At 44.9% G+C, this 72,089-nt stretch overlaps 1 protein-coding gene across 1 annotated transcript; it reads left to right on the plus strand.

Moving 5' to 3' along the window:
• Positions 1-2,175: 2,175 nt before the first annotated feature.
• On the plus strand, positions 2,176-48,459 carry LOC126531806 (cytochrome P450 4V2-like). The gene is made up of 11 exons (XM_050179534.3): positions 2,176-2,495; positions 10,908-11,017; positions 11,408-11,496; positions 16,698-16,897; positions 18,540-18,609; positions 19,283-19,409; positions 27,084-27,266; positions 37,225-37,398; positions 39,903-39,969; positions 40,668-40,847; positions 46,314-48,459. The coding sequence occupies exons 1-11, from the start codon at positions 2,243-2,245 to the stop codon at positions 46,481-46,483; spliced, it is 1,623 nt and encodes a 540-aa protein (XP_050035491.1). The 5' UTR covers positions 2,176-2,242; the 3' UTR covers positions 46,484-48,459.
• The last annotated feature ends 23,630 nt before the right edge of the window (positions 48,460-72,089 follow it).

The following is a 72,089-nucleotide window of genomic DNA, read 5'->3' on the forward strand; positions in this document are numbered from 1 at the left end:
TCTGCGACATCCCTTGTTCGGCCATTTGTGACCGTGTCAGCGTGCCATGGCTTAAATCATAATATTACTAAACAGTATATTTATATCGAGAGACTGGTGCTGGTGCTGCGCCTAAGTTAACGGCACGCATGAACTAAGAGAGGAAATGACCGAATTTGTTTAAGGTTTTTTTAGGCAGATGGAAAACAGCATTATAACTACATGGAAATACTCGCAAACGAACCGCTCAAGTGATTTCCCTTAACTAGTGTCCTTTAATGTAAATAAATATCAAATAAATAAATAAAACTCATATTTCTGCTTTCTCTTTTCGCGTGATTGTCAAGGTTACGCTGAAGGATTTTCCTGGTGCGAGCTCCGTACATAACATTTGTGCTATTTTTGTACTGCACGTGCAAGAAAAATATAAGGAAACCACAGCATATAACAGCAAGACACGCGTAAGTTCAGTGACTCGACAGTCCTCAAAGCGTTACTTGGTATGTTTCATGGCTTTATGCAACCCTCTTCAAGACAGTGCGTAATGGCTGCTGCATTACGCACTCTCTACAGTCTCAAATTCTAAATGTCGTTTTTTGATTCTCTCTTGTAAAGGGTAATTGTCCGGACGGTGCTCAAGAAAACAAGCGCCATTGTTTTCTCCCTGTGTACGTAAAGTCGTTTTTTACATCCTCGCTGAGACGCACGTGACCTGAGCAATTGCAGAGAGTGTCTTTCTGTAAATAGCGAATGAGGGTCTGAAGTGCCTCGCCTATTCTTATGCAAACAACGTGATGCAGCCGCATGTTTGAGCCGCCACTGGCCGCAGATTATTCAAATCTGCTATTTTTACGTCAGCGGATATTTATGTTATGACGTAGTTGTGGAGCTCATGCTGGCTTAAGATCATAAAAAATTATATCAAGTTGCCTTATAGGAATGTTCTAAGCAACTATGGTAGTTTGAGCCGTAGTAATATTAGACACCCCGTGATTAAGTCAAACATTTTTTTTACGTTAAGCCAAAAAGTGACCTTATTCATTGTGCTGGTTTACGAAACGTTTTTTGCAGTTTTGTGATTAAGTGTGTTAAATTTAATTCTCACTTAAGTTAGCACATCAAATATTCAGTATTAAGTTAAGACAACAATATCTGTTTCGTTTTCTTTATACCAAGCACAACTGGAGCCTAGAACTGTTGGCGCATCAATTCTGTCAGGCTCGGCCCATTTTGTGGCTCATAAACTTTGTTCGTAGTACTTTCTCTAAACTCCCCAATCCTCCTTCCCACGTGTAAGGTAGAAAACTGGAAAAAGTGTCTCTCGTTCTCTCATAATCAAGAAGAAAGCCGGCTAAAAGGGGTCCTGTAAGTAACACCCACATCAGTTCCAAACTCATATATGCGCCTTCCGTTGATCATTATGTTAAATTGTGAGAAGCCTCGTACCAACGGTGACAACATGATTTTTTCCAGCTATGTCGTGTATATTGTCGCAGAGGGAGTAGTGAGGCATCAATTTTGTTTTCCTGTAGAATGCACTGACGTCACTCTCGCGCCGCTCATGAAAGCGGCAGTCAAGAGCGCATGAGTGCACTATATCCTACTTAGTACGTCATCCGACTTCCGCCAGCAGCGCGTTAGGGACCAGAGCCTTCTGCTTCGCACACACGTGCCGCGAGGAAAGCGACACCGTCTCGGTAGCTGCAATAATGTTTCTCAGCGTGAAAACCAAAACGCTCACTTCCAGCTGGCAAATTACCGCTTTTATGCGCATGTGCTGACCTCTCTTGAGCATTGTGCAATCCCTTGCCCTGTCAACAACTGAAAGCAGACTAAGACAGGTAGCCTCAGGTTACGCCGCTGCGGAATTACGGTGGTGTACTTTGAGTATTTCTATGCAGCGCTGAATAGGTTGCGCTCGTTTCCAACCCTTTGGCATAGCGAAGAAGCCCCTTCTGGCTCCTGGGTGTTTCAAGGGCAGCTCAAGAGAAAATGTGTTGTAGTAAAGCATTCGTGTGAAACCACGGCGATTTTGTCCAAGGAAGAAAGGCCAAATACCTCTTAGTTACGGCTACCCTCTTCACCAAGCAATACGACTGGCGCGAGTCTGAGTAAAGTGGTCCCTTTGTATTCAAATGCACCGGGTGGGATTCCCTAGGGGGGCCTAGCGCCTAAGGCGTCAAGGCTGTCCTCGCGGGCACCAAGTGCAGTCGGCAGCTTTCACCGCTCGCGCGCTGCTCGCTGTGCTCACGGTGCCAGAATCATGACATCGCCAGCCGCTGTCAGCTGGAGTTTCTTCGCACCTTCGCGCTTCGACGCCGCGCTCCTGTCGTCGCTGCCATGGTTCAGCGTGCTGCTATCGTGTGCCCTGCTCGCTATGCACTGCCGCCGGTGGATCTACACATGGAGTACTCTGCGCCCCATTCCTGGGCCCGGCACCGACTGGCTGCCGCCACTGTTCTTGCTCTCCGTGTACTGGCAGTACAGGAGGCACCTCTCCAACAGTGCCACCTCGGGTGAGACATTATGTTTCCAACTCATTATTGAAATACCTTGCAATGGTCGTTTAGCTCAATTCGTTTCAAGTGTACCGAACGTACTGTTCTCTAAACTTCACTTGTTCATCACACGCTTTAAGAGTGGTTGCGATTGTTTGTGACGTGTCACCACTGCATGGGATAACGAGTCCCTGCAGTTGTAATTCCATCGCTGGTGAGGAACGATCGTGCGATGGAATTGAAGTGCGATCTGAACAATATTCTTACTTATTTATTTATTTATTTATTTATTTATTTATACATACTGCGAACCACTACTGTGGACCAAAAGGAGGGGCCATCAATCGTAAAGATAGGAACAAAAGAAAAGCGAATAACAATAATAAATGAAGAATGTCAATAACACACACATAGGATATGGCATGATTAACAGCCGCAAAAGTGATACTCCAGTTCAAACGCAAAATCAATGGAATCAGGTACACTAGCAGGTGATTTGTTCCACTCCGCGACAGTTTTAGGAAAGAAGCCTTCTTAAATGCGTTAGTTCTGTCGAAAACCGGCGCCAGTGCTCTATCATGAGTATGTCGAGTCTTCCTTATACAGGGAGGCTTTCCTGGTATAGTTAGTTCAATAGTTCCGGAAAGACAGTTATGTAGAAACGCAAGGCGACTAGCTTTTCTGCGAGAGAGAGAGAGAGAGAGAGAGATAATAAACTTTACTCAAGAACCCCAGTCTGGGTTTCTGCGAGACTTCTTATTAAAGTTTTCCCATCCGTCCGTCCGTCCGTCCGTCCGTCCGTCCGTCCATCCGTCCGTCCGTCCGTCCGTCCGTCCGTCCGTCCATCCATCCATCCATCCATCCATCCATCCATCCATCCATCCATCCATCCATCCATCCATCCATCCATCCATCCATCCATCCATCCATAGCAGGAATACAGTGCTGACGCATTAACAAAGTGGGCGAGCCATGTCTTCCGTACATATTGAAAATAAATCTCACTGCCTTTCTCTAAACACGCCCAAGTTGTGCAATGTCGTCTTTATTGTGCGGGTCTTATACAATAGCGGCGTATTTATGCCTCGCACTAACACAAGTGCTAGATGCGAGACGTTTAACATTATATGGCGCATTGTTAAGTTGTCCCCGGAGAAAAAATATCTTTTTTAGAGATGGTGAACATATTACGGATATGTGTGTAGACAGGAAAAATTCTGTCTAACGGGACGCCAAGGTACTTGTACTTGTCTACGTCTAAAATATCGCGGTTATTTAGTGAATAATTGTATGTGTTAGGTTGCTTTCTTTTTGTTAGGTGCAACGGAACAGTTTTTTCAGTGTTCAGCTCCATGTTCCAGCATGCGCACCAATCATCAATACACTGCAAGTTATCTTACAATACATAGTAGTCATATTGACAAGTAATTTGTTTAAAAACAACACAATGACCCACGAGCCGCCGTATAGATACGCCACCATGAATGACATCGGCCAAATCGTTCACATAAATTAGAAACAGTAGCGGTCCCAGTACACTTCCTTGAGGCCCGCCAGAAGTTACCGGCAGTGCGCCTGAATCACAATTATTTATTATTACTAACTGCTTCCTCTTCCTAAGATAAGCCCCAATCCACTGGATGGTATGCGATGACAGATTAATGCGCGCAAGTTTGTGCAACAACTTCCCGTGAGACACCCTATCGAAGGCCTTCGAAAAATCGAAGAGCAACATGCCATGCTGTACAGATAGGCGAAGTACTGATGCAAATTCATGCACATTTGACAAAAGTTGCGTAACCGTAAACATCCGTTCCCGAAAGCCGTGCTGATGAGGTGACAGGATGTTCCGTACAAGTTATGAATGTGTATGTTCTAACAGTTTACGACATGTGCTGGTGATGGAAGTGAGCAGTTAGTTTGGTAAATACGAGAGGTCGCCTTTTTATGAATTGAAGTGAAGTGTGCCTTGCTCCAGTCCTTCGGTATTTCCCCAGTAGAAAGTGAAACATTAAAAAGATCTGTCAAAAATTGAGCTATTTGCTGTGAATAGGGCAAAAATGCATTTGGGATGCAGTCGAGGCCATAGGACTTCTTTGCATCGACTTTTAGCAGCATGGATATGACGCCTTAACGAGTAACCAGAGGGTCATCAGGCACAAGTACCGGCACACTTCTAGGCATTGAATATCGGCTATTGAAAAAAGAAGACACCTTGGAAGTAAGGATTAAAACGATTAGCTATGTCCGCAGCATTCGTAATCATTACACTGTCAACTTTTATTTTAGTAACAACTTTGTTTTCTTTCAAATGACGCCAAAATTTTTGACTATCCCTTTTAATGAAGTCAGCAAGAGTATTAGAAAAAAAGAAAACAAAGATTGGGCGACCCTAATGTGTGTTATATGTCTCTTAGTGGCACTCGCACCTCGGCGTTGGTGTTCTTTAGGTTAACCTTAGGCTAACGCACTGTTTTTCTTTAATTAGCCAGGTAACTTTCACCACGCAAAGACTGCACATGATCGTATAGTTTATCCATGAACGATCCATCTCCGTCAGGTGATCGATATACGACGCATAAAAAGAACGCGATCCGCCCGACGAACAAGTTAAGCAGCAGGCGTTCGTGTTCAGTGATTTTATCGCAAACGGAGACCTGAACAGATTGTTTCGTGACGACAGCTATGCCGCCTCCGCGGGAACCCCTATCCCGCCGATTTAGGCCGTATCCCGGCGGTAGGATTTCAATATCACCGATAGCCCCATGCGGCCAGGTCTAAGAGATCACACAATCATGTGGGTCGTAAGTGACCAGAAGTGATTCAAGAGAATCCGATTTATTAATAATGTTCCTGGCGTTTCAGGAAAGTAGACGTAAGTCCTCTGCGTTAGTTATTAGCTATGTGCCTCTGGGGCGCCGTTCTTAGAGCGCAGCTTCTAGGCGCCCGTTCCTGCGCCAAACGTCGGCATCGGCCTCATTGTCGGCGTAACTGAGCGAACGAGTACAGCGAAAGATGAAAGCGAACGCGGAGCGCAGCGGGGGGATCAAAAGTGCAGAGGAGGGTGCAGCGCAACCAGGAGGCGGAAAGCGGAGGAGGGTATGGTGAAAAAAGTGAGCAGGAACGCGGAGTGCCGGCACGACCAGGCAAGCGACCAGCCAGGCCAGCGCGGAAACAAAGCGCTGGCGTGGGCTTCAGACACACTGCGCATGCGCTGCGGCGCCTGCGGCGCCGCCGCCGAGAATGCGCTCCGAGCCACGCGTTCCCGTGTTTACGCTTTCTGAACAATGAGCAACGCGACTGGAAAGGCTTCGTCTGCTGAACGAGCTGCCCGAGCAGAGACTGAGCGCCGCCGCCCCACGAATCCTTGTCTTTCAGAATCAAATTCTTTGCCACAATGTATCGCGAATTCAAAACACCTAAACAGCTGCGCTCGAAATTCGCATTAGGGAGTATTGCAATCGTCGGTGGAATTTGTTCGCTTTATCTTTCTACGGCTTTGCGCTTCCCCAAGGCAATTTCCGCTTGCGAAGTGTATCAGCGCAATAATAATTTTGTATATATATATGCGTTCCGTTCACTTTATGGCCGTTACACTGTACACCTTTTTCTCTAATCCTGGAAGTGCGGTAAAGTAGGCCTTTTTGGTGCTGGTTTTTCCAAGCCGACTAATGTTGCTAATTGACATGCAGTTTACGACTAACTTGTCGGGAAACAGCTCTTAGATAATTGTGTCGCGCAAATTATTGCGCGTAAACTGCATATCAGTTAGCCCACATTCGTCTCTAATTCATTAGGTACACTCTGAATGCCACATATAACAAGATTTAAACGCCTGTTTTGATTTTACAACCTGACCATTTTGGCACATGCCAACCTCTGAGGCTCTTCCACTGTAGCAATAGCTGTCTGCAGGTCTGCAATGATGGTGACTGCTTCGTCCGACACCTGTATCTTTCCTTCCAGATTTGGAAGGCGTTTTTCATAGCTCGACATATCTTTTCTTTTTCAGAATCTTCTAGGCGACTCTTGAGGCCAGCAATATCAGCCTTTATGGTCTGTTGACTTTCTATGAGCTTCTTGAACATTTCGTCCACAGACGGTCCGGGGTTTTCCTTAAAGTCACCACAAAAAGCTAGCTTGCAAGAGCAATAATACTGATACACAATGTACAAACAAGTTTAAAGGGAAGCTGAAACGGTTTTCAATTTCCATGAATTGCGGGGATTGGGAAGAGCAGACCTAATAATTTACGGTTCCGTAATTTTTTTCTTCGTTTTATTAATATAAGGGGCGGAAATCGCTTTCTAAGTCACCCCCGCGGACACGCCCCCATCGTTTCCCGGAGCGCCGGGTGAGGTGGTTGCCAGAGGAGAGAACCGGCGAGAGTGACGTCACTGGCGGGGACCGAGCTGCCGGACCGGGGTGCTGGCGTGTGCTGGCATGCCTCTTTCTGTCCTGCGCTTTACTGAACGACGCTATGAGAGATCTGCCGCCGCCGCCGCTCACGTTTGTTTTCTTTTGCGATTTTCGTAAACTGTTTTTTCCTGCTGCGTGAGTGCCTACAGCCAAGGGCGCCCAACATGCCCTCGTTTTGTGCAGCATTCGGCTGCGCGAGCACAGGCGGGCGAGACGATGTGGTGTTTCACAGGTTCCCGAAGGACAAGAGGCTTGCAGCGCAGTGGGTCCGTGCGGTGAGGAGAGATAAATTCGTGCCGATGAAATCAACTGTGCTGTGCTCTTCATCTTCCATCAATACGCAGCACATGCAGGTGCACCTAGTTTAATGAAAGCCTGATTAGGCCCACATTGATGCACTCGAGAAATGCGAACATTCGCAGCCATTAACGTCTGGTAACACAGTTTTAGCGTAGCCGGATAGCCTTACGACAAATGCGGAAACGCGTTGTTGCTAGCGTTGCTATACTCCGTTTCATACAATAGGTGCAACGCTGTGGAGGCTTGAGATACTTCTTGCAGTGGCTGCGTTCGCACTTAGAAAAAGTTCGGTGTTGCTTGACCCGATTTTTTTAGAAATTTTTCCATATATAAGCTCAGTTCTGAATGAAAAAAAAGAAAGAATTTACCCATAGAAACAATCCGTGTACTTATACGGCTGCTAACACGTTCTTTTAAATCAATTTTCTTTTCAGTATTTTTTAATTGCAGTCCGTCGCGGCAGCTTCACGTGCATGCTCGCGCGAGCAAACGCCGCTGACACGCTGCGAAGCATAGACGGAAACGCGCGCAGTAATAAATTTTGGTGACCGGACTTCGTGCGTAGCTTCCACAGCGTTGCACCTGAGGTATGAAATGGAGTATAGGCTTGCCTAGTGACATTCGACGTACGGTTGCAGTTATCGTGTTTACCACACGGCGGTGCTAAAACTGCCTAATATCTTTACGTCAACACTAGCATGGAGCACGCATACCGATTCTTGATCGAGCCACAATCGCATAGTCGTCGAACCATAGTATGAATATTGCACATATAATACCTCTGGCCATCTCTGGATTTGTATGATAAGCAAGTTCCATGAGTGTACCCCGCAGCACTGCATGTGCGCGCTTTGAAACGCGGCACTTAAGTTCGCGATCGTGTATCAACACTCAAAAAACCACGGGACTACTTTAGACAAGCAGCGGTAGGGTGCTTGACATCGCGTAATTGCACCCGTGTTTACAATCTAATGAGAAGTTAGTGCTTCGGCATTCTTCCTGCAGCAAGTTCCCAGTGACACTTTAGCGCATTTTTTTCTCCCGGCATTGAAACCTGCAGCTACATGAAAAAAAAATAAGTACCAGCTAAGATTTCCAAGGCTCGAGAAGGTGCACACATCGCTCTCGCTGTTGGCACACTCAACATCGTCGTTGCCGCCGCTGCCGCCGTTGCCGCCATCGTTTTCCGTATCGGCTGTCGGTTCGAACATGTACGGCGAAAATACAAGTTGTCTGAGACAGCAAGAACGTTCCATAATGCTTACAACTCAGCTATGAAGCCAGAACAGAACAGCGTGCTACGCTCCGAAACGGCGGCGCCGACCGGAGACTGCCGCGAAAGACGTCACAGCGGCCCCGACCAATCACGGGCAACAGCGGCGTTCGCGCGATGCCCTGAGGCGCTGGTGCGCGTTTTCTTGGAAAAACAGCCGCTTGCGTTTGTTTCCGCCCTTCTTGAACCAGATATTCGTGTTCAGGGGACTCAAAACTGTAGAATGCCGCAGAGAACTCATTTTTTTCGAAAAGTGTTTCAGCTTCCCTTTAAGGGCACGACAAAATTGCTATAAATCTATCGTCAGTACGTACTGAGTAGCAGTAACTAACCTGTACAACGAACATAATCCGCATGGTTAGCGACCTTTCCCGACGAGTTTCGCCGTGCCCTATGACAGGTCCCGTGGAAAGCTGCACCTTTATAGCTGTCATTCCCGATGACGTCATGAAGCCCAGTTTGATCCAATGAACCGAAGCGTTCGTGACAGTGATGCAGCGTCCAAGATGCTTGTCGCCGGAAACAGTTGCCGTGGACGACGAACTGTGAGGCGTTGATTCCGCCCCGCTCAACAGCGCTAGCAGGGACTCTACAACGAATATAAACCGCTTGGTTAGCGACCTTTCCCGATGAGTTTCGCCATGCCCGCAAGGAAATTGCCTCATAATTCTCAAGCAACCAGTGCTCTTTGTAAAGAGTTAAAAAGGGTCACAAGAAAAAAGAAATTCACCGGTGATTACGATACTCCCTAATGCGAAATTCTAGCGCAGCTCTATATTTCTTTTCATTTCGCGATATCTTGGCTGGTGTGGACAATCTGTCTCGTGCTGCACGTTCCAAATGGAGCGAAGTGTGGCACGTCTGCCTCGTTTATCGGGAGATCGCGAGAGGCAGCGCGTGGATGGCGCGTAGGTGCGATTCACAGCAGCTGCTGCAGACAGACCTCCGCTCATGCAGCGTTTTGTTTCCATAGAGACGACGCGTGTTACACTGGGGCCATGTCGTAGCCATCGCTGCCGCACAGCCCGTCTTGCGCGGTGCTACGCGTTTCTTCTCACGCTTCCGTTCCACCAACGACGAGAGCGGCCCTTCGTCGCGGAGAAGTCGTCGCCCTCTTGCAGGAGCTGTGATCTCCGTCACACGCGCTGGTACCGCGGACGAGCGTAGCCCTCCCCGCCTCCTGCCACTCTAGCCACTCCTCGGAAGCGCTGATGAGATCGCCCAAGCGGCTGCGGATGCCTAGGTTGCCGGCAGCTCTGCGCATGCGCAGGCCGTTTCCCCTCCTCTCTTCGTCCAGTTTCCCCTCCTCTCTTCGTCCACTTTCCGTCTCATGGTTTCGCTGCACTCTCCTCCTGCGCTATCGCCTTCCTTTCATCTCCCGCTGCGCTCCGCGTTCGCTTTCGTTCTTCGCGGCGCTCGTTCGCTTGGTTGCGCAGACGCCGTCGGACAACGCCAACACTCGCCGCAGGAACAGGCGCCTAAGAGCTGCGCTCTAAAAACTTTCAAACATATTTCAACCTGGTACATTATGAGAACTTTTGCTTTCCACATGAAATGTTGGTACCAGTGACATGTGCCATCCCAGATTTCATATAACGAACCACGTCATAACGTTCTCTCATAAACAAGGGCGCCAGCGATGTGTGTATCTTACCCTGGTAGTTACGTCAGCTGACGCAGTCTGCTTGATGCCTTCCACTTCTGAGATTACTATGCTTCTTGGGAGTTATTGTCTTGAGAACACAATCGGTCGAGCGAGTACCTGCCATGATGCAATTGAGGGTAATCAACGAGCGCTCTCCCTCGCTTCTTCGGCATGTTCGTTGCTGAGCTTACCAGCAGCGCGACTTCAGTTGTCCCGATCGTCTCTTAGCTATTTCTACAAAAGCTATAGCTTTTATCTATATCGGCGGGGGCGCTCACAACAGACATCATGAATGTGTTAAAGAAGTGAATGTGGAAAGACGGCAATAGGTGATTGGACACACTTCGGGGATCTCCCACACAGTTTTGGCGACTGCTTAAAAGAACGGATCACACTATTGTACGAATCACAGACCAGTGGGATAAGGTCACTGCATTTGTAGCCGTGCGATTTCAGTATCCTTTTGTTGGTTGATTGGTTGTTGGGTCCTAAATGAAATGGCGAAACACATTACGTGGGATGGGCCCAGAATCAGGTGACAAAGGGATATTAATAAAACACTAATAAATAAACGTGACGAACAAACACGATGTTATGATATTGGGAATTTTAGGAAATAAATTATAGAGACGATACTAATACCTTTACTTATTAGTGAAGAAAATGGTTTTTTTTTGTCTTTGTAGCTAACTTCTTTTTCATTTGACTTACTTCAGATTGATGCGGCATTTGCTTGATCTAAGTCTTTCGCACAATTTTTATGCTAGACATTCTAAGGGTTCCTCTGCTACAGTGGTTTTCAGGGTTGTTAGAAAAGTATCCAAGATGTACGAAGGAAGGACTTTCAAGGTGTACATAGGAACGAGCCCCACAGTTGTTCTGCATACGCCTGAAGCAGCAGAGGTAAGCCGGAAAAAATATTACCGCGCTTCGCTTTCTTTAATAAGGAAGTAGGGATCTTAGTCCAAATATGCAGCAAAAATTATAATACGTGACTTTTCCACATCATTTGAAGATACAATGTAGTATATTTCAGGCGTTTATGTGGCTGTGTCACCTCTTGATTCTTCTTGTTTGAATTCTTCAAATTTGCTATTTCATTGCGTGCCTTTGGTACATCGGCAGAATACGGTTTCAAACACTGAACACCTAATTACAGAATTGTATAAGATGAGACAGCTTCGTAGGATCAGTTTGCGAATTTTGTTATGCTGTTACATTTATAATTCACTTTAGAGATTGCAGAAACTATGCTGCTCTTAAAATTCCTTTCTTCCTTCTGATGACTTGCAGGTTTTACTTTCTTCAAAAGAAAACACAGGAAAGCCAAACTCGTACGCATTCCTGAAGTCATGGTTGGGCCCAAAGAATCTGCTGACAAGGTAATCAGAACAAGTTTCACCCTTCATTCTCCCTTCCAACACTACTAAAATAAAAGCCCACAAGAATATCACAAGGAACTGACACAAATAATTGATATGAGCACTCTGTTGTCTCGTGACCTGTTCGACAGTTACCATCGTACGACAGTTATCCGACAGCGTCTCAAATAAGGCAATTTAGATTCTGATCAGAATAGCGAGTACATTGTTTTTTATGCTTTAAAGAAATTATGGGGTTTAACGTGCCAAAACTACTTTCTGATTATGAGGGACGCCGTAGTGGAGGAATCCAGAAATTTCGACCACCTGGGGTTCTTTAACGTGCACCTAAAGTAAGGACACGCGTGTTTTCTCATTTCACCCCCATCGAAATGCGGCCGCCGTGGCCGGGATTCAATCCCGCGACCTCGGCTCAGCAGCCCAACACCATAGCCACTGAGCAGCCACGGCGGGTTTTTTTATGCTTTCCGTGGTTCGGAGCAGCCGCTATGAAAGCGTAACCACTACTCTTTTCGGTGTCGTGCGCTTAGCACTACAACGCGCGGCCTATTCCTTCACGTCGTTTAAATGCAGGGTCACATAAGTTCTGCAAAGGCCCTATTTGGCTAGAAATTTATTGAAAGGCTGGATTTGGAGAATGTTACGTTTCGCCTACGACGCGCGGTATAGCCGGCGCGGATGCAACGGACGCCGGGGCTTCATTCAAAGCGGCGGACATTTTGGCCCGTTCAGCGCTGCCGTAACGCCTCCTGCCATGCGCGTCCAGGCATGTTTCAATGCCACGTGTCTTCGTGTGTGCGTGTGTGTGTGTGTGCATGTTGGTGCCCACGCTTGTCAAAGCGCGGCAGCCGGGGAGAGGAGCTCCCCCAACTGTGAAGCGAGGAGTTCTGACCGGCGCCGGCCCGGCGGATGCGTCACCTACTCGTCTCAACGTGTCTCTCAGCGTGTCCGTGCCCCGCATCACGTGCGCCTCTGACGAGGCGTTCCTTCTTGCCCTCGACTCCGAGAGTATAAAAGCAGCTGCCCCCGGACGCCAAGAGAGAGGCTCCGATTTCTTCCGTTGAGTAACGTGCTCTCCCGTCTCTCCACTTCGGTCGACCTGACCGCCCGCTCTTTTGCGATGCTAGAATAAACAAGTTGTTCTGTTACCAGTCGACTCATGCTTTGCCGGGACCTTCGGATGCTTCCAGTTGTGCCCCAGGCCGCCAGGCCAACGCTACCCTTGGGGCTTGCGACCCATTTGCAACAAGAACCACCTTTGGTTTATGAAACGGTTATGAAACATACAACATATTCATTTCGTACACCTCTATTGTGCTTCGCGCTGTATCGTGCTCTGCTGCACTGAGAACGTTCAAGCCACTTTGTTGTTCAAAGATCTTGCAGGTTAGATTTTTATAACTATGCTAAATGCGTATCTTGTTGTTCTAAATATTTATAATTAAGCAACAACGTGCAATTTTCTCAAACAATTCGGAAAAACAACCTTGCGGTATAAGATGTTATTTCAAGCTTTTATAAACCTCGTACCTCTTTAAAAAAAAGATATCAGTGTATCCATCCTTTACAGTTGGTTAGCGACTTTAATGCTATTAGCAATGGATCTGAGGGTAGTGCGTTATTTTTGATGATATGTTATATAATGATTCTTATGAAAGGCGTCACGTACCCAGTGACGCGTACCCAGTGACCCAACTTGACATCAAAGATGTTTATTGAAGAGCGACACATACGCACTGACGTACTGGCCAAAGTTGGCGTCAAAGAAAATCCTTAAGAGAGCAGCGCGTACCGAGTGTCAGATAACTAGCGAGCCAAGTTGGCATGAAAGGGGTTTATTGAAGAGCACCCGGTGTTACATAATCAGTGACGCAGGTTGGTTTTGATCCCGGTTCCCTCAGCACAGCAGCCCGACGCTCTACTCATTTGATTATGGACTACCGAGTGATACAAGTTGGCAGGAAATAGGTTAGGCGTGGACATACATACATACATACATACATACATACATACATACATACATACATACATACATACATACATACATACATACATACATACATACATACATACATACATACATACATACATACATACACACACACACACACACACACACATACATACATACATACATACATACATACATACATACATACATACATACATACATACATACATACATACATACATACCAGGCTTAAAACGCTATTAAAATGCAATGCATGCTGCAATACTATAAAACTGCCTACCAGAGTGGCCAAGAATACGTCATCTCTACTCGACGTATTCATTACAAATATAAATCCAGATTCAGTTTAGCTGGCGTATTCGTGTCGGATTTGAGCGACCATATGCCAATATTTCTATGTTACAAGGGTCATCTACAGAGTAAGAAATCACAGTCGACACACCTTATTCAACCAATAACTGAACAAAATCGTTTTATGTTTCGTACCAATATCCTGCAAGCAACCTGGAATACTGTGTTTGAATCTAAAGATGCAAATGACGCTTATGAATCTTTTTTTAGCCTCCTAAAATCAATATACGACGCTTGTTTTCTGTTGAAGTTCGTAAAACAGAAAAATAAAATACATAAGCCATGGATTACCCCTGAGCTATCTGTTCGAATACGCAAGAAGAATGCTTTATATGCTGAATTCATAAAGACCAAAGATCTAGAACTTTTCCGCCGTCCTAAGAAAATTCGGAATCGTCTAGATAAAGACATAAAAAAGGCGAGGGCGAGCATTGTTTCAATGCCTTTAGTTCTTCGAATTCATTTTCGGATGTTACGTGGAAAAACCTGCAATCTCTGCTAAATTACAATGTTCCTGCTGAACAGATGCATAGTTTGAAAATAAATGGTACGGAGGTAAAGCACAAAGCACTTTCAGATGCCTTTAACAAACATTTTGTTAACATTGGAGCACACTGCGCACCGATCAATGATATTGAATACATTTCTCAAAATTCCAGTTCTATATTTCTTTATCCAGTACACGAGGGGGAAATAACTACTACGATTCTCAGCCTAAAAAAGCAGTAGTGCCAGGGATATTGACGGCCTTCAAATTAAACCTATAAAATACGTTGCTGATCTTATATCTCAGTGCATTACTTATGTCTTTAACCTCTGTTTAAACAGAGGTATCTTTCTTCGTAGGATGCAGATAGCGCGCGTCATTGCACTTTTTAGGAAAGGTGATAACAACGATTTGGGAAATAACCGGCCATTATCAATACTTCCTGTGTTTTCAAAGGTTTTCGAAAAAGTTATATTAAGGCAGCTAACTGAATTTGAGCAAAAGCATAATCTGCTAATTGACAGTCAGTACGGCTTCCGTAAGGGGATGGGCACTCAACTCGATTTGCTAGCACATAAAGAACACCTACTACAGCATTTGGAGGAAAGCAAACTTGTTCTGGGCATCTTCATTGACCTATAAGGCATTTGATTGCATTAATCACAATCTTCTAATGCAAAAACTTGAACGCTATGGCTTTCGTGGCAATGTCGCTTATCTTACACGTTGTTATCTAGAATACCGCCAACAAATAGTTGTCATAAATGGCTATCACTCAGATCCACTACCTATCTCCTCAGGCGTCCCACAGGGTAGCATTCTAGGGCCTTTCTTATTTAATATGTATGTGAATGACATTGTTAAAATTAATGAAAATGTTAAATTTATCATGTACGCTGACGACACCAGCATATTGATAGGTGGTAACGATATTGATGACCTTGCCGACGACGCTAATTTCACGTTCGCAAAATTAGATGATTGGACACGTAGGAATAGCCTCCTGATAAATGAGAATAAAACGAAAGTTGTAATATTTCGAGCTAAAAACAAACATATATCAATCAGCAAACTTATCTCAATAAATGCAACACCAGTATTAAAACATTAGGTGCCACTTTTCATGAATATCTGTCATGGGATGCTCATGTGGATAGCGTAGCAAATAAATTTGCGCAAGTAATAGGTTTAACATACAGAATTCGCCATATACTTCCACCGCAAACTATGATGTTAATCTATAATTCATTGTTTTCTAGCAGAATAAACTACTGCCATCTAATATGGTCTGACAGAACACAGAGAAACTTAAACAGGCTTCATAGGTTGCAGAAAAAGTTCCTTAAAATTGTTGAGGGCTTGCCCTGTTACTCGCACACACAGCATTTTTTGACAAGTACAACGTAATCCCAGTTGCCAAATTGTTCGACTACATCGCAGGCAAAGCAGTTAGAAACGAAAAAATAAATAATAGCTCCTTTTTTACAACGTTTAGCTAACCCACAGGAAAACACTTCTGCCCGTCAGACACGTAATACTATGCCCTGGAAAGTGAGAGCTTATAAAATAACGTATGGTATAAAGACACTACAGAACAAATTACCCAGGTCACTTAATAGATTAAATAACGAACACGTTAACCTTGAAAATATAACATTCAAAGAACTTCGACAGCATTTTAACAAATTCTAGGCAGTTACTTTCTTAACTTTTCGTTTCTGCAAACCAAGTTTTTCTTTGCCCCGTTATCACTAACAATGTACATGTTGAGGGAATGGTTCCGTTTTCGCTCTTTCAATTTACAATGTGTGCTTTATCAGTATTGTTTCTCTTTACCATAATTGTGTATGTATTACTGTTATTTCTTGCGGATAAGGGAAACTGCATTTATGTTATTTCTTTTGTGACTACTCCGTCGTTGACTGTGATGTTTTATTGGATGAGTGAACTTGCCATTTTTATTTCTATCTTGCCTTATTTTTCGTGTACGTTACATTGGACGCTCGGAATGTGTAATTTCAGATGTGACCATGTATTATATGCCTTTTTTGTCGTTATGTAACTGCCCCGTGTATGGGGGGCCTACGGCTCTGTCAAGCTGTCATTCATGACAGCTTTTACTGCAGGTCTCCCGTGTCGTGTACTTTTACGGGACACAAATAAAGACATTATTATTATTATTATTATTATTATTATTATTATTATTATTATTATTATTAGTATTATTATTATTATTATTATTATTATTATTATTATTATACATACATACCGCAAACTGGGGGAAGTTCGTAAAGAATGCTAATAGCATTAAAACAAAGCATTTATTCACTCTAACCAAAGCGAAAAAAAGATCGGAGACGTGTGATGCAAACGGATCATCACTTATTGCAGCAAGGGGGACCCGTGGAAAGCAAAGGCGAAACTCTTCAAGAACGCATTCAACACGGAACATCTCGAAAGCTGCATGGCTGTGTTCAATGACAGCGGAAAAATTCTTGAGAAGCGCATCGAGTCCATCACATCAGAGTCACCGGACAAACCAGTCGTCTGCTACACAAACATACAGAACTGCGTTCTCGACATCATAGGCCGTGAGTATTGCGCTACTAGACTTCTCGCTTTGATCTTTGATCCTTGAAGCTCACCCTGGTCGCTTAGCATTATAATCGGGGGCTTGAATGCTTCGTGACTAAAATAGAAATTATAGATACGTGCTTGCCTCTTTTAGCCGTGCTCTATGTACCATATACAACCATATACCATATACAACGTTTGCCATTTACTAACGGGGTAAGAGCTCGAAGAATGAAGTTGTATACATCTTAAACGCTAGCAAAAGCGCTAATGGCTTTGCGCTGGAACTACAAAGACGTGAGCAGCCATAGCCATAGCATACGTATGTGCCATCGCCTTGATGTTGCAACATTGCTGCTGAGTCATATTGTTTTCCTACAGTCTTAAATACTCCTTTCCCTGATTTTCTTGTGCTTTTTCTACCATATGTATAATGTTTCGCTTTGCTGTTTCAATTCCGTGAGCCTCTGTGCATCATACGTGCTTTTCTGTGGTTAGCTTCTTGGTGCCCGTCCTTAATTTATTGTACCTCCCCCCCCCCCCCCCCCTTCCCCTATACCATTTTATCTAAACCTGCAGATTTGTGTGGCGCCAAGCACGGAGTGTTTCTACTTTGTACCGTTGTGTTAGTTTGTTCGTGCTATGCAAACAAACATCGTGACCAACCCGCTCTTTACTGGCTATTGCCTGAAAAAAAGCTCGAAACAAGAAATTAACACTGCCGCCACTGACCTTGAAAGCCTTTCTTCGTAAGGACCAACAGCCTTTGTCGAGCTCTCTTGAGAGAAAACTGTGCAGAGCTAGTGCCTGCAGTGGAAAATCTTTGCCTAAAGAAAAAAAAATGTGTTCCTGATTTGAACTGGTGAATGTTTCAGCTTAATGTACCAGGCGTCATAATTTTATGTGAGAATAGAGCAGACCAGCACATGCACTCTCCCCTGTTCTGTGCATTTTGATAACGATATCAGCAGGATATGTCCAAGTGTTCCACACTGTTAATTTTGCCCGTAGAAAAACTGGCGGCGCTGAAGTTTGTCTGTACTAGCGCAACTTATGTTCGAGAGTTCACGGGGAACAAGTATTATGGCGATAGCAGTTATATGGACGCTTCAGGTGCATTCCTGCCGTCGCCTTGAAGTTCCGTATAAAGTCCAAGGGCGATAAAATCGTCGTCGCACGCCTTACACTCTAAGGAAAATCCCGGGGAAAACGGGAGTAACTAGGCCGTTAGTCCTAAAGAGGGCGCTTTTGTCCCTCAAAGGACTAACTGCATGAATGGGCGCGCCATGTGCAAATTTCGGAGAGGAAGTGTTCAGTCCCTGCTCGGAAGGAGAACAACGGGAGGACGAACGACAACAGTTACTCCCCATGCACTTCGCTGTTTTTGTCCGTGTCATGAAGTGATGCGGCGACAACGTTATTGTCTATATATCGTGAGAATAGTTCGAAGTCGTGCACTGTTTATTGAACTACATGCAAAGCAGCAGCTTGCCTTACATGAGAAAATTTCGTGAAACTTAAAAGCTGCAATGTAAAGAGCCATGTCCTTCGCGCGCACACCATACAGGCCCGTGCTACTATCAAGCACACGAGTGCTGAAACGTCGTGTAATATTAATTCAAATATTGTCCCACTTGCATTTATTTATTTCTCTTCCAGGTGCTTTGTTTGGAATCCACTTAGGCTTGCAGAACGGAAATAGGAAAGAGTACGCCCGCTGGTTTAACTAGTGAGTCCTGATCCCTGGTTGTTTAACTGCACGGATCTTGCATGCTGCAGCGACAACGCAAACGCCCTTGCGAAAGAGAACACGAATTGAACACATCGGGCCCAGTGTTTGCCACCAACTACATGATAAAATTACAAATTTGATCGAGCTTTATGTCTCATTAAGTCACACGAAATTGGATTTTCTTGTGTGTCATCCCTGCTTCAGCAGTGACAATCCAAAAAATCCCGTCTGATTTGTTCCAGATATTCTGCAAAAGCTCCCTCACATAATCATTTTAACATCACTATAATGATGCACTGTTCGCAGTCGCGCTTAATCTTCAAAGATTTATGTTATGACTACAGTACTTAAATACAGTCTGGATAACATAAAGAAATCAGGGACACTCTCGTTGGCTCCAATAATTCGCATCTTTGCGTGTGTCTCTGGTAAAGTGTCAGTGCGCGTGATAAGATGCTGGAGGAGTTTTTGTTATACGGCTTTGTCACTCACTCACGTCTTACTAGCACACACTCACTCACGGTCACTTACTCATGTTCGCTCACGCCACTCACTCTAATAGACCATGCTTACAGCGACTGGGCGTTTTAGATACACTGCGACTGCTCGTTATCTGCATTTTAAAAAAAACGGATCACATGGGGCGTCTTTTTTAAACATTCACATGAAGCCTGACGTTCCTGTTGACGGTGCGATACTTCCGACCTTGGCTGTGGGTACAGGCCCTCTACGACAGCACGAAGGAAGGAAAACTTTGGAAGAGCACAGTCGACAATATCGGCAACCTGCACCTTTCTGTAAGTGATATAAATAAAGCGTTTCTTCATTCCGAGCTTCTAACGTCATGCTGTGCTTGCTGACAAATGTTCTTACGTGGTCGATTGCCGCCACAGTTCGCTGCAGACTTTATGCTTGTGGCGTATAACTTTACTTTGTGGTCCAGGACAAGCTTAACATAGCAGTGAGTAAAATATAGAAGGCAATCTGTTCGGCACATTTAATTAACAAATTTGCTGTTTATATATATATATATATATATATATATATATATATATATATATATGTGTGTGTGTGTGTGTGTGTGTGTGTGTTTAAATATCGCATTTACATTACCAATGCGGCTCATATACGGCAAGCTTAATTCGTGCAACTCTCCTAGCGAGTGTATTCTTCGAGAGGTTTGGTGTGAAAGCTCGCAATTGATTAGGTTTTTTTCACTGTTACAAAAAGCACGTCACAAGAGCTTGCTGGACGCGTGACGTAGCCTCGTAGATGGTGGCTTTCGTTGTAAAGTGACGCGCCACAATCGAGAAAAGAAAATTTTTTTAAATTAAAGAAATGCCGACTCATATGTGCGTCAATAAAATTGCGGAAGACTCTTGACTCTGCTATCCGTCCTCAGTTGTGCACTGACGGCAAGTTTTGTTACTTGATATATTGAAGCGCATACTGGTTACAAGAATTGCACAGTATAGTTTTGCTTCCGGTTATTCTTACTTTCAGCTGTGCTATACATCTGTAATTTGCAATCTATTGTTACTTTTCGTAAATGCTTGTTAATTATTTCTGCCTCAGAGTTGTATCCACATTGCTGCACCGGTGTAGACTGCGCCGATTTTATAACCTCTAAATTGTATTTTTCTAAACGGGAGTGCACAGTATCACAGATAACAATACATGTGTCATGTTTACGCTATGCTTTGTCTGTCACTTACCCTCCGGCATGCTGGACTTGATGTTTGGTGGATAGGGTTGTCTCTTCACAAGCGGAAGATGGTCCAGAACAATAAGCACCTTCTGCTAGACTAAGTTGGTACGGTATCACTATTGCGTCAGGATATTCGTTCTATAAAGACAATAGCTTTCTTTGGATATTACGCCCGTTTTCATGGTCCGTTATTGGTGCTGGCAGAACTTTCACCGGCAACTCAAAGGCAGCGATGAAAAGTGCACGTGACCTCATGCAAACGCGTTGCGAGGTGCGTTCGTATCCGTACACGCCAACTATGGCAGTTCTTCGAGACGCACATGCTCTCGTGCGAGAAGCTTATGTCCTGTGGTGGAGCGCTCCGAAAGGGCAGCCTTTTCCCGCCACCCTCTCTCTCTCCCTGGGGCCGCTGCGGGAGAGCAGGATGGCAGTCGCCTTCCACGCCGGTGATCGCGCCTTCGGAGGAAGCACTGATCTGACGAATCGGCGTATACGCGTAGCCACCTATACCACCGCTGCAGATAGGCCGGTTACGAGTGCTCTTTACTACGGAGTTACGCAATTAAACAACAAATGCTACCTATATATCCTACTGCAACACATATAGGCATTAAAGCTCATCATTCATTTAAACAAACTTCTATTCGGCTAATCGCTAACAAGGACAATCGTCGTCGATGGTTTCAACACATTCTTTCTCTTTTTTTGTGCCTAACAGAATATGGCGACCGGTTTACCTACCATAGGTAGCAGTATGTTAAAGTATTAAAGTCGCTGTTTCGCCCGAAAGGCGAAGCATCGATTGAGATAACAAATTAGTAGAGTTACACGAAGTAAGGATAGTAGCTTCATGGGTCGTATAAACTTGGAAGCATTTGCTTACAAAGCGAATTAACAAGCATGGTGCCAGCGCGCACAGGCAAACATGAACACATCCCACTCGATGACCGCGGACACTGCCAAAACGCTGGCGTGAGCAAGCGCGACAGCAGCGGCGAGCAAAGTGACTTTCTGCGGTCTATTTGGTCATTCCAGCGACTATAGGCGGCGCGACGGTAGGTCAAAATGGCTGCTGAGACGGTGATAAGGCGATTTCGCAAGCGTGTGCATCTCGAGCAGCACAGCACGTCAGGCCCTCTATAGTTTCGCTGTAAACCATGCTTTCTCTCTCGCTAAAGATACGCTAGGTGTGTAAATGAAGGCGAAGCTACGTTCAACGCCGGTCACATCTTATGCTGCGGCGTCAAGTCCATTAGATACGATTTTTGCAAAGGGGAGAGAAGAAGCGTTGCGGAAAAAGGAGACGTGGACAGGAAAAACGCTCACTTGCGACTAAGTATCCATAATTACTTTGTTTAGCGCAGAACAACGGACACAAGAAAGACGACAGGACAAGGCGCCTTGTCCTGTCGTCTTGCGCTAAACAAAGTATTTATAGATTCGCACTAACTATAGCCCGCCAACGCATTGTGCGACTAAGTATATTTTCAGAGACAAACCACCAGGAACGCTATTGCGCATGCAATCTCATCGATAATGATATATATATATATATATATATATATATATATATAAACTTCGCCTAAGAACGGGGCGTGCATCACTGCATTAATAAGGACAGCTATAGTGTAGGTGATAGCAACAACGGCACGCGCAAGTGGTCTGACAGAAGTCATTCCAAACAAATCTTCGGGGTGAGAGCGACATGAGGGGGTGGCGTAGAAACTTCAGCCAAGTACGAGGAACGTGAATTCCTTATCCATCAGATGCACTGACTGGGCACTAATGCAAACCTTAGCGTGGGCGTCAATCTGACCTGCCTCGAGGATTTCCCTTTCGAGCCTTCCTTTGTACCTGCTTTTAATCTCGGTTTTATCGAAAAGGGGCTTACAGCCAGAATTCTTGCAGTGCGCAGGAAGGTTGCCGGAGTTGCTCAGGGCCTTTAAAAATGAAGAATGTTCTCGTCGCCCTTCATTTAGACAGCGCCGCGGCTGCGCAATGTAAACTATCCCACAGTCGATTGGTATAATATATACCACGTCGGTAGCACATGTCCAGAAAGCGAGCGGTTTCGTGTGTTTCTTTTCGCAGTTCTCGTTCTTCTTATGGCCGTCTTGTAAGGGCGCACAACCAAGAAAGCTTGAGAGGAGCTGTAAAGACGAGGTCAATGCTGTGTTTTTCCCCGATCCTTTTTAGGTTGTGTGAAATCGTTTTGTCTTTGAAAATATACTTAGTTGCAAGTGGGCGTCTTTCCTGCCCACGTCTCCTTCTGCCTCAACGCTTCTGCGCTCCCCTCTGCAAAAATCATGTCAAACCAACTAGCCCAACAGCTTACTATTTCATTAGAGACACCGAGGTCAGCGTCGAATCGCTCTGCCTGCGTTAACGCCGCAGTACGTAGAGGCTCTGTAAAGGTCAGTATGTCGTTACTAGCCTTGAAAATGCTCACAATATGTTTTGACACTTCTCGCGATTAAACGCAGCTGGGGCATACCCAACAATACGCGTTTGCTTTATGCTTTAGCTCTTCCAGCTCTGGGGTGGCCGCCATCGTTTTTGCCTAAGCACACGAACTGCCAGAACCTAGCGTAAACAGCTCCGCTGTAAGAAGTCGCAGAGAACAAAGAAACATATCTGCATTCAGTATGTAATAAGCTTGTGCTTGTAAGCGCATTGAAGCATAGCGTTTACGTAATGCTATTGTTCTTCAAATTACGAGGAAAATAAGCGGGTTATTTAGGGAGCAGTATTATGTTTAAATAGTGGGTCATGTGTTTATCCAAGTATATGAGAGCGAGAATTCGTTTTAACAAGGCGCCCAAGAGAAAATTGCTCTGCGAGGAAGCAACACAATAGAAATTGTTTACACCTTTGGGCAGCATACGTAAGTGGGCCGTTGATGCATGCAGCCTTGTCGTCGTAGGTAGCCACCAACAATACGAGTGGACCTAACGAGACACTAACTCGAAACATGGGCGTAATGAAGTTCTATGCTTAATAGCAGCTTACGCATATCGGTGCAATGTGAGTAAACCTTGACACCATTCAAATAACAGCTGATCATACAATGCAAACGAAGTAGCTAAGCATCTTATTAAAAGAGAAAACTCGACAACCTGCTCTGCGAGCAATGGTCTAGCAATGAAGGGGGCTAGTTGGTGAACGTTCATTGCGCTACGTCCGTCCACATCCCGTCCTTCACTTAATATCGTCTGTGTAAAACTGAGCGCAATATAACCATGAGCAATGGTCTGCTTGAAAATGGCAGTATCACAATGAAAGTAGGTAAGATATAATAATAATATTTGGGGTTTTACGTGCCAAAACCACTTTCTGATTATGAGGCACGCCGTAGTGGAGGACTCCGGAAATTTTGACCACCTGGGGTTCTTTAACGTGCACCTAAATCTAAGCACACGGGTGTTTTCGCATTTCGCCCCCATCGAAATGCGGCCGCCGTGGCCGGGATTCGATCCCGCGACCTCGTGCTCAGCAGCCCAACACCATAGCCACTGAGCAACCACGGCGGGTGGGGTAAGATATAGGAACCTGTAATGTTCTCCTTTAAAATAAAATCATGATAAAGCAGTACCCTCTACTGCCAACGTCAATATTTTTTGGAGGGGGGAGCGAATAATAACAACTTCTGAGGGTTTACGTGCCAAAACTACGATATGATTATGAGGCACACCGTAATGGGGGACTCCGGAGTAATTTTGACGAACTGGGGTTCTTATACGCGCTTCCAAATCTGAACACACGTGCGTATTGGCATTTCGTCACCATCGAAATGCGGCCGCCGCTCCTGGCAATCGAACCCATGACCTATTTTGCGAGTAAATACAGTTAGAAAGCGAAGACAGGTCATGACGTTCTTGTTAAGGGAGTTGTGCGCTGAGATAAGTGATACTTTTCGACAGAGTTAAGACTTATCAACGGGAACACGATGACGACTGAAAATTCCCGACGATTACGGTATTTCCTAATGCGATACTAGAGCGCAGCTCTATACGTGTTCTCATTTCGCGTATCAATATTTTGTATAATAATTATATTGTTACATGGTTTATATCACGAGAAGAACGCTGTCAGTAGCGTAGCTAGCGCGGACAATCTGTCTCGTGCGGCACTTTGCAAGCTGAGCGAAGTGCGACGCGATTGCCTCGCTAATCGGGCGATCGCGAGAGGCAGTGCGTGAGTGACGCGTGGGCGCGATCCACAGCAACAGCCGCAGACAGACCTCCACTCATGCTGCGCTTTGTTTTCATAAAGACGACGCGACGCATGCTATGCTGGCGCCATGTCGTAGCCATCGTCGTCGCCGAGCCCGTCTTGCGAGGTGCTACGCTTTCCTTACGCTTTCGTTCCACCAACGACGAAAGCGGCCCTTCGTCGTGGAGAAGTCGTGCCACCAGTGTCAGCCGCGACAAAACTCAAGGGAGCGTCGCATCGAGCCTTATTCGTAGCCAATCACCATTGCCCCTTTCAGGAGCAGTGATCCCCGTCACACACGTTGGTACCGCCGACTGACATCAGCAGCTGATGCGGCGGACGAGCGTAGCCCTCCCCACCTCGTGCTACCCCAGCCCCTCCTCGGAAGCGCATATGAGATCGCCCACGCGGCTGCAGTAATACTTTTTTAATACATAGCTACTTCGCCGTGGTCGCCGACCAATCAGCGCATGCGCAGGCCGTCTCCCCACCGCTCCTCCTCCGCTTTCCACCTCAAGCTTTCACTGTAGCCTCCTCCTATTTCATCTCCCGCTGCGCTCCGCACTCGCTTTCATCTTTCTCTGTGCTCGTTCGCTCGGTTACGAGGTACAACGCTGAGGCACGCCGACGTTCAACGCAGGAACAGGTGCCTATGAGCTGTGCTCGAAAATTACGCGCACAATATCCTGTGGGAGTTTTCTGAATGATGCGTAAGCACTTGCTACTAATCATGTGCTGTTTCGCCGTTGTATGCTGCTGTGTTTGGTCTACTTCTGAGAAACAACGCAAAATAATCGTGAAACCGTAAAATGTGGTTGCGACGCCGAAATTTTACCTGAGACCAGCGTGAGACGACGACGAAGAGGCGAGTAGCAGCATGTTCATTCATGTTCTATGATGGTGCGTTTGGATGGCGCCGCTGCTTCGTGGAAGATGAGCACTGGCCGATGCGTGCTATTGTACGCGACGTAATTGAACAGTGTCACGTTTCGTAGGTCTCGTACGTAGACGTGCTCGATGACGCTGCCTCCTCTCGATTCGAACCATTACCAAGTGTGATGAACCGTTCTCTGGCAGCAACTGCGTAACGCGCGGCCGCGCCGGCACTATCTTGTAAGCGATCAGCAATAGGGACAGAGTGCGCAGTGCTGATAGTTTCGTGTGCACTGTGTTCTCGCCGCTTAGTTCGCGTTCAAGCGAGAGGCAGCGCGACGGTCAATTCGCTCGCTGCTGCGGGCCCTGTCTAGAAAGAGATCGTCTTACGTGAAGGACGGACAGGTTTCCTCGTTGGGTAAACACAGAAATGCTCACGCATTAAAAAAAATAGCAACAGCATTTTAACAACAGAAACGATAAAGTAATGGCGCGAGGTTGAACAAATCAAATCTCAATTAAGCTTTCGCGTCCACTACAATGTAGCTAAAGGAATATTAGAACAATAACAACTGGCGCCTGTGCTCCACTGTGATAGTACGGGGGTGAATCAGACGGTATTTGCCCCAATTTTTATTAGCCGGAATAATACACATAATTACAAATATAATGTACTATTTTTCTACGTACTTTACACTATTCTTCCACATGGTGCCCACACCGGTTCAGACTTTTGTCCCATCGCAGCACTAAATTTGAGAAATGTTGTCACTCAGCGACGCACGCGGCCTCCCCGAGCGCTCATTGTCATGCAAGTCATCATTGCCTTTGGCCAACTCTTAACGCCGCCACCTCACACTTCTGAAAGCGAGATACCTTTTCCCATACGTGAGCTGCATTTTCCTGTGTATTTCTATGGGTGTTCGTCCCTTGCTCCATAGAAAACGAATCACAGTTTTTTGCTAGTACGCCGTGAGCGTGTGAAGCACAACCGCCATCTTCAACAACTGACAGCAGCGCCGTGCCGCGGAGCTGCTGGCAGATAAGGCCAGGCCGGTCCAAAAAAGGTCCACTGCTAGGAATGGATATGTTGACTTCGCATTTACAGCCGTAATGTGGCTAAAAATATAAAGGCAAATACTTTCTGAGTCACCCTCATAGTATCTCATGAGTTAGTGATAACGTTGATCTTGTTCCATTGTGCAGGTATGGTAAAATGTTTACGGTATGCGACATCTGAGAAAATGAAGGCTGTTTTCTGAGCCTGGGCACGCAACGTGGATTTCAAATGTGCTGCGAGTACTAATAACGAACGCGACAAGGATGGTGTTGTACTGTTTTAATGGCCGCAAGCTAAAACTGGGCCGATGCTCGATTTTTTCCTGAAAACTACATGCAGTGAGCTTTTGACCATGCCTGCACATGCATAAGCTCGGAGATCGCAGCTTGGAGTAAGTGATACAGGCTTCTTTAGGGGTCAGCTTCAGATGACAAAGGGAATGCAAATTCGAACAAACTGTATTGCCTATAATTATGAGAAAACATTTGTTTTGCACTGTTTGCAGAAGGGCCAAAGAATAATTATTTTCCACACGTGCATGAAGTCGCATTTGTGATAGGTTTTGAAGTGTCTTGACTTGGTGCGCCCTATATATTGGCGGGTCGTCATTTCCTGCAGGTGATAGAGCGAAGGAAATCTGCGATATTAAGAAAGCTGGCAGAACAGAGCTACAACGACGAACTTGACGACGAGTTGTCTTTCCCGGCAGCCGTGGACGCCGCAATAAGGAAACATATCTCTGGACCATCGTCGTACACCTTGGACGAACTGGAGAAAGACACGACGTCGGTAACGTTTGCTGTAAGTTCTCTTAAACATATTCTATAGTGGCTCAAGCCCTGAGTACTCGTGTGCTCCGTTTATACGGATATCCCATCAGGCAATTATAGATACATAGAATTTGTTGACAGGAAAGACAGAGAGGTCGACCTGAGCTAGTGCGCTCTAGTCAGCTACTCTGCACTGTGGAAGAGGGAAAGGGAGTGAAAGTACTGGGATGGGTGATGATGATAAGAGAAGTGGTGAGTGCTTATGTATATTAAACAGTGTCCCTACTAGAGCCACTCGTCTAGCTTGGTGTCCTGCAGAAACTTCAACTGCGCTTTAGTTGCCCGCATTGAGAGAGACATAGAGAGAGAGATGCAAATGAGAGAAAGGCAGGGAGGTTAACTAGAGCTAAAGCCTGCGGTTTGCTACCCTGCACTAGATGAAGGGAAAGGGGAAGTAAAGACGGAAAGAAGAGCGGGGACAAAAGGAAAGGCGTGAAAAAAAAAGGACGGGATGGGATGAGATCATTATAGTCTTTCAAATAGGCCACTGCCACGTAAAAAAGGTCAACAAAGCCTTGACCGACTTTCGGTGCGACGGCAGTTCATGTCGGCATTCCAAGACTGTCTGTTCTAAAAGTGGCTTGTCGTCAAGTCATGCCAATACGACCGCTGGTGACAGCCGGAGCGCGCTGTATCGAGGACAGTAGCAAAGTACGTGTGCTATAGTCTCCTCGCCACCGCAGTGACTGCAAGCCGCGCTCTTGTCCATATCGACTCGAAAGGCGAAAGATCTTGTGAAAGCGACACCAAGCTACAGTCGGCAAAGTTTGGCCGCTGCTGTCTCGAGTCGAGAGAGGCCAGATGGAGGTTGAAGTCAAAGGGACGGGTCCAGTCGGTGTAGACGTGTGTACTTCAAGTTTGGTGTGTTCCATAAAGATCTTATGGCTTCATTTGCAAGGACACGAATTTTCATTGCTGCGTATGCTCTTGAGAATGGAATGGAGTCTTACAAGCCCTCCTCACGTGCAGATCGTGCTGCTGCATCGGCATGTTCATTGCCCATTATGCCACAGTGGCTTGGAATCTACTGTAACGTGATGTCGTGTCCTTGCTGGACGAGGTGGTGAAGCAGCAGTATCATTTCTAAAACTAGTTGTTGGTAGGGTCCGCGGCGTAAGACAGAAACCAAACAATGAATAGCAGCCTTGGAGTCACTGAACACGCTCCATTTCTTGGGCAATTCATCAGAAATTACGCGAAGTCCACAACGAATAGCAGCGAGTTCCGCGGCAATCGATGTAGTCTGGCGAAATAGTAGAATATTTACGGTGGAGGTTTTTGCAGGAAAGATCACCAGATCACCGATCCGGCGGACCCATTCACCGTGGTTGAAGCGTCAGTATATAGATGATGATGCTTGTCGTATGTCTCGTACAGCAAGAGCAGTCAAAGCTGCTGGAGTACTGGAGACGAGAGTTGTGCTCTTGTTCGTATTCCAGGTACCATTAGTCGAACTTTTGCTTGAGCCAAGCAGCAAGGGGAAAACAGAACTCTCGCTGGAGCTGTATAACCTGAACCCGCATTGAAGTTGCAGTGTCAGGCCGTGGGCCGATGGTAGCGTCCTCCGACAGTGGTTGCCTCCCAACGCTGGCTAGAGAACTTTCCAAGTCCTTCGCTCCAGCATATATGCTGGGCAATCGCAAAATAAAGGGTAAACAAACTAATGCGAAAGACAAGAAAATAAAGGGAGAATGCATTGCAATAGTCAGTACTATCAAGGTCCAACCCGCGTCTTCTGGTCTCTAACAGTATGATTGAACCGTGAGCAACAATCGAACTGTAATATATACTGTGATATTGAAAGGTGGCTGGGCTGAAGCACGGCTGGGCTGAAGCATGGCTGCATGTACAACTTTATAATTGTTAATCTCAGAAAACGTGCCTATTCTGGACGCTTGTTGCAGGTCTTCGCTTGCAATGCACTGTGTTCACGAACGAAACACGACTACTTGCTCGGCGTCCACATGTCTTGACGAAAAGGGCTGAGCTGCGTTGTCGCTTAAATGCAAACGCTTGGCTCGCAGATTTTCCCTGTATAATTAGGCCCTCATGCGATTGTAATGACCTAAAGCTGCAGTACATATTAAGTAGATATCTTTTATTTGAAAGAAAAAATTGACTCGACACAGCAATCAGTCAAATCCAACAATCCTAGATATACTTCAATGATATTGGCGGTTATATTGCAGACAAGAAATTCACCTGTTGATATTGATACCCTTCTCAGCTTCACCAGCTGATATTAAATCAGAGTGTCGAATCTAAAAAGAAATAATAACGGTTCGTTTTGGGTTCGAGTTCAACGCGCTCCTGTGTCGTTCGTGTTCAGAGAAATAAAGATTTATAGCGGTTCGCAAACCCGTTGGTAACATTGAACCGGTTTGCAAACTGGTTCAGTGCAGTCGATTCTATTCTGCCCCGTGGCGATATGCTGCATAGTACTATCGACTTGTATTAAGAAGAGGTAAATAGCGTGGGATAATTCTTGCATCAGCGTAAGGTCTGCATAGCTTGCACACACGTTACTGTGATAACAGCAGAGTCAGTTAAATGTCGTTTTACTTCATGTTTTCACCACATTGATGTTGCGGGAGACCCCCCCCAATGCGATATCATATTAAATAAATGACAAATTCAAACTTCTAGTCTGTAGAAAAGCAAGAAACGAGCAGTTGACATTGCGCTGAGTTCGTTGCATTTTTAGAAGTAGCTACCGCTGATTCTTCTGAACGATGCATAGAGTTCCCTGCAACGCCCTAGAGGGAAATCTGGCGCTGCAATCGTTGAGCCAGCATGGGAATGATGGGAAGTACAGGGATTTGTCTGATCTTCATGTTTATGGATTCGTTTATTACGCTTTATATGCCTTCATTGTCGTAAATTTCTGGACAAGCCTTACTTTCCGAAATGCAGAAGACGCTGCGATCACGCACAATCGCTACTATAATTGCAATGGTTCAGCTTGTCGAGCTGGACAAATCGAAACGCGCCAAGCCTCTCAAGGCACTGGCTTGCCGGCGATAAATTCATAAGGGCGTTATATGTCGCTTGTCGACGCATGCATCCGTGGCGTAATGGTTTCAATATTGGGCTTGTGGTAGAGGTTGTGTGCTCGAATCCTGCCATCGGACAATTTCAATATTGTTTATTTAATTATTTATTACGCGGTGCATTGTTGAAACTGACGAGCTTACAAACTCACGAATCCGTCTGAAGGCAGATGCAAATCCATATACTTCCCATAATTCCCATGCTGCAGCTCCCGTAGACACTAGCGCTAGAGTTCCCTCAAGTAGTTATTGTACGAAACTCTATGGAACGATGAACAAGGACGACTTGTGCTAAACCATACGTCAATCTTTCTTGAGCATCTGCAAGGGGCGCGTAATCTTGCGCTGGCTAAGGGCGGACGAAAGTCAAAAGCACAGGGCGGCAAAATAAACGCCTCACCCAGACTCACTCAAAAAGTATATTCTTTTCTCTTTTTTTACTTTTTTTGTTTAGGTATTACTGGGAACGAAATTCCACTCCACCGCGCTCACTTGGACAGTTCGACTCACCAGACTCAGACTCAGTCAGGTCTACTTGGGCTACAGGCTCTCGCAAACTCAAGCTTTCTCGTGCATTGAACACATTCCCAATTAAAATAGCTTCATACGAGACTAATGTATCGCACATGCAGAGGGATTACAAGCGCCAAACGGTTTTAAAAAGTCATGCACAAGATGGATTGTGGTAGTAGTAATGCTGTAGCAGCAGGTGGAGTAAGCCTGGCATGCTTAGCCGGCAATTGTTCTCCCTGAGCGTACAATGTTGGCAGTACTGGATGTATTTCCACTAGGTATAAATAACATGTACTAAAGGGATATATTAAATAAATATGGTAATATTTTTATTTGTGTGTTTGTGCATGCAATACACACTTGCGTGTATGTGCGCTCTTGTAGTTCAAAATAGACCTCGGTCCTTTCCAGCATTGTGCGGCATGAAGGACCACCTCGTAAACAAGAGTGACTAAAATTGTGCACAGAAAACGACTCTAGGTAATGCCACTTTTTAACTACGATCCAGGATGGCAGCGCAGAAAGTGGGGATCACGGCTTTTCTTTTTTAGTTGTCGGACACAGCGCTAGGCGCTGATAATTTCCTTAGTCCTGATCGGGCCACAGTGTAGCTTTGTCTACGACGCTACGGGCCATAAGTGCAGATGCTCAGTTCTAACAGTGTCACTGCGGACGTACATATTTACTCTCAATCGCACTGAACGCGTGCCCCAAACATGGAGGAAGGGAAAAGACTAGAAGGGTACGTCACGTGACGATCTCGAAGGATATTCATAAATATATAAAGGAAGGCTCACGGTAAATTTTCCCTTCTAACGTGATACGCAAGCGTAACGAGGTTCGATTCTGAAGAAGGTGCCACTAAGAGTTACCGTGTACTAAATAGTGTATGTAACATACCCGGTAATTGTGTAGGAGCTACTCCCCAACAGTCAACGCGCAAATAGGCCCCAGAGAGACAGTGATGGTGCGGCGTCAGAGGAGGCTCGCTTGCCTACAGACGAGCTTCTTGGCATCATACTGCCTTCTAGCTTTTTTCCCGTCCTCGATGGCACGAAAGCGCCCGCGTGAAAGCTACATTGCCGACGTTGAATCGAACTACGATTCATGAGAGCGCTACTGAAAGTCCAGCTAACCTCGTTGTTCTCGAAGGTTGCGCTGGACACTGTAGCACTTGGACAGTCCGGTCGCGTCGCCGAAGCAACAGGCGTACCACTCATGATAGAAAGTGGCGCAAGCATAGATGCGCGACACGGCCAGCAAACGAGCAGTGCTACGATATCAGTCGTCAGCGGCGGTGAACGACTGCCATCATCACCACTTCCGCACGAAAGCAAAAGCGCAGTACAGACAAAGCAGTGGAGGGGTCGAGGGAACTCTAAATGAGCAAGTGAGCCGACCGAACCTATAGAAAACTCGGAGACGTCGATATCGCTCACTTCAACACTACAGCCCACAGCTCTGTAGCATCACGCTTTGTCTGACGTTGGCCGCAATGGTGAAAGGGAAAATTTACACAGCACAGGCTACTCGCATGTGAGCGCATGTTCCGCGCTTCGCAGTGAGCCTTCCTCTACTTCCCTTCCAAACCTGTCTCCGGAGACGCGACCAGTGGGCACACGCGAAGTAAGGAGATACACGAAGCGTGTCACCATGGAGGAGGAGGAAGAGGAATGAACATTTTATTGATGAGGGGAAAAAAATGGCGGAAGGGAGCGGTGCGGTGCCAACTTGCGTTGCCGGTGCTGCGATAAGGACAGGCGTAAAGCCGACGGTGCGCGGCTCGCGTACAGGAGGTATAGACCGTCTCGTGTGGGTGTACGGGAGTGGCAGGGAGTCGGAAGACAACGCGAACGACGATTGCGTATTCCCGTGCTTGATCTTTTCTACTTTTGTGCACTCGTGTGATGTAGGCGGCGCGCTCTCATAAATGAGGCGTTAAAGTCACCGCCGTCGAGGCAAATTGAGCAGTGTTCTTTTTAAGTTAACAGTGTTTAGCGCAAAGAAACGCACGGCACGAGAGAAGGCACACAGGACACAGTGCTGTGTCCTGTGTGCCTTCTCTCCTGTCATGCGTTTCTTCGGGCTAAAAACTATTCCCACCAGTGTGTTTTGTTGAACTTCTTTTTAAGGTTCGCAAAATAAATAGAACTCAGACTCGTTCACAAGAAAGAGAGAGAGAGATAAAGAGGAAAGGCAGGGAGGTTAACCAGATATCAGTCTCCCGTTTGCTACCCTACACTGGGGATGGGAGATATGGGTTAGGAAGAGGACAGAGAGGATAGAAAACGTTAAAAAAACACGCACACAAGAGGCGTTCCAGTTAAAGACGTTCACTAAGGCCGGTAGATCGTAAAAAGCGCAAAAGTGCTTGCACGGCCTTATGTGACGGTAGGTCCTTTCTATGGCGTAAAATTCTTTTTTTTCCGATAGTGGTTGGTCGTCCAGCTGGTCATGTTCGTGGCGAAGGCATTCCCTCTGGGGACTGTGCTGCGGGCAGCCGCACAAAATATGCTCGATCGATTCTTCATAGCCGCAGTGGTCACAGGTTGCGGTGTCGGTCATCCCTATGCGGAATGCATAGGCTTTGGTAAAGGCAACGCCCAACCACAGTCGATATAAAAGCGTGGCGTCTCCACGGCGAAGCTGTGATGGCGCTCGAAGACCTAATATTGGATCAAGTGAGTACAGTCGCGTATTTCTTTAATGTGGCTCATTCCATTGCGACGCGGTGCACTGCCGAGCAGGTAGGCGGAGCTTCCGTGCTGCGTCAGTTCTAGAAAGTGGAATTGGGACGTGGTGCTCCTCAGTATGGGCTGGGCGGGCAGCTTGATCCGCCCGTTCATTGCCGATAATCCCGCAGTGACTTGGAAGCCACTGGAAGGTTATTTTATGGCCTGCATCACTTATATGGTGTAACGTCTCTGTAATATGAAATATTAGTTGTTCGTGCGGTCCGCGTCGTAAAGGTGACAGTAGAGACTGCAGTGCCGCCTTCGAATCGCAGAATATCGTCCACTTGCGTGGCGGTTCATCAACAATGTAATGAAGGGCAGTGAAGAGCGCTGAGAGCTCTGCTGCCGTCGAAGTTGCCGCGTGGGTCGTCTTAAATTTGATTGTTGTAGCTTTCGCTGGTATGACGATTGCCGCCGCGGAGCTGTTTGGAAGGACAGATCCATCACTGTAAATATGCGTAGAGTCACAGTAGTTCTCGAGCAAATACAGTAGCGTGAGCTGTTTAAGGGCTGGTGATGATAGATCAGCTTTTTTCGAGATGCCAGGTATGGTGAGGTTGATTTTTGGCTGAGCGAGGCACCATGGAGGAATCGAAGGTCTCGCAGCCGGAGTGAAACAAGCTGGCGATGATTCATCATATGCGGTTATTGTTTGCCTGAAACATGTGTGTGGCCTGTCCGCTGGTAGAGAGGCTAAGTGGTGACGAGGAGTCCTGGCTAGATGCCTTATACGGGTCCTGAGCACTTCAATTTCAATATGGGTCTTGACAAGGTGGTCTCTAGCGATTACTATCGTAGCCACTGTTGAAGCACTCTGAGGCAGGCCTAGACAAATCCGGAGCGCTTGAGTCTGAAGACTTTGTATTGTGCGTAGATTCGTTTTACCTATGTTGGTTATTGCTGGCAAGCTGTAGCGCAGAAATCCTAGAAAAATCACTCTGTACAGTTGTAATATGGCACTTGTTGACATTCGTTCACAAAATATATTTTTTGCTTGGGGCCTCACTCGGGACTCATTCTCATCAAAGTTCTACTAAACCGGCCTCACTCGGAGTCACTCATCAAAATTCTACTCAGTCGGGCCTTAGTCGGACTCAGACTCAACAAACTTCTACTCAGCCAGGCTCAGACTCAGACTCGCGGTTTGGTCTGTGTCTGAGTGAGGCGACTCGGGAGTGAGTTTGCCGACCTATGGTCGAAAGCATTCACATTGTGCCACACGAATAATTGCTACAACTCGAAGAGCGTTGTACTCTGCTTTACTAAGGATCAAACGTGCATTGAACCATGGCACGTACAAAAAGCAGATTTCGCAGGCGGTTTACAGCCGTGGTTAAACACGTTGGCGGGCTAGTTGGTTAGAATCCATGGTAGTGTGTATAAGCGCGACTGGACGAGGACGAAGAAAGAAACAGATACACAGACACAGCGCTTGCCGTGATCACCGCTTACTGAGAAGGCGACGGCATTCCTTAGCCAACGTAGTGTTATGGTTACAATAAGTCATGCAAATGAACTTGGCGATATCCCTTCTCAAGGACATAGTCATTTCCGCTCTGGATGTTGACCTAATTTATCTAGTTTTACTAACAGACCTGATGGCCGAATTGGAAGCGTCACCAGAAATGTTGATTCCGCAGAACCCCCGAAACAAAATTTTGGCCGTGGAGCACAATTGGCATGGCCGCCTCCAGAAGCGCAAGCGCCTCTGCAGAGGTGGCCGTAGTTACCAGCACATACCCATCGTCTATCCCCATTATCGCACAAATCGCAACTTGCGAGTCGTAATAATCAGCTAGTAGGGTGCGCGCGCCGGTTGAAGAAGCATAGTCATTCGAACAATCATGCAAACTATGGAGCACCAGCTGTCGCCTTAAACGCTTGAACCATTTCGTGCTGAAGCGGTAATCGTTATTTGTGTGTGTGTGTTCTGGTGCGGTGCCCCCCCCCCCCCCCCCCCCTGTTTCAGGCGCTCTCCAGAAATATCGGTTCAGGTTCAGGTTCGGTCGACACCCTGATGTTACTGAGTTGTGCAGGCAAGAGACGCGTGACGCTGTCTCTCTGGGCAATCATAGATTGAGCAAAGTTTTGTTTGCGCTCTACATTGTTTTATGAAGGCGCTGTCGGGGAGTTAAACAGGGCTGTTTATTACACCATTTTCCTTACAGCGCTAGTTGCAAAAGTTTTCTTATTCTCTCTTATGCAGCGTCCTTCGCAAATAAAGTCCTCAATAAAGATGAAATTATTTTACGTTATAGCTGCATTCCACTCGTGACTGTATGATCGACAAGCCAGATGCTTCACATTTGTTCCACAAGATCTCCGCATCGAGTTGAGTTGAGTGGTTGTAGGCTACTGGTGGGATTAGCCTTGCAGTGGCTGCCGGCAATTGCTCCACCGTAGCGACACTTAAAATAAATAAAACTCAAATGAGACACAGACCTCACAACTACAAATAGTCACTCCTAAGGTCACCATGTGGAGGCCAAATCCGTGTCTTGCAGGTAATTTAAAAAAAGACGAGAAACCTCCTTCCTACACAACTGGTTCCCGCGCGGGAAAGGAATGTCCTGAAGAGAACTGTGGTAAATTCCTGTCTTATTGAGAGACCCGAATAACGCACTCCTTTCCGCGTTATACAGAGTACAGCACATAAGGTAATGTTCTATGTCACCGCATACACCACACGTAGAACATAATGAAGACAACGCCAGGCCAGTCTTATACATCCACGCGTGCAGCAAAAGTATTTGGTGTTTAGAATACTTTGTGTATTAGCGCTATGCGTCAGGGTGTTAGAAGTAGTCCGAGGAAATTTAGAAAATTTCCATAACTTTCGTGAGGGCCACCTCTAGAGCATTATGTAACTCACATAATGCAGTGGCAAGTGCACCGCTCTCCATCCCGGAAGGTACGCATAGATGCGCCGCCACACGATTCAGTTCGCCGGTTTACGTTACGTAAGGGTGAAGGCGAACTTCCTTCAATATCGGCGTCCCCCTGGAACCATCTTTCGGAGCGCCAATGCACAGAGGACGCGTGCTGTGCGTTTTAAGGGCGGAGCTTGTGCTGAATTCCTAGGTTGTCACCGACTGCAGACAAATTAATATGATTAGTGTGAAGACGTCACGAAGAAAGACCTGTGACTTGTTGATTGTACACATGTCAAGTCTGCAGAAAATAATAATATGACACATGGACCTTCCGAAATTTTGTGATGTCAGCAAGGATTTCAGTAAAGCTGGTGGCGGTGTTGTGTATGGTAGCGAAAGCGGGAAAAGAAATCATGCAGTTTTCCTCTCTTTTTTTTTTGCAGTCTCGCTCTCTATACATAGAACAGCTGGTGTAAGGGTATAGCCGGTCCCTTGACAGAGGACACCAAGATCTGCACTTAACGTTGTCAGTGGTAAAGAGATGTCGATCTACGGGAAGATTTGTTTACGAAATACTGCGAAACGATAGCACTTAGCTTACTGATACACTTGCCCTGTAAATACGTCGAGCTCGTGTGAATTCTGATGTATCGGCCAATAATATTGAAGTCATTCTTACATCCCTAGGGACTCAGTAAATTTTCGGTCAACGTTCAAGAATTAAGGCCATATTCAAATGAGCGGGTTATCCAACGTAGGCTGCCGATTCCACGTCAGCAGCGATGAGCTGGACGCTCTACCTTCTTGGCTTGAACCCGGACAAGCAGGCCAAACTGCAGAAGGAGCTGGATGACGCCTTAGGACGGGGCATTGAGGCCGATATCACCACAAGCGATCTCAAGCAGCTTCCTTACCTCGAGTGCTGCATCAAGGCGAGTTTCTAGAAAAACCCCAAGAATTTGCAACCTCTTGGACTGAGAAATATAAATCGAGGAATGCTGTATCGGTCATTACTTGCAAGATAAAAAGTTTGGTAAGTCAGAAAATGGAAACGTGTGATGGAAATGTACATCGTAACTTCCCAGTGTTAATTTTTACGAAACAATGTTCTTACTACTCATGAGCAATTTGCATCCGGGAGATGCATAAGCATCAGACTTGACATTAGAGATAGCTATTCATGCTCTGTCGATATGTAACTTTCAGGGTCCGCTGAGGGTAGCATTTTAACTTAACGAGAATACGGGCGAAGCCTGTTTGAGTAACGGACTTATACTATAGCAGCAAAATGGCAGCAAAATAGAGTATCTTGACCCTACAAAATGATTAGATTATTTGGTTTTTCTGAACATTATTTGATTAGCCGTGAGAATGCTTACGGAAGCAATGTTTGTTGTAAATATTGAGCCGTAATCGCATTTTGTGGTCTTTTCTAACCTCCTTTTGGCTGGAAATGTTCGACAGCCTTTATGACTGCTAGTTGAATGTGTCCGCTGCTTCGTTTAAATGCTAAAAACTTAAAGTCTAAAGTACAAAGAGCAACTCTACTGCACAAGACTGGGGACATCTTGACTAAACTGAATAGTAAATAAAGTGCGCGAACGATCAATAGTATCAAGAAAACTTTAATGATTCAATAAACTTGGTGCTGGACTAGTTGGTGATGCATTCTTTAAAACTGATGGTAGCGCTAAAAGCGGCGAACACGCGGTGAAAAGACGACACGACGACGAGGGAACGCTACTGACAACTGGTTTATTTTTGAAAAGGGTTCAATATTTAATAAAATCATAACACATGCGCACAACCGAACTGCGCCAGCTTTCATTAACAAATAATGATATCGTAATAGCGCAAGCAGTCACGGGAAGTGAAATGATAAAACACCCAAGCCGCAAGAAGTGAAACACATGAACAATTGATGAAAAGCCATATATAAAACGGTTTTTCAAATCTCTCCAGAAGCGTGCGCTCAGCCGAGTACAAATGTATCGAAACATCGGTGATGCACAGACCCGCCTTTTTTTTTTATTGAAATGGATATTAGGAGTGGTTGGCGTTGTTATGGTGGCACCGGCTACTCCTTGTCACTTGGCAAAGGAAACGCATTCCACATACAAAAAAGGCGGGTCCAACAGTACATGAGCCGCAAAGCTTTGTGCATTTGTGAACTAATGCACAAAACTTTGCGACTCGTGCACTGTTGGACCCGCCTTTTTTTGTATGTGGAATGCTTCCAGCAAAACTCTAGCTTTAGCGCTTGCACTTCTGCCAAGAACTTTTGCTTGTTTGAACCGTGGCACGCACTCGCAAACCATCACATGCGAAACTAAATTCGCAAACTTGTTTCGTTTTGTTAAGTTTTGAGAATGTTCCCTTAAGCGGTCATTGAGGCAACGCCCCGTCTGCACGATATAGCACTTGCCGCAGGACAGGGGAAGAAAGTATACCACTCCTAGGGCACACCTGACGAAGGCATCTTCATGCTGCTTTTTGCAACCGCGCTACCTTCACCGCAGATGCGGGGGCACAGCTTCACCAACGTGTTTGGCGCAGAAAAAACAAGCGGCACGTTGTGCCTGCTGGCCACTTCTTTGAGGTTGTGTGAAACCTTATGAATGTAAGGCATCACTTCAGGTTTGGTCTTGACGCATTCAGGTGCAGCATTCATTCATCGGGGACCAAATTTCTTGAGGAGGGTTTCAGCGACTGCTACAAGGACTGAGCAAGGGAAGCCTGCGGCCAAAAGCCTGCGAACCTGATTGTCAAAACTAAAAAGCATATCGTGTGGGCACGACTTTTGAAGCGCCGATTCCATGCAGAGCGATGCAATTGCTCTTTTCGCGGTCTTTGAATGAGGCGATTCAGAGGGCAAAAGCTCTTTCTTTGCGCGCGGGAATTACGCCCAACAGGTGTGTCCCTTAGTTATCCTCAGCCTGAAGTCTAAAAAACGTATCTCGCCAATTTGCGGGAGTTCATGGGTAAAAGCCAGGCCTTTACCATGGTCGTTAAAGGTACTTAAGACCTGTCGTACAGAATCTTCAAAAGAGGTGTCATTACGAGCTTTTAAAATGATAAAAAAACCATCGATATATCTAAAAACCTTTCAAACCGGGCCTCCAATAAAATCTCGATCCAAAATGCGATCAACATGAGCTAAAGAGATGTCGCACAAGATAGGTGCAACGTCTTTTCACCGCGTGTTCGTCCCTTTTAGCGCTACCATCAGTTTTAAAGAAAACCTTAATGAATACATCTCAAGAATACAAGTTTGTCCTTAATAGCACGTGATGATATGAACTGCATTTTTTTAGTACCAAGATTTATTTTTATCCAAGATATGCCCAAATATGCATAGGAAAAAAATATTTGAAAATGCAACTCAAAGGGTATTTTATTCTAATGTGCTTATTCGGGTTCCTGTCGTTACATGCAGGAGTCACTCCGTCTCTGTCCGCCGTTTCCTTTGATCGGCCGGGAACTGGACGAGGAACTCGTTATTGGTAGGTGTAATCCTTACGCAATAGCCTATCATGCATGAACAGCGCAACTCTTTTTTTTTTTACAAAATGCATATCGTGCAAGTGCTGAAAGCAACTTATATCTCTTCTTTGGGCATCTGCTCTTCTTCAAGGTCGCTAACTTGAGGTCAATGAACACCAGCGTTCTAACGAATTAGTATCAAATCATTCATGATACCCGGCTTATTTCCTAAAAAGCTGGAAGCTGTTCACCAGCTTCGTGTTTTCTTTTTCTTCTTCCTTTAGAATGCAGGTTGTAGTGATTAGCGCTTGTGTGCCTATATTCCACTTCTTGCGTGTCACGCTTCTTACGCTCTATTTACATTAAGATGTTATGCCACATATGGACCCAGTCTTTATATTGACATAATTACTTTTTAAAACACAAGGCCCTTCTTTATTTTCGTTCACAATCTTTCGTTATTGTTCTTGCTACATTACCAGGGTGCATTTTGTTTTGCTGCCAAAAAGGGCTTTGCTCCACCCGGAAATGATGTCACTGGTTGGTCAGACAGCGTGTCGGTCATATCATTGTGGCCCGCTTATGTTGTACTGTGAATAGCGAGGCTTCAAACTAACTACCTCAGGTTCTCGCCAAGACGCTCAAAAGAAGATAATCGCAGAAAGAAAGCAATATTGCTGAAATGGGGATAATATATTTTCCTCGTTTCTTCACGCAGACGGTTATACCGTGCCGGCCGGAACGACGTGCATGATCAACATTCACAGCCTGCACAGGAATAAGGAGCAATTCGCGGACCCCGAGAACTACATTCCCGAGCGTTTCCACCCGGAAAACTGCAAGAATATGCACCCGTTCAGCTTCATTCCTTTCTCGAGCGGCGTCAGAGTTTGCCTGGGTAAGCTGGACGACTGCGAATTTCGTCATAATCAGATTTCATGTGGGCAAAGCTCGACACTGCTAGTCATTCATGAGGCGCAACCTTTATGCCAATCCCGTAGACGCTCTCATTATTAGGCCCTCGTCCCCCATCTCAGCCTACCCCTATTCATATCCCCAATTCCTATTTTCACGTGCTGCAGCATGAAATCGGTTATGTGCATGTGAGCAGAATTGTCCGCTTCCAAGGGGAGTTCCACAGCTGCTCTTGGGCGGTGGTGAATGCCAGCGTGCGATGACATGCTCGGTATTAAACGTTAGTCAAATAAAATCCAGAATCTCAACTTATTGCTTTGAAACGTAATTATCATTTACTATAAAATAAAAGTTGCCTTGCGTATATCTCATTCGAATAGATAACATATTTGAACTTTTTTTAGACGGTAGTCGCGTCGCGTTTTATACTGGCTCCACGTTGGAGATATCAGCTACCATTTTGTACGACTTCTAACGATCGGCCAGCCGGAATAGTGACCTTCCAGCCTATCCTACTCCGCTGCGACGAATCGCTTCGTGAAGTCAACAGTGCGTCCCCTTCGGACAGGCGTTGGTCCTGTGCTCTTCCTTGTCCGTCTGTTTTTTGGCGCTGTTTAAAATGAATGAGCCGTACAAACTCCGGCACCAGTAAGGCGAAACACGTTTGGCGGACCGAGTATTGTTTGTTGGTTCACTGTCGCCTTCGCGGACCGATGGGAGCAAGAAAGCTCCTGGAAAATGGTGTTAAAATGCATTTCCTCACGGATCCCGGTAACCACCACGGTCGCTTGACAAACGCTCCAGCTAACTGCGGAGTCACTCCAGGAACCAAGACGCGTCAGCTTGAGTCAAGCGTGACAACCCCTGTCTACGAAGCTCCCCTTCTCTCTGCGTGTTCAGTGAAAAAATGTGCGGCAGTGATTGTGCGAACCCTCGCCTTCAGCATTCTACGACTTTGGACGATCCGGTCGGACGAAGGTTGGACAGTTTCGGCAGTTTCCCTGGCCTAGGGATCTAGGGAGGACAGAGGGGGTTTTAGCGAACTTTTTCGGCTCCTCGGTGCGCTTATATATATATATATATATATATATATATATATATATATATATATATATAATACAAGGAAAAGTTCCGTAGGTCCGGTGCATAGGTAGTTTAAGAAACGGAGCACACTTACGAAAATTGCATCTTTAAAGGGACACTAAAGGTTACCAGAAACTCAAGTTAAAGTGGTAGAGCAATGTTCTAGAACGTCTAAGGCGTCAATATAATCGCGAACAGAGCTTTAGTAACCGAGAAATTGAGGTAAATGCATGACACGATTTGAGACCCCCCAGCGACATTCCGGTACTAGCCCGATGACGAAAGCACTCCTCATAATTTGTGTTACTAATACTCAACTACTCGTATTAAAAATATCATTTCATTTGATTATAAGACGGAAAAAAATGCTACTTGTCTACGTCTATTCGATTCTAAGAAAAAATAATATTTTGAGGTTACCCTTCAGTAATATGGGTGTTCGAAAGGTTTCGTTTTCGCTCGACTGTGCGCGCTCGACTCTGCGCCGCGCACGCTTTGGAGTTTCAGTAGTTTCGTTGTCGCGTCGTGCTGTGAGGGTTCTGCTGGCTCGCGAAAGTTTCGTTTGGAACAAGCAGCGAGAATGCCACGTCCATGTGATGTCGTGGGAAGCCCTCGTTGCTTTCCCGCTCCGGAGAGCCGGTGTCGAGGCCGCCGTCGTAGTACGCAACGACGCCGGCAGTGCGAGCCCTCATCAGCAGGTCGCGCTCGTCGGTGCTCAAATCGCTGAAGTTGAGCCCACCATCGCGTGCCAATTTGTCGCTCTCCGGGTCCATTGCGACGAGCGTCGAAGTTGGCGTTATAGAATGAAGTACCCGCTTATGGGCGTCTTGCGCTGGAGTTTGAGGTATAGTAGCGGCGCCTGGTGGCGGTGCGGGAAACGACATCTGGGTCGTGCCAGCTTGGGTCGTATTGAGCCCTGGTTGTGGCGAAGCACGTTTCTAGGCCGAGTTCTGCGTCGATTCGCACTTTTTTATGCCCTTTTGCGAGCGCGAAAAGGCTCGTCACTTTTCACAGACCACGCTGCGAGCTCGCCGCAGCCTATAGTTTAACGAAAACGGACTCTCCGTGTGCCGTGGGACATAATGTGGGACGTAATTCGTTCCTCCTTCCGCTAGCCACCATACTCCCGCTTTCGCTCTTCTGTCGGCTCTGTCTTGGCTCTGTTTCTGGCCGCGCGTTTGCGTTTTGCGCAGAAAAGACGTAGCGCCGTCTGCGGACGCCGTTCTACTCACCGATGGCGCAACGTCACTATGAGACCATGATGTCAGTACTCCTCGATCGGAGGGCGGGTGATTTGAACTGCGCTAGAGGTACGCGGACGCTTCAGAACGCATTTTCTCCTAAAATAAGTCTCTCCTTGGCACGAAACAAGCGTTTCGAGGTTTCTGTGATGGTATTTCAACAGTCCACGTTGACTTAATAGTAACCTTTAGTGTCCCTTTAATGGTCTAACGTTTCGGACGTGGCACGGCCTTTGTCAGAATTATTCTGACGAAGGCCGTGCCACGGCCGTAACGTTAAACCATTAAAGATGCAATTTTCGTAAGTGTGCTCCGTTTCTTCAGCTATATATATATATATATATATATAATTCATGTTCACAATTAAAGGCAGTTTAAACTGTGATTTATGTAACGTAGTGTACTTGCTCGAGTGCAGCACTTGCCACATGCAATACATAGGCCAGACACTGAAACACCTTTCAGAGTCCATTTAACGACAGATCGTATGCCAAATCCCAACCAAACCTACCACTCTCGAAACATGTTAACATGCCGGGCCACTCATTTAGCAATCTCAAGCTAACCATACTTGACTCTGGATTCCTCACTAGCCAAGACCGCGAGCTTCGCGAATCTTACCTTATTCATAAATTTAACATTGTCTCGTCCGGAATAAATGAAAACAAAGGAAAACTAACCTGTATAACTTTAGATTGAGCACAAATATACACTTCCCACACAGTGTACATGTATAATTCCAATGCTCTTTTTTTTTACATGTGGCTTTCTGACGTATGTGGCTTGGAGTTGTACGCTTAACACCTCAATTTTTAGATAATTCGAGGTTGCACTTAGAGATGGCATGTGCTAAAGTACGTCATATTGTATTCACTACGCATAATCATGGTAACCGCTGGCACTTACTTGAGAGTCATGTTTGTATATGTTGTATCCTGAACACATGTGCATTTCATGTTTTGTATTCCAAAATTCGTGTCATTGATAATGACGCATGATGCGCAGTGTAAGTTCTAGTCAGCACAGATAGTGCGCCCTCTGCTCTTGATACGGTGCTTTTAAAGCTGTGTATGTGTTGTTCATGCGTTACTGTACTCTGACGAAGGCTGGTCCACCAGCCGAGAAGATTAAGTAAATACGTCTTCCAAAAGGTTCGTCGTCTCTTTCATTTATATATATATATATATATATATATATATATATATATATATATATATATATATATATATATATATATATATATATATATATATATATAGGGGTTTTCTTCAAAGTTCAGCACGCAGGACCCGACGTAACATACGCAGGAAAGAGACGACGAACTTTTTGGAAGACTTCTTTTACTTAACGTTTTCGGCTGGTGGACCAGCCTTCGTCAGAGTAGAGTGAAACATAGGTCGTTCGAAAAACATAGGTGACATACTAACATCTTCAAAGATCGCCACTTCTAACCCGACCGGTTGCAGCCACTGCAATAAACCACGTTGCAAAGTCTGCGCTCATATAACGCCTACATTTACTGCCACCAGCACAGCCAGCCAATTCATGTTCACTATTAAAGGCAGTTTCAACTGTGATTCATATAACGTAGTGTACTTGCTCGAGTGCGGCACTTGCCACATGCAATACATAGGCCAGACTGAAACACCTTTCAGGATCCGTCTTAACAACCACAGGTCGCATGCCAAATCCCAACCAAATCTACCACTCTCGAAACATGTAAACATGCCGGGCCACTCATTTAATAATCTTAAAGTAACAATATCGAATCTGGATTCCGCACCAACCATGACCGCGAGATTCGCGAATCTTACCTGATTCACAAATTTAACACTGTCTCGTCCGGAATAAATGAAAACAAAGGAAAACTAACCTGTCTAACTTTAGACTGAGCACAAATATACACCTCCCACACAGTGTACACACATGATTTCAGCGCTTTTTTTTCTGTCTTTCTTTACATGTGGCTTTTTTGACATATTTCGCTGTTGTTCAAAGTTGTACGCTTAACATCTCAATTTTTAGATAATTCGAGGTTGCACTTATGATGCCATGTGCTAAACATCACGCCTTTGTATCTGCATGTATAAGTCATTTTGCTTTCACTACACATAATCATGGTAACCGCTGGCACTTACTTGAGAGTCATGTTTGTATGTATTGTATCGTGAACACATCTGCATTTCATTTTTTGTATATTCCAAAATGCGTGTCATTGATAATCATTTATAATGTGCAATGATAATGATTTATGATGCGCAGTGTATGGTCTAGTCAGTGCAGATAGCGCGCCCTCTGCTCGTGATACGGTGCCTTTAAAACTGTGTATGTGTTGTACATGCGTTACTCTACTCTGACGAAGGCTGGTCCACCAGCCGAAAACGTTAAGTAAAGGAAGTCTTCCAAAAAAGTTCGTCGTCTCTTTCCTGCGTATGTTACATCGGGTCCTGCTTGCTGAACTTTGAAGAAAACCCCTATATATATATATATATATATATATATATATATATATATATATATATATATATATATATATATATATATATATATATATATATATATATATATATTGTCAGCCTGGCGAACGTCTGTGAATAATTTCTTGTCTTTTTTTGTCGAATTACACGTCTATCTCATGGAAAACCCTTTTATTCGTTAGACGCATATGTGATTTGCCCGCGCGGATTCTAAACGGGTGACAGGTGCACATTCGTGCTTCCTGTAGTCCATCTTTGTGTGGTCGTTTGGGCCAGAAAATCGGCACGGTGAACTAGAACGGTGCCTTACGCTTGAACGTCTGTTGAAATCTCGTTGAAAAAGTTAGACCAGTTTTGACGCGTATTAAGCAAAGAAATACCGTGACATTATTACCGAACTGTCAATGACAGGTGCTAATTTATCCCTATGTCTTCTTGGCAGCGTTCAGCATGCGTATCTGCTTTCCGACTGGCCGGCAGATGACATGAAAATGGGAAAGGGTCGTTCTGCCGTTCACCTTCCTTTTCTTTTCTGCTGCTATACTGGCTCAAGGGTTATGCGGCTCTGTGTCCCTCTGTCATGTGTACATGAATATATTTTCCCAGCTGTTCTTACTCTTCTGCCCTAACGCTGTTTCCCCTCAACAGGGCAGAAATTTGTGATGGTGGAAGCGAAGGTCTTGTTGGCGAAGCTGCTTTCCAAATACACGGTGGAGTCGACGCGGCCGCTCGAAGAAGTGAAACAAGCCTACGAGGTCGTCCTCAAAGCGAGGGGAGGACTGCGCGTCTGGTTCAGGAAACGCGGCGACCCTGTGTGATCGCTGCCGCCACGCTGCGTCACAGTTCTGCTCAGCTACTACAGGGCGCGCGGGAGCAACAACCACCGAGCTTCAGTCCCAGTGCTGCACCACTGTGTTCTGTGTGTGGTTTAGAGAGACAAATCAAGCGGCTCCTAAAGTCAGGTTCCAGTCATGCAACCGGACAAGACCGCAGCTTCGATAGTGAACTTTTAAGAGGGCGACTTCTACAGCATTCAGCCAACGCAAGAAAAGCAGACGCAGCACCTGTGCAACTTCTCGCAAGACATAACCCTGTCATAAAACTTTGACTTGGGCAAATCCTTAATGCGTCACTTTGGATTTAATACGACGCACGCAAAAACCAGGACGGACAGCTAGAAAGGCATACACCGCCAGCGCCGAACTCACCAATAGAGGATCTGTTGATACATACACAGCTATATATAAATAAGCACAAATATACACGTGAAAATAGTTGCCGGAGACGGCAACACTTTCACGAACACGAAGATTGTATTCAGGCGTAAATATCAGACTTCGCAAGAAATGGTCGAAGCATACCACATTTGCGAAGAAAAGAAAAACAGTGTTAACGAAGAGAGAGATAAAAGCAAGGAAACCAAACTTCAATAGGTTTGTAAGACAAAGAAACGTTGTTTCTGTAGAACATATTTTCTTGACATTAACTTAATCAGAAGAGTGCGGAAACCCGTGTCCTGTGTGAATTTTTTATTGTTTATTGAGTGCGTCAAAATACCCTTCAGTTGCGAATTTAGCGCTGGTGGTGTGTGACCTTCTATCTATCCGTCGCGAATTTCTTTTTGCAATGTTTTGTATCCAAACTGGTAACCCTGTCACGCGTGTCATATTAATGGGCACTTTGTGTCCGTTAATATGTATCTCTATATATATTCTATAGTCCAAAGTCGCCGGTGAAATAGATGTCGCAGCAGCATCGCACTGAGTTGCCCCCGAGACGAGTAAATCAATCCGCTCCACTGCAGCGGCTGTTCGTCCTCGCTAACAAGCGAAATAACTTCTCTGCTTCGATAGCGCTCAATGTTCATCGAGAGCGTACTTGCGACACAGATATTACGCTGCACGCTGCAAAAACTGAACTTCTTTAGTTTATACTTCTGAATTTACATTTGAAGATCAGGGTGATTTTTTTAACATTCCGAAATTATTGTTAAACAGTTACTTCAATTAATTTTTTGTAAATAACACTACAAGATTCGCTAGAGCATTTCAGGACGCGCGCCCTTATCCTAAACGCTGTCGTCTATGAGAGGGTCACCGAACTTGGACCGAACTACAGCCATAGCTTCTTTCGTTTGTTCCTTTTTCTTTCTTTTTTTCTTTTTTTTTTTTTGCTTTTTAGCAGAAGTGAATAGTCCGGTGACGAGGTTACAAAAAGGACAGTCCGACTGTACTGGTCGGTGCGCCTTCAGTCGTTGTTGTCAGATAAATTTGTGAAGGCCAGGGAGATTATTCCTTTGGTTATTATACGCTTTGTAATCAGGCTACCGATATCCGATTATCCGAAAATCGTGCACCTTTCTTGCATGTTCCAGGATATATATAGCTATCTGAGTTAATAAATACTGAAGTTTTCTCCGAAACCTAGGTTTTCCTGATCGTGCTACCTTTTTCACATTTTTGACGACTCCTTTGCGTGAGTCCGACAAATACCGAGCTCCGACAGGACAACCACATATCACGAAGAAGCGGCCTCGTACGAACTTCCTGTTATGATCCAGACACAGTGGGTCATGCAAAGTGCATAAAGCGTCATGTGCCAAGCATAATGTTCTTTGAAGAACATGAGCTACAATCTGTCTACCATTATACTTCCATTTTGTTTTTCCTTCTCCGCATCATGACACTCCGAAATCCGTTATTTTACACTGTCCTGTGGTACTTATCAGCGAACTAACGAGCATTGTCGCAGTGTTTATGGTGTGCATCAATAAAGCCAAACACGCTAGAAGCTGGCCCATCTTTGCCCTCATCACTGTAACCTTGGGAAAGCAAATGTAATCTCCTCACTGCAGGCAACTATTAAGTAGCGGACGTAGCACTGCGTGTTTGTGCTGCATGCTTTGCGGCGGCCCAGTGTGTGCGATGTACGCGTTTACATGCACATTAGTACGAATCTGAAATGAACGTTAAAGTAGCGTGAACATGGAGCCACGTAAGTATTTACATATAAAAACAGCCCAAGCACAAATACGAAAACACAGAAACAAGCAAAAGAAAAGCACCAAAAGTGACGCTTGAAGTTCAAGAGGACCAGCCTGCTCGATTATTCACTAGGTCTATACGTGCACAAAGGCAAACCACTCTGCAGTTTCTCAATGGTTGTGGCGTTCGGTTGCTCAACACGAGGCCGCAGTTTCTATTGTGGCGCCCCAGCGAGAACATTGCGATCGAGAGGCGGTAGGAAACCGCTTATGCACCACGCTTTTAGGCGAATGCTAAACAACCTCTTGGAGTGGAGCACTCCAGTACGACGCCTTTCACTGCTACTGCGTTGCTTTGGAACGTTAAACCACATCAGCCAAGTAACCAGCCACGGAAACAAAAATGCGGGTCAACCAGTACTCCGACTTTTCCTTGATAGTGAGTGTTAATAAAAAATTATGAGGTTTTACGTGCCAAAACCACTTTCTGATTATGAGGCACGCCGTAGCGCGGGGCTCCGGAAATTTGAACCGCCTGGCGTTCTTTAGCGTGCACACCGGTGCTTTCGCATTTCGCCCCCACCGAAATGCGGCCACCGTGGGTGGGATTCGATACCGCGACCTCGTGCTTAGCAGCCCAACACCACAGGCGCTAAGCCACCACGGCGGGCAGCGAGTGGTAATTGTCATTCGCAATTGCTAATGCTTGCTACCTTGTGTCGCCCTTCTTACGTCTTCCAGCGCTAAGGAGAGACAGCAATGAAGCCATTGACGAGCGTGAATTCACGCAGCGAACCTCGGAAACCGAGTCCACCAAAAACCCCCCCTCCCACATACGGATAGAAGAAGAAGAAGCCGAGTAGGACAGTCTTGCGAACATCGGCTCCCGCTTTCTAAAATGTTTTCGGCCAGATTTTTGAAAGTTTCCGAGTGGATTTTGTTACCAACGGAAGCCTAAAGACGAGAGGACAACGCTGATACCAAGTTTTTGTCGGTGGGTGGACTTTTCGCCTTATTACCAGTGTTTGTCGCCCGAACGGGCGTTCACTTCTTGCTCTCCTCATCGAGAAGTCTATCGGCGCCGGCGTGGTCGGTACTCCACGCCGACACCACTGCATTACCCCAGTGATCCGAAAATTCTGCAGCATGGAAATCGTCGTGGATGGGGAAACCATCACCGACGAAGAACTGAACGACGGCAGTTGGACCGCTCTCGACACGCAGCGGCGACATGCCCGACGCAAGACTGACGCCAAGACGCAGCCAGCCGCCGAAGGGAACAAAGGGACGCCGAGTGAAACGCCAAGCAGCGCACCGAAATATCGCGCTCGCCCGCCGTCGTTACCGAAGAGAAGGCCCCTACCGAAGCTCCCGGCCGAAGATTACAAGATCATCATTCGCCCGCAGTGCGCGATCAACCTGCTATCTTACGGCCCAGCCAAGATTCTGCGTACAGTGTGTGCTGCCGCTCAAGCTAACCTGGATGAAGCGGTGAAAGAAGATGAAGTCAGAGTACACCCTACCAGCAACACTGCGCTGATCAGCACCCTATCCAGGGTAAGAGCGGAAGCTTTATTATACCATCAAATGCCTTAAAATTGAGCAACAGCAATGTGCCGTTTTTGCATACGCACCGGCCCCCAAAAATTCAGTGAAAGGCGTTATCTATTACGCTTACTCGGACGAGACTGACGCCGACATATTCAAGGAAATGTGCACGAGAAATCCAGGATTGGAAATCGCTGGTGAAAGGATAGGATCCTCTCGCCATATTGTGTTGACATTTGCCGGACAAACATTACCCAAGCACGTCCGCTTTTGGGCCTCAATCTTTAACGTGCATCCATTCCGCGAACGGATTGAAGCCTGCTTTAACTGTCGCCGGATTGGCCATCCCTCCGATGTCTGTCCGGACCCAAGACGACAACGATGTCACCATTGCGGCGACGAAGAACATGAGACGCCGCCACGGGGAACTGTGGCAGCGTGCAAAGCGTGTTGCATCATCTGCCGCGGCAGTCACCCTACCGGCGCTCCCAGTTGCCGCTATCGCTTCTATGTACCTGCGCAGCGCAGACAGCCAGCCGGGGAAGGAAAAAGAGGAAGCGCGACCATGTCGACGACAGCAGGGCCACCGGCGAGTGGCGCACAAAACGCATCTGGCGACGGCACAGAGAGCGGAACGAGCTACCGAGTCGCCGTGCGGCACGGCCGGCCTTCCGTGCGCTCCGATCAGCGCGAAGCTTCAAATAGTAGGAGTGGCAGCAGGCAGCGCAGCTGGAGCAACAGCCAGTCTCGCAACCACTCCAACTCCAAACAACGCAGTGACCAGGCGGTATCGCGGAAGGTCGCCTGGTCAGCCAATCCCGAGCCCAACACCACGTTCGCACGACCTCAACAGGATGCAAACCAGGCGAGGGAGCTCGCTGAAGAGATTAGAGTACTGAGACAACAGCTAGAGGCAGCCAATGCCAAAATCAGGGCCCTAGGAAGTAGGCAGCCAATTGGAGACGCCTCTATGACGCCAGCTGCACGCGAAATAGTGCCTGTGTTCGGAAAGCTGAACTTGAATCGATGGACGCAGAACCGTCAAACAAACGCAAAGCGTCAGTGCGGGACACACCCAAGGAGTCCGAAGCCTCAAACCCTACGGACAGAGTAGATAAGTTAGAAGGAGCAATTGCTCAGCTAGCTGAGACAGTCGCCAATCACATAAAGTCTACCGCAGAATTTCAGCAGATGGTATCCCACGAGCTTACCAGGATAGGCGCTGTGTATAGAGCCGAACGTACACAGGGCCTTACACAAAGCCCGGAACACGAACAATTTGCCACCACAGCCACCAAAGTGCTCAACACTAAGGGCTTCAAAATGACATCTGTATTGCCGGTAAGGGCAGAACCGTACACCAAAAAAGATGGCTGAAACTATTAAGATTATACAATGGAATTGCAGATCCATTGTAGCAAAAGCGTGCAGCACTGCAGTTTGAACTCGCTAGCTTTGATCCCAAGGTAGATGTTGTAGCCTTACAGGAAACAGGCACGCAAGTCAAAATTACTGGTTATACCACGTTCAATTAATTAACTGAAGCCGACAACAAACCTTCTACGGCAGTTGCGATACAACGCAACCTTACGGCAACGCAAATTGATCTGGAGGAAGAGAAAATTCCTTACACGTTTGTACAGCTACTGCCTAGAAAAAAGGAACACAGATGTGTATTCATCCTTAACTTGTACAGCTCTCCGAAAGATAAAGGCAACAGAGTTATTGCCCTCCTGAAAAAAGCATGTAAAGCTGCAGAGAAGGAACAACTGGTTGTTGTAGGAGATTTTAACGCTCCGCACACAGTCTGGGGATACCAAACCTGCACTAGGAAGGGCAATGCGCTATATTCAGTGACAAGTGACTTAGAACTTACACTCATCACTGACCCAGATAGGCCCACGCGTATCGGCAACAGTGTAAGCAGGAATACCACACCCGACTTATGCTTCGTCAAAAATGCCAATGAGGCTCTTTGGGATAACACCGAAACTAGTCTTGGGAGCGATCACTATCTCGTTGTTATCGCTATCCCTTCCAAAGGGCATAAAAGGAAAATGAAGCTAACTCCACATACCAAATGGTATGTATTCCGATACGTAAGAAACCGCAAACAGCTCACCGATATAGCAGACCTCACTGCGTGGACGAATGAGCTTATCCAGGATGTGGACAATGCCACAACCATGGCACCGATAGAAGAGGAAGGCCCCGTGCCAGACTCAAAACTCCTAGGTTTATGGGAAAAGCATCGAGACCTTCAGCAGAGATGGCTAAAGAATAAGAACAACCGCACGCTGCGCCACGAACTCGCCGCCCTAGAGGAAGAGATTCAGGACTACTCTAGCGAGCTCAGCACTATGCAATGGAACCAATTATGCGACAGCATGAATGGCCAGTTGAGCAAAAAGAACCCCTGGACCCTGCTTAAACACATGCTAGATCCACAACATTCTATAAAAGTGCTGCTCACAAAAAGATTCAGAAAATCGTACACAGTTTCCCGGGAACAGACTCTGAATTCGTAAACCTCTTGATTGGGCAATATCTTAATACAGAACGGGAGCCGGGTGCATATATAGAGTACAGGGGAGACGAAAACACAACATTAGACGAAGACATCACCGAGGCCGAAGTTCGCGCCGCTCTCAGCTGCCTACGCACATCATCAGCCGGTAAAGATAAGATCACCAACGCACATCATCAGCCGGTAAAGATAAGATCACCAACAAAATGCTCAGGAATCTAGATGACCCTACCATGACAATGATCACCAAGCTTTTTAATCAGCGCTGGCAAAACGGTACACTCCCGCAAGAGTGGCAGCACGCTAGCGTGGTCTTCATTCCTAAACCGGGCAAGTCACTCAGCCTAGAGAACCTCAGACCCATATCCCCTTACCTCTTGTCTTGGTAAGGCTATGGAGCATGTAGTTCTCAATAGGCTGGTTGACTATGCCGAAACCAACAACCTCTTCCCAGAGACAATGATCCGCTTTCGACCCAAACTGTGCACCCAAGACATACTGTGGCAAGTACAAAATGATATCCTTAACCCCGCGCCTATACGCGCAACTCGAACAGTGTTAGCATTAGACATACACAAAGCGTTTGACAATGTCTCACATCGAGCCATTCTAGAAAACGTATCCAACATGAACATAGGTACTATAGGTACACCACAGGGAGCAGTACATTCTCCTTTCCTCTTTAATACCACCATGAGTGGCTTATCCCGACAGCTCAAAGAGATTCCTCATATCAGGCACGCCATCTACGCCGATGACGTAACGATCTGGACGTGCACTGGGTCGGATGGAGAGATTTCAGAATCACTGCAGGCAGCGGCTGACGCAGTGCAGAAGCACGCTCGCAACAATGGCCTCAGCTGTTCGCCGAAAAAATCAGAATTGCTTATAGTCTGTAACAAAAATCCCTCAAATCCGGCTGCCAATATGTCCGCACACATTCAGGTGCAGGTAGCTGGACAACCGGTCCCACCCGTTCCTAAAATCAGAGTGTTAGGATTGTGGATCCAGCAAAACACACACAACCAAGAAACCGTAGCACGACTCCAAACTACAGCTGGGCAATTACAGAACCTTCTTAGGAGGGTCTCCAACCGACGGCACGGAGTTAAGGAGAAAGATGCCTGCAGGCTAATCCAGGCTTTTTTTCTGAGCCGAGTGGCGTATGTCTGCCCTTACCTGCATCTCAGGAAGAGGGATTTGGAACGGATTAACGGTCTAATACGAAGGTTATTCAAACAGGCTCTTGTGCTACCAAAATGGACTAATACGGAGGCTCTCTTGAGTGTAGGGGTGCATAATAACGTTGAGAAAACCATAGAGGCCCACAAATGGGCTCAAACAGTTCGATTATCCGGCACACACGCGGGACAGCGGATCCTCGACACTTTAGGGTATCGCCCAGCCTTGGACATCCCGCAACGACAGCGGATACCTAACACTATCCGGACCAAGATCGTTATCCCCCCGCTTCCGAAAAACATGAGCCCTGAAAACAGCGGTAGACGCAAAGCTAGGGCGGCGGCACTCTGGCAATGCTACAAAAACCAACCCGCCATATACGTGGATGCTGCTCGCACCAGTGATGGTCGACACACCATAACCGTCACTAATGGCGACGGACACACCATCAGCTGTGCGACGCTAAACACATCTTCCATTGTGGAGGCGGAGGAGGCCGCCATCGCCATGGGCACGTCCATTCCGGGCACCAAGATTATTATATCCGACTCGAAAACAGCGATTCGTAATTACACCTCAGGTTTCATTTCCCCTCGAGCATTCAGAATCATCATCAAAAACCTTAATCAATTGAAGTTGGCGTGGGTACCCGCTCATGCGGGCAACCCTGGCAATGAGGCCGCCCACCTAGCCGCCCGAGCAGTTAGTAACCGGGAGGTGGGCTTGCCCGACGGGGTTGACCGACATGAAGGTATCCACACCTATAACGAAATGACCGTTTATTACCGCGAATCCAGGCGAATATATCCATCCCCGCATGAGACACTGACAAGAATACAGGCCACTAACCTCAGGAGAGTACAGACTAGATCTGTACTTAGTCCAAAAAGGCTAGCTGCAATGACCGGTGGTGAATATCCACCAAACTGCAAACATTGTAACTGCCCCCTGGCGGACCAAGATCACATGTTGTGGGGATGCCAAAAGAACCCTCCCCCGAGAGAACTCTTTAGGCGAGCTCCCTCACATGCCGAGTGTGAGATGAAGACGAAAACTTCCAACCCGCAAGACCAGATACGGTTGGCGGAATGGGCTTATAGTGTCGCGGCAAAGCAGACGCCACGCTAGCCCACACCACTGGGAAAGAAACCTCCACTCAAACTTGACAATAAAAGTTTTCTCTCTCTCTCTCTCTTCCACATACGTAAAGGGAAAAAAAAGAGCATGCACTTGGATAGGTGTCTTTCGGAGGTGACTAAATGCGATCTGAAGAAAAAAAGAATAACAACCCCTGAAACAACAATCCATACTTCTTGACTGATGCAGGAGAACAATGGGCACTTACTAACTTGACGGCGCGCTTGCCGGAAAAGAACGACCATTGCCTCAACTCGCGTAATTAGGGGCACGAGTCTTTCCAACTCCTCTCACGAGCGGTGTCCCGTGTCTCGGCTTTGACGTTGTCGCGCTTTCAACGTAAATTGTGCAAATAAAAAAAAGAAAGATACAGTGTCTCTGTAAGAGCTCTAAAAATAAGATGCCTTCTTTCTTTCTTGCTTGCTTTCTTTATAAAAAAAATAATATATAAGAAAATATACTAAGACGATATAGTCACCGACGGATGCCTGATAGAAGGCGTTTGTTGTTATTGTTTCTTTAGCTTGCTTCTTTTTCTGTTTTTGAAGGGGGTGGAGAAATGTCGACTGCTGAGAACATTTAATCCTAAGTTTTATGGGGCAGTGATGACCTGCAGTTGTCGACGCTGAAATTTGGGCTTGTTTCAGCTCTTTTGAGAAAGAAGAAATCACACACACAAAATCATTCCTTTACTTAAAAAGCAAGGGGCAGGGTATACTATCGACAACACAAGACCGATTACTTTAACATCAAATATAGTGAAACTTATTCAAAATGGGCTTCATGGGCATATAATAGAGTTTATTAATGAAAATCAATTTAGTCCCTGTCAAATTGAATTTAGACCTGGTTATTCAATATTGCACGCGCATGTAGACCTTGAAAGTCGCAGTAACATTGACTGGTACAAAAGAAAAAAAAAGTATGCGGGTTTAGTTACCTTAAATATATGTAAAGCCTATGACAGTATTGAACATGCAATTTTAATAAATGGGTTACCACGTCTTTCCAGGTTATATTTTCAAAAGATAAAAAGGCAATCTCTGAGTTGTGTACGACTCAAGGCTTTTTTACTAATGAAGAAGATATTGCAAAGGAGCTTAACAGCTTCTTCTCCAGTGTCTTTACTACAGACAATGGCGAAGTAGATGACTTTCGTGTTTCTCGTTGCTTCCTTCCTCTAGGCGAACTCCAGCTTTCCGAGCGAGGTATATTTAAACTGTTGCTCAATCTAAAACAATGTAAATCATCTGGACCTGACGAAATTCCTAATGCATTTTTAAAGAGGTATGCGGAGTGGATGGCCAAATACCTCTTAGTTATCTTTCAAAAATCATTGTCGTCGGGGGCCCTACCTGACGATTGGAAATTAAGTAAGATAATCCCAATACCAAAAGGCGGAGATCTTAAATGTGTTTCCAACTACAGACCTATTGCACTAACGTCAACGCCATGTAAGATTCTTGAACACGTTGTCTCCAAACACATCAGAGAATTCCTGACGAGCAAAAATTTCTTCAGTGAGTCTCAGCATGGTTTTCGTAGCGGCCTCTCGACAGTGACCCAACTTGTGGAAACAGTGCATTTCATCTGTGAAGTGCTAGATCGAAGAGGCCAAGTAGATATCATTTATCTAGACTTTAGAAAGGCATTCGATACGGTTAGTCAGACGAAATTATTATTGAAGTTAAGAGTCGTGTTAGGTAACTGCAAAGTCGTCCAATGGATCGAAGCTTTTCTAATGAATCGCCGACAGTTCGTTAGTGTTAAAGAAAGCCAGTCTACAATATGTGAGGTCGTCTCCGGAGTGCCGCAGGGCTCTGTGCTGGGACCCCTGCTATTCCTAATATTTATCAATGACCTGATAGCAGACCCATCGATTCAAGTCAAATTATTTGCAGATGATTGCGTTATTTTCACTGAAGTAACCTCCGCAGCTGACCAATTTAAACTTAATTCTTACTTAGATCAAATACATGAATGGTGTAGAAAATGGCAAATGTCACTGAACTTGGATAAAACTGTATGCATGACAATATCGCACAAACACGCCCCCTTACAGTTCAACTACTCCCTATTGGGTACCCCACTAACACGAGTGACCGAATACAAGTACTTGGGCGTAACTTTGACTGCAAATATGAGTTGGAATACCCATATTGACCATATAGTAGGCAAGGCAAATCAAAGATTAGGATTTATTCGACGGACTTTCAAACAAGCATCCGCAGAATCTAAGCTTATTGTATACAAAATGCTAGTTCGTCCTATAATGGAATATGCGTGCGAAGTATGGGATCCTTACGACCAAAAGAACGCACTAAAATTAGAAGGTGTGCAACGGCGTGCCTTGCGCTTCATTTTTTCCAAATATCGAAGACAAGACTCGGTGTCACCACTTTCTGAAAAGGCAAACATTCCTTTGCTTAAAATGCGAAGGAAACAGAAAAGGCTGAGCCTCTTTTACAGCATTATGAATCATATGGTGCTGGTAAACAAGGAACGCTACATAACCGAGACAACGTCGCGTGTAGTAAGGAATAAACATTCAAAGTACGTGAAAGAAGGTAGATTTTCTAAGGATTGTTTTAAATATTCTTTCTTTTTGCAAACTGCGAGAGAATGGAATAAACTGCCGGAGAGAGTGGTAAGCGCGAGAGACTGCGAGCAGTTTCGGGCCCAACTTCAACAATACTCTTCTTAGTTTGCTAGTGATTTCAGTTTTTGTTACCCTATAGCGCTGTACTAAGTATCACAAGCTGATGTACTAAGTGTCACGAATTGCTCTTAATATTGTTTGTGTATACCTAATCATATGCACTGCTGTGTGTTTAGTGTTTGTTGGTGTACAGTATGTAATACGTTATTGTACTCATTCCTATCTTGGCCCTATAAAGGGCTGATAGTATGTTCAAATAAATAAATAAATAAATAAATAAATAAATAAATATTGTAGCATGGGTGAAGGATGTTTTAAGAGAGGGGGAATTTTATTGTTTTTCAAGTGGATTTTCTTCTCGTAAACATAAGCAAACAAGAAGTGTACCTAGGGAATCGGTACTTCCATCAGTATTTATTATTTTACTGTGCAGAATCCCCATTCACCCAGGTGTGAGTACCTACGTTTATGCTGACGACACACTGCCTTTTTTTTTCTTATTTTGCTATGGCTCGTAACAGTTACTCCTTTTACCAAGTTTTACCATTTACTTCTTCTACCAGATTACAAGCACCTGGCATTTCCCTAGCGTAGTGACTCCTGTAACACAAACTTGAAGATACTTGAAGGTCTCCATCTCTGAACTTCTACACAAGTCGGCTTTCGCGCCCACGTACCACTCTCGTCTCGTTTTGCAACGAGGAAGAAACAATCCGTTGCTTAATTCTATCTTGTCACCACTTTATATGGCGGCAAGAAAAACTTGGAGGACGCTTAAGATTCGCCTTCAAGAGTGGAACGCGATAGCGTTATCGCACCCCGTTAGCACCGCCCGCTCATTCGCTCGGCATGCTCTTGAGTCACACGTAGCGTTCGGCGCGGCAACGAAACGTGCGCCTGAGCAAGCGGAACGAACAAAAGAACTCGGTGTCTCGGAGAGAGAAACGATCTACGCGAGCCAAACGTCGTGATCGGCACGGACAGCCGGGCCGCGACGCGTCATGAAGGCGGACGCGATCATGGCGCTGACGCCTCGATGGGATCGTCCTCTATCTCGCTTGGGGGCACCACGCAGACGCATGACTCCTCGGAAGCAGCTCGCCACACATCGCAGGGGACGCTTTCCCATCAGGCGCGCTACGGCACAGCGATCACGTCAGAGGCGTCCCGCATCGGACGCTGCACCTAGGAATCGCGCTGTGAGCGGAAAGAGCCGCGTCGCCTAAACACGAGGGTTCGAGTGACGCACGCTGGAAGTTGGAAGGGGAGAGAGCGAGAAAACTTATGATACGCAAGGGTATTGGACACGTATTGGGGCATCCTCGCACCGTTCTCCGCACGGCCCGAAGGGGACAAGCGGGTGAGTGGCGCGACACGTGTCGGGGCAGCGCCGCACATTGCGAGGAGGGGGTCTTCTGTGTTTGCCTCAAGATGGCTCTGCGTGTGCGCAGAGCGCAGAAGAAATGTAGCGGAAACGTACTACGCTACTCGTGTAACTGCGACTTCTGTAATTTACATGCTCATAATTACCGATATACACCGCAGTACAAGTTCCTACGGCACGTTTCTAAGGCAACGCCGCATTCACTAGAGGCGCTTTTATCCCGCTTTGAATCATCGAACTCGTGCCTCAGTACAAGGATTTGTGTGACGTTGTTCTGCCGGAGCCCATGTACAGAGCCTTGTACAGTGGAGGCCCTGGTAGGGACGTGTTAAAGAGAGTAAATAAAATGCAAGTTGCGCCAGCGGTTAAAACCTCTTTCCTTAAAGTTACACACTGGAACGTTGCCAGTAAAAATGTTTTTACAGGAAAAGGGCTTGGCAGTAGCGACGAAAGTACAGTGCACGACACTAAGCATCGTTCTGCTTATCCTGCAGGTGTGCTTCTGGACGGTTGAGCATCGAGCCCGAAGAGCGCTGTGCTACAGTGCATGCGCACAGGGTGCTGCAAAGGAAAAGTTTGGCCTCGCAGGGAACGGACATCGTCTGCGCCTGCGGCTTGGAACGGCAGAGCCTACGTCACTGGTCTCTCCGTATAAAAGAAGCCACTCAAGCACCGGAGCCTTCACTTGGCAGTAGCGACGAAAGTACAGTGCACGACACTAAGCATCGTTCTGCTTATCCTGCAGGTTAGTGCAAAGCTGCTGTATTTGCACATATTCGTGCTTTTTTCGTCGCTGCTGCCAAGTATCGTGACGTTTATTGGAGCTATTTGTTGAATTTCTATCTTTCTTGCCTGTTATTCCTAAGTACGACTGCCAAACTATGTCGAAAGAACTGGCCGAGATTAAGGATGAACTAAAGTCTGATTTTGCTAAAGTAAGAGACGAGATGCGGCATGAACTGAAATTGTTTCTTGAAGGTTTAGAAAGAGATCTGCGAACAGAAAACCGCGAGCTCAAAAATGAGCAGAATAACAAGGCAAAAAGTCTGGATTTTGCGTTTCACGCAATTGAACTGAAAACAAAACTGATGGAATGTACTGCAAAGAATGTTAAACTCGAGAGTGAAAACGCGGCTCTGCACGCCAAGTGTTCCTTTTTAGAAAGCCTTGTTCAAAGCTTAGAAAACCGACTCGTGCAAACTGAGCAATACTCTCTTAAGACAAACCTAGAGATTCAGGGTGTAGTGAAGACCGAGAATTAGTGCTTGAGCGACCTACTTTCCAAACTTGGCTCTACGGTCAATGAACCAATCGCTGTATCGGACATTGAAACGTGCCATCGTGTACCTACACGCAGTAGTGATCGGACAAATATAATCGTCCAGTTCAAGAGTCGCGCGAAGCGGGATAGCGTTTTCCACAAAGCTAGAAAAATGCGTCTCACAAATACAGATCTTGGGTTGGAAGGCTCTTCTTCGGTGTATGTGAATGAACACCTTTGCCCTGCCCTGAAGAAGTTTCTCGCGATGGCCGTGAAAAGAAAACACGCGCATCAATGGAAATCGGTGTGGTCGTTGAACGGCAATATTTTTGCAAGACAAGCTGAAAACACGCCCGTTCTTCACATAAGAAACGAGAGTGACGTCGAGAAGATAACGTTGGGGCAAGCGCAGGTGTAGAGTGAGGGAGCAGCGCGAATTTGTGCACCCCGCAACTTTGGCTGCTCACCATCGTCAAAATGGCTTATCAAGAGCTGGCTCTCCCGCATCTCATCGCTAAGCAGGATGCATCGGCCACGGCTGTTTTGCATCTTAATGCGCGCTCAGCATGCAACAAGAGTGACGATATCATCCATTTTTTTGGCGCAATTTACTTTTAAGTGTAATGTGATCATGATATCGGAAACATGGTACTACAGTAACTGTGCTATATGCTGACTTTACAAGGTAATGACCGCTTTTTTATTAATCGGCCCAGCAAAAAAGGCGGGGGTGTTGCACTTTTTGTTGAAAGCTATGCAAAATATGAATTAGTACCAGACTATACGACAGTAACAGATGACTACGAAATACTCACTGTAAAGAGTAAAAACAGGATAATATCTCTGGTGTATCGCCCACCGAGCGGCAATGTTGTCGCTTCTCTAGATTTTTATGAACCATTCCTAGATTATGTAAGCATGAACAACTTGAAGCTTGTGTGTGGCGGCGATCTTAACATAGATGTACTTAAACAGAGTAACTCATCCTTCCAACTGAACACGTGCCTCCAGTCTGCAGGTTTTGTAAATACAATCGCCACACCAACACGCATTACAAGTCATACATCTTCTCTACTTGACTTACTCATCGTTGATATTTCTACTACTGTATGCAACACAGGCACATTGGTGTCTGACATAAGCGACCACTGCCCTATATTTTTAGTCTACACCGATGACTCTAAGAAAACAGTTGATGCCTGTCAACAATTCACTTATCAGCGTATAACACAAGCAGGTTTAGAGCAGTTCAAGAGTGACGTTGTGAATCACGATTGGTTACATGTTTTGAACAAAACATATGCAAATGAGGCATATAACGAATTTATTTGAACTTTTACGCATATGTACACCAGCAATTTTCCAATAAGGACAGCTAAATATTCCAAAAACGTTAGAAAGCCTTGGGTTACTCATGAGCTTGCAAAAATGATCAAAACAAAAAACAATCTCTATCATTCCTTCTTGCGCTTGCGCTGCGAATTAGCATTACAAACATTCAAAAAATTTAGAAACAGGCTAAATGTTGAACTAAGAAAGGCAAAGGCGGCGTACTATGAGGACTTATTTGCCAATGTTTCTGGACAACGCCCAGAGATTGCGTGGCAAATGATTAATCTTGTTCTAGGTCGCCGCAAGGACGATACACACCTGACATCGATGAAGCTGGGCTCCCGTGAGATAACAGGCACAGCGCTTTCCGATTACTTTAACCACCACTTCGTAACTGCACAAAGCGATATGGATGAAAGCAATGATAGCATAGGGGTGGCTTGTCATAGCGATGCTGTTCGCGAAAGCGCATTTTTTGCGCCTACTGATGAATATGAAGTATACAGTGTGTACATGGGGCTGAAAAACAGTAAAGCTTTAGATGTAAATAATTTGCAGATTAAACCTATAAAACATGTTTTGCAATTTATTGTACTTCCGCTTGTGCACATTTACAACTTAATTTTAGAGACTGCAGTTTTTCCAGATGCAATGAAACACGCCAAAGTTTCGGTTATTTATAAAGGTGGTGATCGAAATACTGCGTCGAACTACCGACCGATATCGGTACTCCCAATTTTTTCAAAAGGAATGGGAAAGCTTATTTTTGCTCGAATGACGCAATTTTTCAATAAAAAGAGTGTGCTTACTGATTCACAATATGGATTTCGGAAAAACAGATCCACAGAAATGGCTCTTCTTAAGCTGAAAGAATACGTTTTGCCGAGCTTTAAAAATAACTACTACGCAGTCGGCATTTTTGTAGACTTTAGTAAAGCTTTTGACAGCCTCAATCACGAGATCCTTATTCGGAAGCTTTGTTTGTATGGAATTCGTGGGAAACCGCTAGAATTACTCAAATCATATCTGAAACATCGACGTCAGTACGTTGCCATTAATAAACATAACTCGTCCCTCTTAAGTATTGTATGTGGTGTGCCTCAAGGAAGTATTCTTGGGCCACTTTTGTTTAACGTTTTTATAAATGATATCGTAAGTATAAACAGTGAGGTTCAATTCATTATGTACGCGGATGATTGCACATTGTGTGTCTCAGGTCCTGATGCGAATGAACTTGTGCAAAAATGTAATAAAATTATGGCAAGTTTGTCCGATTGGACACAGACAAATAAGCTTAAAGTAAATTCAAAGAAAACAAAAGTTCTAATATCTCGCGTAAAAAATAAACCACTTAACATTAATCATGCTATTTATTTTCAAAGCCAACGCATTGAACTGGTTGAAGAATTTAAAATTCTTGGAGGATACTTTTCTTCTAATTTACGTTGGGATGCCGATATCAAACATCTCTGCGGCAAACTCTCTGCGGTTACCGGTGCTATGGCACGTTGCCGCACATTTCTACCTACGAGAGCGAAACTTCAAATATACTATGGTCTCTTCTTATCGTATATAAATTACTCTTACCTTGTCTGGGCTACAACATCTAAATATAACTTGCAAAAGCTGGTAATACTTCAAAAGAAAATCGTTCGGTATATAGAGAACGTTAATCGGCTTTCACCAACAGATAATATAGTTCTCAAATACAGACTAAACCGCGTAGATAAATTATACGAACACAGATTACTAGAAACGATTTACTTCTCATCCGAATATGTTAAGAATTATGTTACATCCCTTGCTCATCTAGAACTCTGCACTCACACGAAACATACTACACGAAACCCTGAGGTGTGGAAGGTACCATGGTTTCGAAACAATTACAGCCTACAGTCCTTAACACATAATATACCGACTGTACTAAACAAATATAAGCACACAGCTACGCTAAATAAAAATAGTTTGCGTTACTACTTTCTTTCTTTATAGTGACACTTTAGTATCTTGCATTCAAGTGTAAAATGTCATTTTAATGCATACGTACGATGTGTAATGTTTGTTGTGTATAAAGACTTCAGTGTATATATCATATGAGTGCTACTGCCATGTAAGAGACCCTGGGCCTCCGTCAAGCTGCTGCGACAGCTTTTTGCCCAGGTGTCCCTCCAGTTCCTTTTGTTTCTGGTAAATAATATTGATTGATTTCTTCCATGGGAATCTCGCTGCCTTATCTGCAAACAACCAGAAACGATAGATCACGCTTTTCTTCGTTGTTGGGTAGGGGTATTTTTTGGGACGTACTACAAAGAACGTTAAAGAAACGATTTCTCCTCGACCCTCATGGAATACAGTATCTACCCATTACTAACGAGGATGGTTTTCCGCTTGATTTAATAATGTTAATTGGCCTCCACAGTATTTGGCGCTCTCTAATGGCAGGGTACTACTGCGATCCCGACGCACGACCTACGCGAATTTATTTCCTTGAAACTGTGCATCGGTTTGTTGAGATTTTGAAGGCCGGTGGCGATACTCCCGAGTCGCTGTCAAGGGTGGAGCCATTGATGGCTCTAAATGAATTTTAATGTGACGAAGCCAGCCCCCTACCAGGCTGATTGCGTGAATACGAAGTGGTCATTGTATTCTGTATATTTTTTGTGTATTGCTATTGCTGTTCTTTCTTTGTCAAAGTCAGGCAATAAAGAAAAAAAAAAACTCGTGCCTAAGTGGTAGTCTCCATCTCACACTCCGGAGACCCTGGTTCGATTCTCACTCAGCCCATCTTGCAAGTTGTTTTTTTATTTATGAAGTGCCTTCCGGGATTTATCGATCACGGTCAACGCCACCGACACCAACGACACCGGCTTTTCTGCGACACGAGCTCCTTAACGCTGTCGCGTTAAAATAACATTGGGAATACCTTTTCGAAGACTTGGCCTGGGCTTAACAGAACCTGTTATTCTTTCGTTTGGGCCTACTTTTTGGGATTTAGCCACATCGGCGATTGCTCCGCTGTCCAAAAATTTATTGTGGAACGCAACCGAATGCCCTTCTAAATTCTATCTCTTTTTGTAGTACCTTTAAATTAATGATTATTCATTCGATCGCATCTTACTGATTTTAGTTTAACAGATGATTTACGTTGAACAACGCTAAGTATATATATATATATATATATATATATATATATATATATATATATATATATACATACGAGAAGAAAGGGGGTTAACCGAGGAGCCCGCTTTTTATTACCATCGCACGCGAGATGCGAAGGTTGTGGGTTCGGTTCCCACCTGCGGCAAGTTGTTTTTTGATCCCCTTCTATTTCCAATAATTTATTTCCAATATATATGTATATATATATGTATATATTGACAAGGTATATTCGGAAAGAGTTTGGCAGCGGCGCGCGAGCAATAAGCACCAGACTAATTCTTCTGCTTCTTGCAGTGGTGGACGATTAATCAAGGACCGATCAACAAGATTCAGCACGCACTGCGACGCAAGTTCGGAGCCTGACAGTCGTTGCTTCTCTGTGACGTGGCGCTCTGTCACAAGAACCGATTAGCAAGACGTCACCGGCTTCGACTGCTATAGAAAGGCTGTCAGCTCAGCGCCTAGACAAAGTTTGGCAGCGGTGCGCGAGCAATAGGCACCAGACTAATTCTTCTGCTTCTTGCAGGTGAGCTATACCTCTAGTTTTCCCTGCATACGCTATAAGTCTTTGCGCACCGCTACCAAGCTTTATCACGCTTTCATTACATTTGCATTGCATTGTGCTTCTGTGTTTTATTTGCATTGAATTCTGTTTGCGACAATGTCAAAGGATTTCGTGAAAGCTCTGGATGATTTCAAGCTTGACATGAGACTTGAAACGCGCTCTGTCAAAGAAAGTGTGAAGTTTTGCAGCGACACTTGTGATGAAACCAAGGCGATTAACACAGAGTTGAAAGTTTTGAGGCAGGAACTCAGCACCCTGATAAAAAGTAACGAAGCTCTCAAGAAAGAAAACAAGCAGCTAGCGCAACGAGTCGACGATCTGGAACAATAAAGCCGTTTGAATAATTAGAGCTTAAGGGCGTCAAGTCAGTGGACAATGCTAATGTCATAAAAAGACTTGGCGAAGTCATTGACGAACTACGTTGTGCTGCTGACATTGACACATGTCTCAAGATAACAACACGAGTGACGGGCGAGAGCAACATTATCGTTCGTTTCGTGCGCCTTGATAAGCGACAGGCGGTCCTTGCGAAGGCTAGAAAACGTCAGATCACAAATGAGATGCTGGGACTACCTGAATCTGATCGGATGTATGTCAACGAGCATTTAACTCGTGCTAATAAGCAACTACTGGGAGCCACGATTGCCCGCAGGAAAGAAAAGTCTAGGAAAATCGTTTGGACCAGCAGGGGCAAGATTTTCGCCAGAAAGAACGAATCTTCCAATGTCATTAGGATTGCCGATGAGGGCGATTTGCGCAAGATATCACAATAGTTGCCTCATTTTTCGTTTAAGCGATCATGGTCACGTTCCAAATACCGACTTGTTCTCTGTACAACCCTGAGTCTTTTATCGCTAAATTCTGTAAGCGGTAGCAGGAACTGTCTGTTATCCACTTTAACATAAGAAGCATCGAAAACAAAGGTGACGGCCTTGATCACTTTTTTACCTCATTAACAACAAAATTTGATACGTTAGTATTTACTGAGAGTTGGTTGCTCGCACATGATGACCGTCTTCATTTCAATAACTACGCATATAACGGTCTCCTACGTCCCAGTGGAAGAGTTGGAGGCCTTGCTGTATATGTTAAAAGCTGCTACCCGCATTCTGTTCTTGACGACTGATCAATAATGAGTCCCAATGTTGAATCTTTAACTGTATCACTGCTCAATATAATTGCCGTGGCAATTTATATGCCACTGACTGTAAGTAAGCGATACTTTCTTGATTTTCTTGAAAAATTGCTTGAAAACGAATTCTACCTCTCTTCCATTTGTACTTATGGGTGATGTTAATATAAATCTATTGCATGACGATAAGAACACTAGAGATTTCAACACTGTTGTTTCATTTTTAGTATGTTCCAATCAGATTACTTTGCCTACTAGAATCAATATTGATACAGCCACCTTTTTATATGCTTGTGTTACAAGCGTTGTACCATATAATAAGAAGCCAACAAACACTGACACCAAGGACAACATAGAGGAAATTACTTGTTCTTACTAAATGAAATAAAGAAACGATAAATTAATGGAAATCAAAGTGGATGAAAAAACAACTTGCGCAGGGAAGGAACGATCCCACAACCTTCGCATGTGCTTTTAATAAGTACTTTCTCAATGTTGGTAAACCGTTCGGTGATGCACCTGAAGCTGACAATGCATTTAATAACACCATTACTTTTTATCGATGTCTGTGTTTTTTCACCCACGTTCATTTCTATTAATTTATCGTTTCTTTATTTCGTTTATTAAACACAAGTAATTTCCCCTATGCTGTCCTTGGTGGCAGTGTTTGCTGGCTTCTTATGATATGACTAATAAAAATCGGCCCCCTCGGTTTACCCCCCTTCTTAAGCGTTGCATATGTAATTTGAATCTGGCTTACTGAGTTCAGACATTAGTCATCATATTCCAATTTTTGTTACATCAACAGAGTGCACAAACCCAAGGCTACAGTTGGTAGATATATAACGCTGAAAATAAATGATAAAAATCTCAAGACATTTAGATACCTCGTTTGGAATACAAATTGGCATAACATATACAATAATTGGTGGCGTAAATAAGGCGTACCCAGAATTGATTAGGAAGTCTTTAGACGCCTATAATAATGCTTTCCCACTAATCAGAAGAAGATTAAACAGGAAGAAGTACAGGAAACCATGGATAAACAAAGATTTACACGCAAAAACTTGCACTGAGAACAAGATGTACCACCTTTTTAATCAGAGTCGGGATCCCAACCTTCTAAAGGACTATAAACAGTATCGAAATCAACTGAATAAGAAATTAGACAAAAAAACAACATATTTTATCGAGCGCTTCATAAGAATCCAAAACGACAGTGGTAAAGTATGGAGAGAAAGTATTCTAATAAAAGGAAAAGATAATGTGCTGAACGAGATCAGTAGGCCAGATGGAAAGTTGTCTGATTTTGATTTAGCCTGAATAAGTACGTTGTCAATGTTGGTAAACCGCTCGGTTATACACCTGAAGCTGACAATGCATTTAATAACAATATTACTTCTTTATCGATGTCTCTGTTTTTCTTCCCGCTTCCTCTCAGGAAATAGTGACTTTAATTAACAAGTTAAACATGATGTATCTGCAGACCATGATGATATAAGATCTGTTCCCATCAAGGACGTTGCGCCTTTAATACCTGACGTATTCTTATCTTGCTAATTTAATGTTTACTACTGGCGTGTTTCCCAATGACCTAAAAATACCCAATGTCTGTCCAATATACAAAGGTGGTAATCGAATGGAAATGTCAAACTACCGACCAATCTCTAGGTTGCCAGTATTTTCTAAAGTATTTGAAGGAGTCATAAATTGCAGGCTTGAATGTTTTCTTTTTATTAGGCACAACCTGATATCTGTTTCCAAGTACAGTTATTTGAAGAAAAAGTCTGCAGAGCAAGCATTACTCCTTATTAAGGATAAAATACTTGAAAATATAGTGCACAAGCACTTTGTCTATTCTTATATTCTGGAAAGGCGTTCGACTGCGTACAGCACAGTATTCTAGTACATAAATTAAATTTCTATGGTGTACGTGAGCAAAACGAGAACAAGGTGAAAGCAGGAGCCAACGTTTCGACGAGTGGAGTTGTCTTCTTCAAGGTGTACGTAGTATTACACTTATCTTGGTGCAGAATAATTTACGTCATAGGATACAATACGTACGGGTGAATGACGTTTCATCTAACCGACTGATTGTGACTTGAAGAGTCCCTCGGGTATTAGGACCACTATTGTTTTTAATATGTATCAATGACATTACCAAACTACCAGGTTGTCATGACATGATTATGTATGCTGATGACACGAACATATTCTTTATAGCCAAATCTCTTGCCCAAGCTGAGGCTGTGATAAACAGGTACTTAGGTAACTTACAATCCTGCCTACAATACATGCTTTTCTTAAACTTATCCAAAACCAGCTATATTATTTTAGGCCAATTAATACTGCTGATTTTTATAAGATCAACATTCAATTTCGACACGTAATAATACATGAGATTGACTGCATTAAATCTTTTGGTGTCTGGTTCCACCAGAACCTTTCCTGTAACACAGATGTATCAAAATTAGCATCTGAAATAACTAAAAGTGTTGGCTGACTTTACTAAGTAGCTAAACTGGTACCCGTGTGGTTGAGACTGCAGATGTATTATGCGCTTGTATATTTTAAGTTAACCTATTGTATTCTAGTATGGGAAACAACTATGTCCACTAACTATCAGAAGCTACTTGTACTGCAAAAGAGAGCTTTGCGGTGCATTCATGTTTGCTATGGCAGACCAAAAGGTTTTTCCGTGTCGCCGTTGTTTCGCAGTTGCGATATGCTTAGAGCGAACCAAGTCTACCTTTTTAATTTGCTGCAGCATATGAAAGCCAACAAACCTTACTCTCAAAGCAATACTTTGTCTTATGACGCATACTATCTTAGAAAACAAGTCCACCCAAGACGCGTACTAACTATGGCAAACAAAAATTAAATTATCAAGTAACTGCAATGCGACTATCAATAAAATGTCGACAAATGGTGATTTTGATGTTTCATTCAAAATGTTTAAAAAGGAAACAAAAAGATATCTTATCGGTTTTGGTTTTGTATAATACCGTTTTTACTGTCGTATACTTAAATAACTGCATCATGTGACACTTGCAAGTGCAGGTGATTTCGTATTTATATTGTTATATTTTCGGTTATGCTATTCTGATGTCAGACTGTACAGGGGAGTGGAGGCCTTCGTCAGGCCTATTCCAGCCTTTAGCTCCTGCTTCCTCCTTTGTACGAAAGAGAAAATAAAGTTCACTTATTGTTCATTATAAATTGAAATAATCAATCCATGTCTTTGCCAGTCCACCATAACCAGTAGGAGCCATATACTTGATAGGAAACAACAAGAGGAACGCTGACGTTCCTTTTGTCTATCAAGGTTGTGATTTCGGCTCATTGGTATGTCATTACGAAAGCGTTAAGTGTTGCACAACTCTAGTACATGGGCGCAGAGGAAAAACCAGGCCCACTGACTAACTTCCAACAACGATTTATTTCAGCAAGAGAGCGACACCCACGCAACCAGCAGTTTATGTCACAGAACATGTGCCCACCCAAAGAGTTAATAAATGAACAGCAATAGCGAAAACAAAGAAAAAATACGAAACGGTTGCTGTTACTAAGGTGCACTGTACTACTAATGCATCTGTAAAAAAAATGTTTCTTTCTTTGACAGTGACAGTGACGTCTCGCTCATACATGCATCACCGTATGCTTTAATGTGAGCGCTTTGAATATTTAGGCCTGCCAATTGCCGTTTGTTTTTTCCAAAGGTAATTCTAGCTTCAAAGCAGTTAATGCAACCCAAGTTGTGGCAATGAAGGGCAAGAAAATCATCCGGCGACCATTTGTTCACTCTTCTTGGAGTGCTGCCTCAGCCGCTTCGGTTGAGGCAGCACTTTATACCAGTTTTGCCCATTCATTTTATTTATTTATTTATTTATTCATTTACAAATAGCTCACAGGCTCCGTGTAGGAGTATTATGTGAGAGGGACTAGACAATAATTTTTAACAAGAACACGATAACAAACAAAGGAAATTCAAGAATCAGGTGTTATACAATGGTAAAATGTAGAATATATGGTGTAACATTATAATAGAATACTTCGTAGGTTTTATACAAAACTAAGTGTATCTAAATGATATACCTTTAAAATCTATAAACATGATTTAAAGTGGTCATATGGTTAGCAAAAACAGTCATAGATGGTTAGCATTTTATTTTTAAATGCCACATGGTCATGAATACAAACGACATCATCAGGGAGGTCATTCTATTGACCAATTGCACGTGGAAGCGTAGAAGTGTTAAAGGCTTGGATACGGCCGAAAAGACGAGTAAAACTATGTTGATTGTGAAGCCTGCGAGATATACGATGTGGTTTTGATAGTGGCAAGGTATTTGCGTGCGCGCTGTAGTCTATTTTATGCAATAAACAGAGTGGCTATCTTCCTACGTGATTCCAAGCATGATGATGATAATGAAGTCTTCATGTTAGTCACACTGGAGTGTCGGTTATAGTCTCGAGCGATGAAACGTGCAGCGCGGTTTTGCACAGATTCCGCTAAGTTGATTAGATAGACTTGGTGAGGTGACCAGATGGATTATGCATATCCGAGTTGTGGACGAACAAATGCCTGGTATGCTAGTTTCCGTTTTATGGAAAGTGCCGCATGAAGATTACCTTTCAAGTATCTTAGTGTGCGTGATGCTGTGGCAGTAATTCTTTCAATGTGTATTGACCAAGAATGATTACAAGTGAACTTAATACCAAGCTGCCTGTAGTTGGACGTTACCAATATAAAGAAATTGTTAAGAGAGTACGTGTAAGTCGAGTTTGACTGCTTTCGGCTGAACCTCATTAGTTTGCATTTGTGAGTGTTAACTGTCATTTGCCACGGCAAGCACCAGAAAGTGATTTTGTCAAGATCCAGTTGTAGTACCAGATGATCTGCGTGAGTCATAATATTACGGTGTATTATGCAATCGTCGGCAAGCAAACGGATGCTAGATGTTATATGAGATGGAAGGTCATTAATGTAGATAAGAAATAATAAAGGACGAAGGAAGCTGCCTTGAGGAACACCAGTAGTAACGCCAGATAACGTAGATGAGGTGTTATTAACCCAAGTAAACTGCTTGCGTGAGGATAAAAAAATTGAAAAGAATTTCTCTTAATTTGCCCCTTAATTTCCTAACTCTTTTGGCTGAACACGTGTTATATCACGTAATGTGCGGTATGTATAGGTGACGGTTTTTCCAGAAAATAATGGTTTTGAAAGTTAGCGCTGTGTGTGTGTCTACCTCTGCGTTCGTGTGCAACTAGATCGGAGTCGTTTCATGTCTTTTTTTCTCGTTGTAACTCCGGCTACGCGAAGCGCCTTCTTGTCTTGTTGCCAAACACTGGCGCATACCCACTATGGGTGGTTGTCCAAGAAGCAAGCGGTTTCCAGTATGTGTAAAATAAAACAAAACTAAATTTTAATAGTAGAACGTGAGAGTAAAGAAACGTAATTTACAAGTTTAAAAAATGTTTCAATATATTTAGATAAAATAATGTCACATAAAGAAGTGAAATAGTAGAAATGTTAATTTTCGAAATTC

Source organism: Dermacentor andersoni, chromosome 5 (genome assembly GCF_023375885.2).
Source record: "Dermacentor andersoni chromosome 5, qqDerAnde1_hic_scaffold, whole genome shotgun sequence".
In the NCBI taxonomy this organism is placed as follows: Eukaryota; Metazoa; Arthropoda; class Arachnida; order Ixodida; family Ixodidae; genus Dermacentor; species Dermacentor andersoni.

What these genes read in the sequence shown, in the direction of transcription:
- LOC126531806 (XM_050179534.3), top strand. Translation starts at nt 2,243, where the DNA reads ATGACATCGCCAGCCGCTGTCAGCTGGAGTTTCTTCGCACCTTCGCGC. An exon ending in CGTTCTCGACATCATAGGCC is followed by an intron (nt 16,898 to 18,539) that starts GTGAGTATTGCG and finishes TTTCTCTTCCAG; the next exon opens with GTGCTTTGTTTGGAATCCAC. An exon ending in ACCTCGAGTGCTGCATCAAG is followed by an intron (nt 37,399 to 39,902) that starts GCGAGTTTCTAG and finishes CGTTACATGCAG; the next exon opens with GAGTCACTCCGTCTCTGTCC.